Below are 72,089 nucleotides of genomic sequence, written 5' to 3' on the forward strand. Positions count from 1 at the left end.
TTGAAACAAGGGAACATGACCATTGAGGAGTATGAGACTCGTTTTAACGAACTGATATCTTATGTACCTAAGTTGGTGAGATTGGAACAAGACCAGGTAAACTACTTTAAGGAAGAACTTCAGAATGAGATACGAGAGCGTATGATAGTGACTGGCAAGGAGTCGTATAAGGAAGTTGTGCAGATGGCCTTACGGGCTGAGAAGCTCGCCACTGAGAATAGATGGATCCGAGCTGAGTTCGCAAAGAGAAGGAATCCGCCTACGTTTCTGGGTCAATCTTCAAAGAGAGGCAGAGATTCGACATCTGCTGCAAGAAGTACTACCTCAGCGTCTATGGCATCCACTAGACCTCCATCTCAGCAGTCACAGTCGAGATCTTCTAGATTTGATCGACCAGTGATGAGTAATCAGAGGGGGACTTTAGAAGGATTGGACAGATGCCGTAATTATGGAGGATTTCATGTTGGGTCATGTAGAAAGCCTGTAAGATGTTTTCAATGCGACCAACAGGGGCATATCTAGAGAGATTGTCCTTAATTGAGATGAGGTACAGTAGCTACTTCTACTCCTCTGACTCGTCCTAGTATACCACGGAGAGACACTTCGGGATCACAGTCCTGACAAGGCCTAGTGATACGTTCAAGCATGGGGAGGAATACCCTAGAGCAGCCATTTTCCAAACTGCAGCCCCAGATTTCGATCAGGGTTTTTGCAGTGACTGAGGATGAAGCCCGAGTTCGACCTAGCACAGTGACAGGTACTATGATTGTGTTTGATAGAGATGCACATGTTTTGATAGATTCGTGCTTTGATAGATCATACGTGGGCTTATCATTAGAGGAAAAGATTATAGTACATACTCTTCTAGGCAAGCGGTTAGTAAGAAATACATATTATAGAGACTGTGGTATTAAAGTTGGGGAAGAAAAATTTATGGGTGATTTAATCCCTTTGGAGATTCGAGACTTTGATTTGATCTTGGGTATGGATTGGTTGTCCACCCATCGAGCAAAGGTGGATTGGGTTAAGAAAGAAGTGATTCTCTAGAGTTCAGAGGGAGCAGAAATTATATTTATGGGGGAGCGTCGAGTATTACCGTTTTGTGTAATCTCAGCCCTCAAAGCTTTGAAATTGGTGCGAAAGGGATATCCGACATACTTGGCTAACGTGATTGATATATCGAGGGAGGAACCTAAGTTAGAGAATGTCCCCATAGTAAGTGAGTTCCCTAATGAATTACCAGGACTTCCTCCCGATCGTGAGATCAAATTCACCATTGACTTACTTTCGGGTACTACCCCTATCTCTATTTCTCCATAGAGAATGGCTCTGGCAGAGTTGAAGGAGTTGAAAGTACAGTTGCAAGAGTTAGTGGACAAGGGTTTTATATGCCCTAGTACATCTCCGTGGGGAGCACCGGTTTTATTTGTGAAAAAGAAAGACGGTACACTTCGGTTATGTATAGATTACCGACAGCTTAACAGAATGACCATTAAGAACAAGTATCCGTTGCCAAGGATTGATGATCTTTTTGATCAATTACAGGGAGCTACAGTGTTTTCTAAGGTTGATCTGAGGTCTGGGTATCATCAGTTGAGGATTAAAGAATAGGATGTACCCAAGACAGCGTTTAGGACTCGATACAGTCATTATGAGTTCTTGGTCATGCCTTTCGGATTAACTAACGCACCGGTAGCTTTTTTAGATCTCATGAACAGGGTGTTCCACCCTTACTTGGACAAGTTTGTTATTGTGTTCATTGATGACATCTCGGTTTACTCGAGAGATAATGATGAGCATGCTACCCACTTGCATATAGTATTACAGACTTTGCGAGAAAGACAGTTGTATGCAAAGTTTTCGAAGTGTGAGTTTTGGTTACAAGAAGTGGTATTCTTGGGACACATAGTATCGGGAGCTGGAATATATGTGGATCCCAAGAAGATAGAGGCAATTTTACAATAGGAGCAACCTAAGACAGTGATGGAGATTCGTAGTTTTCTCGGATTAGTCGGTTATTATCGGAGGTTTGTTCAGAGGTTTTCCTTAATAGCAGCTCCTTTGACCCGTCTAACTCGTAAGGGAGTCAAGTTTAGGTGGGATGATGTTTGTGAGAATCGATTTCAGGAGCTAAAGAACCGGTTAACCTCCACTCCCGTTTTAACACTTCCTGTTAATGGAAAAGAATTTGTGGTATACAGTGATGCCTCAAAGTTGGGATTAGGGTGTGTGTTGATGCAAGATGAGAAAGTGATAGCTTATGCTTCCCGGCAATTGAAAAAGCATGAGACGAATTACCCTACCCATGATTTAGAGTTAGCAATAGTGGTGTTTGCTTTAAAAATCTGGAGGCATTACTTGTATGGTGAGTATTGTCGGATATTTACGGATCACAAGAGTTTAAAATATTTGCTCACTCAGAAGGAGCTTAATTTGAGGCAAAGGCGATGGTTGGAGTTGATAAAAGATTATGACTTGGTGATAGACTATCATCCGAGAAAGGCAAACGTTGTAGCTGATGCTTTAAGTCGTAAATCTTCATCGTCTTTAGCAACACTTCAGAGTTGTTATTTTCCAGCATTACTAGAGATGCAATCTCTTGGGGTCCAATTGAGAAATGGTGAGGATGGATCCTTATTGACAAGCTTCATTGTGAGACCTTCATTGTTAAATCAGATCAAAGAATTATAGAAATTTGATGATAAGTTGAAACAAGAAGTTCAAAAGCTAGAAGATGGAGAAACTAGTGAGTTTAGACTCAGCGATGATGGTACCTTAATGCTTAGAGACCAAATTTGTGTCCCTAAGGATGATCAGTTGAGACGAGCTATTTTAGAAGAAGCCCATTCATCTGCCTATGCATTACATCCTGGAAGCACCAAGATGTATAGGACTATCAAGGAGAATTGTTGGTGGCTAGGTATGAAGCGAGATGTAGCAGAATTCATAGCAAAGTGTCTCGTATGTCAGCAAGTTAAGGCAGAGCATCAGAAGCCAGCAGGTACACTTAAGTCTTTACCTATTCCCAAGTGGAAATGGGAGCATGTAACTATGGATTTTGTTTTGGGACTACCGCGGACACAAAGAGGAAAGGATGCGATATGGGTGATCATAGATCTGTTGACTAAGTCCGCTCACTTTTTAGTTGTCCATAGTACATACTCTATTGAGAAGCTGGCTCAGCTCTATATAGATGAGATTGTGAGGCTACATGGAGTTCCTATTTCTATAGTGTCAAACCGAGATCCTCGATTCACTTCTTGATTTTGGTCGAAATTTCAAGAAGCTCTCGAAACAAAATTGAAATTTAGCACTGCTTTTCACCCACAAACGGATAGTCAGTTAGAGAAGACTATCCAGACTATGGAGGATATGTTGAGGGCTTGTGTCATGGATTTTCTTAAGAGTTGGGATAGACACTTGCCGTTAGTGGAATTTGCTTACAACAACAGCTTCTAGTGTAGCATTAGTATGGCACTGTACGAAGCTTTATATGGAAGGAAATGTCGTACTCCACTTTGTTGGGATGAAGTGGGTGAAAGAAAGTTAGTGTGGAATTGATTGATCTAACTAATGACAAGTTCAAGGTTATACGAGAGAGGCTAAAGGTAGCCCAGGATAGGTAGAAGAGCTATGCAGATAAACGGAGAAAAGACTTGGAGTTTGAGATCGAGGATAGAGTTTTTCTTAAGGTTTCTCCATGGAATGGTGTGATTCGATTTGTGAAGCGGGGAAAGCTTCACCCGAGGTATATCGAACCATTCCGAATCGTTAAGAGAATTGGACCAGTGGCTTATCGGTTAGAACTACCTCCGGAGTTAGATCGGATCCACAACGTTTTCCATGTCTCCATTCTTAAGAAATATGTACCAGATCCCTCTCACATTCTCGAAGCACTTTCGATCGAGTTGCATGACAATTTGAAGTTCGAGGTGCAACCTGTGAGTATCTTGGATTGAAAGGATCAAGTATTGAGGAACAAGAGTATTTCAATGGTCAAAATGTTGTGGAAAAGTGCTCGAATGGAGGAAATGACATGGGAAATAGAGCATCAGATGAGGAACCAATACCCGCATCTATTTGTCGAATCTGGTAAGTGAAATTTTGGGGTCAAAATTTTATTTTAAGGTGGGTAGAATTGTAAAACCCAACCCTATAAACACATGTCATGACATACATGCATTAAGTAGCATGTTATTACGCTAGGAAAGTCCCTAAGAATAGACGAAACTTGGTATTGTACCTAACAGTACACTTGAGTTGATTTAACCTCGAACTAATTCAAATAGGAATCGTAGGATGAAATTTAATATTTTACAGTTCAGGAATGACTAAAAATGATTGTTCGGAGTTCAATGGTTCATTTGGAGAAAGATTGAAAATTTTGATGTTCAAGGGTAAAATCGTCATTTTGCCACCTAAGATAATAATTTGATCATGGAGTGAAATTTTTGACCAAGATTAACTATTTGGAGTATAATTTAATGATAGGAAGTGAAAATTTTCAATTTCGGCAATTTTTGGAACATAGGGGCAAAACGATAATTTTGTCGTCCCGGGGTAAAAACCATAATTTTCACCACCCAAAACTTGTCAAAATCATAGGATTTATTTATTTTTGGTATGAATAACAATGGTATTTCAAGTGATGAAAAATAGAAGTTTAAAGGATGAAATTTTAAAAACGAGCCAATGAAAAAGTGACACATGGCATTTTTAATTATTTAATATTATTTTAAAGGAAAATCAGCCCATTTAAACCTCACATCAGGTGATGGTCGGATATAAGGAGAAAATAGAAGAGAAAATAGAGAGGAAAGGAAGAAAAGAGAAAAACCAAAGGAAAAGTAGAAAATTCAAAGGGAAATTCGCGTTTTTCGACCGTTTACGCATCTAACGGTAAGATTTTTTGACTTTAGCTTGATTTCTACCTTTCCTATACCTTTGTTTCCATTTGGCATGCTTGAGGAGAGAGATCAAAAAGTGATACCAAGGGCTGGCCGAATTTCAAGGGGGAGGATTTTGAATTTTTTTAGGTTTTGATTCTTAGTTAAATTGGTAGTTTTAGTTAGTTAAATGTGCATGGAAATCAAATTGGGCAAGAAAGCATGAAATTTTCACAATACCCACCCTTGGCTGAATATTCAATGATGTACAATGATGATGAACTGATTTTTATTCTAAAGGAAATGAAGAGAAAATGATGAAAAATTGTTAAATGTGATAGAAACACAAAGTGAAAAATTTACCGAGTTAATGTCCCATTTTTTACCGAATTTTTCAAGGAGGAAAGTGAGCTGATTTTGGTGATTTTATAGGGTTATTGGCTGATATTTAATGGTTAGAAATGTTAGAGAGAAAATGGGACAATTTAGAGCTAAAATGGAGTGCGTTAGCAATTTATCGGGTAAAGTGCTAAAAATAGGTTAATACCGCGTTTAAGCCATTTTAGGCTATTGCATTTCATACCATGCATTAGTATAGGATTTAAGTCAATTATATAGTGATTTAGCATCAATGTGGTGAATTGTGTAATTTGTGCAATGTGTCTAGGAGGAGAGCCTTCTAGTAAAGGCAAGGAAGTGGTACCAGATGAACAGTGATCGGGGCACCTAAAAAGCATTTAATTTGTACAAACGGTGAGTAAACCTGTTATTATTGTAAATTATCTAGAGTTTATTTTTAAATGCTCTTCATGTATTTTATGAAATGAAAATGAGATTAAAATGGGACTTTTAATGTTTTAGAAATAAATGTGACAAATAAATATATTGTGTTGATTATCTGAAATAAGAAACTTTTGATCATGAAATTGAGTAATTGGAGGCTGCCAATTGTTTTGAAAAATATATTTTCCTATGAATGGCTTATGATATATGAGCATATGTGGCTATATTTTATAATTGTGTTGAGAATTTATGTAAGCTGTCTTTTACTATGCAGGCTGGGTACATAAATAAAAGCCACATTATATTGTCGAAATTTTATTAAAATTTGTGGGTTTAGTCACTACAGTGGCGGGTTTCCATGAACTGCCTATAAGAGGGGTACGGTAAACCCGGTTATATAGTTACTCCGGATGTAGAGGCGAGGAGGGTAACTCTCGGGGTAGTGTTAGAGCTCACTTCACGTCGAACCCCCACGTGAATATGTAACTCGGCCAACGCCAAGGAACGGTTTGATTTCAAAACTAACATGTGTTTAACATGTAAATATCTTAACAACCTTGGCGGACTCGATTAGATGCCTCAGCTAAGGTATCCTTGAGGACTAGTTTTTGGCTTGAGCCCTGTTTCTAATAAAAGTCATAAGCCTTAACAACTGTTTTGGTAAATTACAAATATTTTATGGTTTAAGAAATAAATTGAAAACCTTATGAAATGGTTTGTGATTTGTTGTTTAAACTTGCCTCCATTTTACTCGCCTTTAGATATTTATGATAATGTCTGTTTACTCATTGGGATTGCAAAATCTCACCCACCTCCTTTCCAAATATTTTAGGCCTATGGTAGCCTGTTGATACCCCGATTTTATCGAGGATTCCAGTTGACCCCTCTATCTCACAAACAGTAGGTTACTATCACCAACACTTAGTGTATTTACGGGCCACTTGTCATTGTAATTATTATTGTACATTATAACTTTGTAAATTATTGTATGTATGAATTTATTTTACTTTCATGTTACAAAAGATTACTTACACGTGTTTCTATAAATATTGTTTTATATAAAAATGCTATATTTTAATCAATATTTTGAATAGCAATATTTGTCTATAAATCCTTTTAAAAAAAATTTTGTCTTTTGATTGACTTGAGCCGGAAACGACTGGTAATTGTTTAAAACGGAATGTTTAACAACGATTGCTCACATAAAAGGCCAAAAACTAATACGTAAGCCTTGCGGGATTCCAATCGGCATTCCGAGGAATGAGTGTAAATTGGGACGTCGAGGCGGTTGTCATGGGCCCGAGGGAGGTTTCGGGTCGTGACATTTCGATTACAAACTAACGTGCTAATCAGTGTTAACACAATCCAATAAATCCGTCTATATCATTAAGAATCAAATCCAAGTCCATTTACTATGATTTTCTCATTATTGTTCAAGTCGTTTACTAAAGGAACTATACTTTTCGATAGCCGTTTTCGATATCCGATACCATAAATCATCAATTATGAGCTAAATAACATGAAATACAACAAAATCCATCATCAACATGTCATCTATAAAATTTGGCCAAAGAGGGTTGTTGAAGGGCATGTGATTTTCTTGCTTGTTTTTCATGCCAAACATCATCAAACAACTAAAAACACTAAGATATCATGAAATCTAGCAAAATCCACCATCAAAATCTCTCTCCCTATGTTCGGCCAACAAGTATTCCCTCATGAAAACTTGTGTTTCATCCATAGAAAATGAAAAAGAAAGCATGGGAAAGGTAAATCTTAAGCTAAAATTTAAAAATCTTACCTTTGATTACTTTGTTCTTTGAAATTCAACAAATTTCTCTTGAATTTTCCTCTCTAGGGTTTGTTTCTATTCTTTTCTCTTTGTTCTTTGCTTTGGTCGGCCATGAAGAGTGAAATGGGAAAGTTTATAAAGGAAATTATAAAAATATTAAAGCTTGACATGTGTCACCATGTGATTGGTCCATGGTTAAAACTTAACAATTAAGCATTTTCTCACCACCACATGTAATTTCTTAATTATCCAAAGTATAAAATAATAATGGGGGAAATTCATGGGCTTGACAAGTGTTATGGTGGTGTAAAATTCCAAAAATTTCAATTATGTCCTCGTGAACACGTAAATAACTATTTTGCCCTTATGTTCGGAAAAATGTCAAAATTAACATTTTTTATTTCTCAAATTCAAATCATGCTCCAATTAGCCAAACTTGGTCAAAAATTTCGTCCAAAATTCCCATTTTGCCCTAAGGTGGCAAAATGACCATTTTGCCCCTATATTATGAAAATTCCTAATTTGACTCCAAATTAATCCTCGAACTCCGAATCACCATATTAAGACATTCTAAGGTTCAATAACTCTCAAATATATCCTAAAATCTCTATTCAAACTAGTTCGAGGTTTTAATCGACTTAATTGTACCACTAGGTACAATATTGACTTTTAACGATTCTTCGAGGCATCTAAGTATGCAGACATACTATCAAGTACATCAATGACATGGCAAGTATATTATAGAGTTGGGCTTGATAGCACAACCCCCCTTAAAATAAAATTTTACCCTCAAAATTTCACTTACTGGACTCGGAGAAAGGATGCAGGTATTGGTTTCTCATCTAGTGCTCAACTTCCCACATCATCTCCTCCATCCGAGCATTTTTCCACAACACCTTAACGAAAGTTCTTATTCCTCAACACTCGATCATTTCAATCTAAAACACGTACAAGTTGCACCTTGAACTTCAAATCTTCTTGCAACTCAATCGGAGGTGCCTCGAGGATATGGGAGGGATCAGGTACATACTTCTTCAGCATCGAGACGTGGAAGACATTGTGAATCCGATCCAACTCCGAGGGTAATTCTAGTCTATAGGCCACTGGCCTAATCCTTTAAATGACACGAAAGGGTCCAATGTATCTTAGATTGAGCTTTCCCCATTTTACGAACCAGATCACACCTTTCATTATCTAACAAGATACAACAATTTACCAAAATTATATAATCAAATAAGACTTAATACCTCAAAATATTCAAATCATTACCTTTCCAAGGAGAGACCTTAAGAAAAACTCTATCATCAACTTCAAATTCCAAATCTTTTCTCCGTTTATCCGAGTAACTTTTCTGCCTGTCTTGAGCTATCTTTAATTGCTCTCGGATAACCTTGATCTTGTCATTAGTCAGATCAATTAGTTCTACATTAAACAATTTCCTCTCTCCCACTTCATCCCAGCAGAGTGCAGTTCGACACTTTCTCCCATACAGAGCCTCGTATGGTGCCATCCCAATACCAGACTGAAAATTGTTATTATATGGGAACTTCGCTAATGGCAAGTGTCTATCCCAACTCCCCGTAAAGTCAATGACACAAGCCGTAGCATATCCTCCAAAGTCGGAATGGTCTTTTCAGATTGACCATCTATCTGTGGATGAAAGGCAGTGCTAAACCTCAAATTAGTTCTAAGAGCTTCTTGGAATTTCAGCCAAAATCGAGAAGTGAACCGAGGGTCTCGATCTGACACGATAAAAACTGAGACTTCATGTAATCTCACTATCTCATCTATATAAAGCTTAGTTAGCTTCTCAATGGAATATGTGCTATGGATAGCCAAGAAATGGCGGACTTAGTCAATCTATCCACAATCACCCAAATAGCATCTTTCCCCACTCTGCGTCCGCGGTAAACCCAATACAAAGTTCATAGTCACATGCTCCCACTTCCACTCAGGGATCGGTAGAGGCTGAAGAGTACCCGATGGTTTCTGATGTTCCACCTTAATTTGCTGGCATTTGAGACATTTCGCTACAAACTCTACTATGTCTCGTTTCATACCCGGCCACCAGTAACTTTCCATGATAGTCCTGTACATTTTGGTGCTTCCGGGATGTAAAGCATAGGCGAAAGAATGAGCTTCCTCCAAAATAACCCGTCTCAGCTGATCATCTTTAGGGACACAAACCCGGTTCCCAAGCATTAAAATACTGTCATCACCAAGTATGAACTCATTAGTTTCTCCATCTCGCAACTTTTGAACTTCCCGTTTGAACTCATCATCAGACTTTTGCAATTCCTTGATTTAGTTCAACAATGAGGGTCTCACAACAAAGCTAGCAAGTAGGGTTCCATCCTCACCATTACTCAACTAGATCCCTAGAGACTTCATCTCAAGTAGTATCAAAAAATAAAAATTTCGAAGTGATGCTAATAAAAATGAGGATTTACGACTTAATGCATCTGCTACAACATTTGCCTTCCCCGGATCATAATCAATTACAAAATCGTAATCCTTAATCAACTCTAACCATCGTCTCTATCTCAAGTTAAGTTCTTTCTGAGTGAGCAAGTATTTCAAATGTTTGTGGTCAGTAAAAATCCGACAATGCTCACCGTATAAATAATGCCTACAAATTTTCAATGCAAAAATTACTGCTGCCAACTCCAAATCGTGGGTAGGGTCATTTGTCTCACACTTTTTCAGCTGCCGAGAAGCATAAGCTACTACTTTCTCATCTTGCATTAACACACACCCTAATCTTAATTCAAAGGCATCACTGTACACCGTCAATTCTTTTCCACTAACAAGAAGTGTCAAAATGAGAGCGGAGGTCAACCGGTTCTTCAACTCCTGAAATTGACTTTCGCAGACATCATCCCACTCAAATTTGACTCCTTTACGAGTCAAATGAGTTAGAGGAGTAGCTATCAATGAGAACCCTTGAACGAACCTCCTATAGTAACAGGCTAAACCAAGGAAACTTCGAATCTCTGTCACCGTTTTTGGTTGCTCCCACGGTAAGATTGCCTCAATCTTCTTGGGATCGACATAAATTCCAACTCCAGACACAACATGTCCCAAGAAAACCACTTCCTTCAACTAGAACTCACATTTAGAAAAGTTGGCATAAAGTTGTCTCTCGCCCAACGTTTGTAACACAATGCGTAAATGAGTAGCATGTTCATCATCATTCTTCGAATACACCAGAATGTCATCTATGAATACTATCACGAACTTAACCAAGTACGGGTGGAACACCCTATTCATGACGTCCATAAAAGCTGTCGAGGCATTTGTCAGACCAAAAGGCATAACCAGAAACTCATAATGCCCATAACGAGTCCTGAAAGCAGTCTTGGGTACATCCTGCTCCTTGATCTTCAACTGATGATACCCAAACCTCAGATCAATCTTAAAAAACATCATAGCACCCTGTAATTGATCAAAAGATCATCAATTCATGGTAAAGGGTATTTATTTTTGATGGTCACTCGGTTCAGCTGACAGTAGTCGATACACAGCCGAAGAGTGCCATCCTTCTTCTTTACAAACAAGACTGGCACACCCTAGGGAGAAGTACTAGGGCGAATAAAACCCTTGTCTACTAATTCTTGCAGCTGGACTTTCAACTCCTTTAACTCTGCTGAAGCTATTCGATACGGAGGAATGGAAATAGGTGTGGTACCTGAAAATAAATCAATAGTGAACTCAAGTTCTCGATCAGAAGGTAGTCTTAGTAACTCATCCGGAAACACATTAGAGAACTTGTTTACTATTGGGACATCTTCTAACTTAGGTTCCCCCTTTGAGGTATCAATCACATATGCCAAATAAACAGGATACCCTTTTCGCACTAGTTTCAAAGCTTTGATAGATGAGATTACACAAGATGGTAATACTCGACGTTCCCCTACAAATACAACCTCTACTCCCTCAGAATTTTGAAGTACAACTTCCTTCCTGAAACAATCCACTTTTGCCCGATGTGTAGTCAACCAGTCTATACCTAATATCAAATCAAAATCCCAAATCTCTAAAGGAATTAAGTCAGCTTTGAATTCTTCCTCACCAACTCTTATCCCACAATCTCTATAACAAGTGTTTTTAATCAACTATTCTTCTAGAGAGGTATGAAGTACAATTTTCTCCTCTAAAGGTGACAAGTTTCTACTAGAAAATGATGCAAATGTCGTGCTCACATAAGATCTATCCGAACCAGAATCAATTAAGACATAAGCATCTTTGTCAAATACAAACATAGTACTTGTCACTGCACTGGGTCAGACTCGTGCCTCTTTTTTTTTCACAGCAAAAACTCTCATCGGAGTATGAGTCTGTGGTCTAGAGGGTGGACGTGCCAAGGTATTACTCCCCACACCAAACCGCATTGCTTCACCCTATCTTGGCTGTGACCCAAAAAAATCTCTTCTCTAAATATCGGTGTGAACCTAGGGAGATGAAACAGCTACAGTAGCTCATCTTAATTACGAACAAGCAGTCCGCATGTGATCTTACTAACCACACTAAAAACACCGTACGGGCTCCCTACACGACCCGGTATGAAATCTCCCATAATTCCAACATCTGTCAAAACTCCTATAACTTTTCCCAAGAGCACTCGTCGCTGATCTATTGAATCTAGGAGACTTTTGTTGCGACTGTTGAGATGGGGGTCGAGTAGATGCTACTGAAGCAATGGTAGCGATCCCTGAAGTAGATAAATCCTTCCCCTTTTTCGATGGCTGACTCGAAGATATATTCAGATTCTTCCTTTTAGCAAACTTGACCCGAATCCTCCTATTCTCAATCGCAAGCTTCTCAGCCCGTAGAGCCATCTGCACAACCTCTTTATACAACTTCTTACCTATTATTGTCATACGGTCTCTGATTTCATTTCGGAGCTCTTCCTCAAAGTAATTAGCCTGATCCTGCTCAGTCTTCACCAGATCAAGCACATAAGACATTAGCTCGTTAAAACAAGCCTCATACTCCTTTATTGTCAAATTCCCCTGTTTTAGACTCAAGAATTCCCTTTTCTTTTCCTTTTGATGAAAATAAGTATAATACTGGCCGTCGAACTCTTGCAGAAAATTTGACCAGGTCAAAGGAGTAGTAGAACAAGATTTCACTGAGTTCCACCAAATACGGGCCCTCTTCTCAAGTAGTTTAGTGGCCACCATCAATTTCATATCATCTTCTAGTTTCATATCAGTAAGTGTCTCCGATACTTGAATGATCTAGTCCTTAGCTGCTGTTGCGTCCAAATCACCTGTAAAAGAAATGCAATCGAGTTACCTAGCCTCCTTAAGTTTCTTAGAAATGGAGACATCAGGTACCTGTGGTGGAACAAGAGGTGGGGGTGGTGGCACTGGAGGAGTGACTTGAGGAACAGCAAGAGGAGCTTGACCAGCTTAAGCCTGGCCAATAATAGTAGTGAGTAACGCTACCAATGCCTAAACTACCTCAGAAGGCATGGCAAGAATACCAGGAATACCGGTAGGTGGTGGAGGAGATAGAGGATGTGGAGGAGTCTCAGTTTGTTCAACAGCAGGTGCTGCCCGAAAAGTAGACGCAATCGATTCCCCCTCTACAGGATCTGGCTGACGATGTTGAGAACGGCCTCTTCCCCTCCCGACTGATGTAGAGAGAGGTGGGTGTCCACGTCGATGAGGCATAATGATCTATAAGAAGAGACAGAAAGAATTTAGACAACTTTAGGTTCTATATGCAATTGTATGCATTCAACTCAATCTAATATAACTTAGGGCCACATTGACACTGCAGTTTTTAAAATAACTTTAAAATCGAAAGTTTTGATACCAATTGAATTGTCACGACCCGGTACTCCCTTCGAGCCCGTGACAACCTTCTCGATGTCTCAATAGACATTCATTACCCGAAATGTCAATCGAAACCTCACAAGGCTCTTGCATCAATTTTACGTCTCTCTTGTGAGTAACAGTTACTAAATATCATGTTTTAAGGGAATATAAACTATTTTTAAATAAAAAACAAATAAAAAGTAATTTCTGCCACACAAAGGTATTTTGGTCATTTTTTAAAAAAAATTTTGAAACCTGGTGAAAATATAATATACGATCGAAAAATATACATTTCTTATCTAAAAAGAATTTTAGTAATCTAAATCATCAATTTAAAATGAAATTATGGCTAATCAAACTAAATAAAAATATTAAATAAAATATTCTATTTTCTTATAAAACAATATTTATAGAATCCTGCATAAACAATTTTTGTAGTGTAAGAGTAAAATAAATTCATATATATAATAGCACACTAAACCAGGTATTCAAAAATATTCTATAACGACATGTGGGCCCTAATATAACCGAAAATATACAAGATTGTAGACCTTCGATTTCTAAGAATGCAATCCAAAAGTAACCCTCGACAAAATTGACTGTTTACAGACTGTCTTGAGCTTGAAATGGGTCAAAAGAAGGGGTGAGTTTTTATAAACCCAGTGAGTAAGCAAAGTTCATCCACAACATCTAAAGCTGAGTAAATGGAGACAGTTAAATCATCCCATCATAATATGATTCATAACATTTAAAACTCATTTCAATTCATATAAAACAATTACATTTCATCAAAATAATCAACAACGCTTATGATTCTCTTAAAAACTTGGCTTGTGCCAAAACTCATACTCGGGGACACCTTGGCCCGGGCATCCAACCGAGTTCGCCAAGGATGTTCAAACGACATATACCCATAAAACATGTTTTTACTTTTAAAATATAGTCATTCCTTGGCGTTGGCTGAGTTTCATCCTTACGTGGTGGTTCGGCATGAAGTGAACTCTAAACTTACCTTAGGAGATACCCTCCGCGCCTCTCGTACCAAGGTGAAATATAACGGGGTTTACCGTACCCCTCTAATAGGCTAGTCCACGGAAACCCGCTCACTGCAGTAAGCTAATCAAATAACCCACAAAATCAATAAAAATTTCGACAGCATGACATGGCTAATAGAATATTACCCAGCCTGTGAAGGTAAAACAAAATAGTTTATATAATCCACAAACCACAAATCCAGCCATTCATGCCATCACATTGTCATAAGCCATCAATTCAAACCATATATATATAACACAAGTATATAGCCTCCATTTACTTAATTTCCAAAATTATCATTGAATTGCAAAATAATTTATAAATCTCATTCATTTAACCATCACTTAACTTATAAAACATAAAAATCTACGGTTTAAGTTCATTATTCTTTAAAATCATAAAAATGAGTATAAACTACTTTAGATAATTAAGATGAACATTTGATTACTCACAATAATGGGAGTTTGGAGTACTTCTATTCTTGGTCCTCGAGTATAATATCTTTACCCTTATCATAGAACTCACCACCTATATATAATACATGACATGTAATTCAATATATTTGTGCCAAACTGTTATAAAACTATTTCAGGCTCTATATGAATGCATGAAATTAAATGAGAATTGTTCTAATAATCACTTAAAGACGGTGTTCTAAGTGGGTTCAATTATAATCGGACTAAATTTGTATTCAACCTAACTCAAACTATACATTGTTGAATTAACCAAAACATCCGATTCAACTTCAAATATATTCATTTCACTTCCAATATTCCAAATACACCAAAGTACCTCAATGAGCTTGATTGTGACTTAATTCATCATAACCGAAATTCATTTCGATTTCAAACTCTCATGCTAATCAGTGTTAACGCAGTCCAATAAATTTGTCTATATCATTAAGAATCAAATCCAAGTCCATTCACTATGATTTTCTCATTATTGTTCAAGTCGTTTACTAAAGGAACTATACTTTTCGATAGCTGTTTTCGATATCCGATACCATAAATCATCAATTACGAGCTAAATAACATGAAATACAACAAAATCCATCATCAACATGTCATCTATAAAATTTGGCCAAAGAGGGTTGTTGAAGGGCATGTAATTTTGTTGCTTGTTTTTCATGCCAAACATCATCAAACAACTAAAATCACTAAGTTATTATGAAATCTAGCAAAATCCACCATTAAAACCTCTCTCCCTATGTTCAGCCAGTAAGTATTCCCTCATTGAAACTTGTGTTTCATTCATAGAAAATGAAAAAGAAAGCATGGGAAAGGTAGATCTTAAGCTAAAATTGAAAAATCTTACCTTTGATTGCTTTGTTCTTTGAAATTCAACAAATTTCTCTTGAATTTTCCTCTCTAGGGTTTGTTTCTATTCTTTTCTCTTTGTTCTTTGCTTTCGCTGGCCATGAAGAGTGAAATGGGAGAGTTTATAAAGGAAATTATAAAAATATTAAAGCTTGACATGTGTCACCATGTGATTGGTCCATGGTTAAAACTTAACAATTAAGCATTTTCTCACCACCACATGTAATTTCTTAATTATCCAAAGTATAAAATAATAATAGGTGAAATTCATGGGCTTGACAAGTGTTATGGTGGTGTAAAATTTCAAAAATTTCAATTACGTCCTCGTGAACACGTAAATTGACTGTTTTGCCCTTATGTTCGGAAAAATGTCAAAATTAACATTTTTCATTTCTCAAATTCAAATCATGCTCCAATTAGCCAAACTTGGTCAAAAATTTTGTCCAACATTCCCATTTTGCCCTTACGTTATGAAAATTCCTAATTTGACTCCAAATTAATCCTCGAACTCCGAATCACCATATTAAGACATTCTAAGGTTCAATAACTCTCAAATATATCCTAAAATCTCTATTTAAACTAGTTCGAGGTTTTAATCTACTTAATTGTACCACTAGGTACGATACCGACTTTTAACGATTCTCCGAGGCATCCAAGTATGCAGACATACTATCAAGTACATGAATGACATGGTAAGTATATTATAGAGCTAGGCTTGACATTGTTAGTAGCCAGTGTCATAAAGATGTGATTCGTTCCTCTTTTGATAGGTGATCTAGCAATGACTTGCAGCCTAGAGGTTGAGTTATGTTCCTTTGACAAGTCAGTCTTTATTTATGTTTATGTTTATGGATAATGAACACGTTTATGATGATGTAGCCAATATTTGGCATTTTATTTTATTAATGTTATGTATAAATGTGCAAAAGTAGCTTGAGAGTCTACATGGACACCTAAGGGTGTTGATAAATGTGTATATGATAATATTCATGAGATTATGGCACTCTGATGATACATGAGATGATTGCACTTACACTATTTATGTTGAGAAGTTCTACAACTATCTAATGTTGCTATGGTTGCATGCATGTGATTACAATGTATGCATATAGATGATTGAATGTACACTTCCGCACATGATTATTAATGTTTAATGAATGAATAGAATGAGGCTTGCTTAGGCCACATGGGTTATATTGTTCTAGGTCCATGCACCGGTCATATCCCAACACAAAATGCGATGCGATATATGCTATATAATAATATATTGTTATATATAATAGTAAATTGTTATTGACTAGTTAGTGTATTAATAAGTATACAATATAATATATATATATATATATATATATATAAAATATATTGTTATATGTTATGATGTAGTTAACTATTAATATAAGTTATATTACTATAGGATACTAATATTAATATAAGTTACTTTAGTAATATAAGTTATACTATAACAACATTAAAATACAGTACATTAATAAGTTACTATATTAAATTATTAATGTTTGTTATATTACTATAGTACACTAACATTAATAATTTAATATAACTTACTACATTAATATAACTATATAAGGTATACTATGTTACTATAATTTATTAATAATTTATAAAAAAAAGCTATTATAGTATATAGTCTATATAACATAGACTATATATTGTATATTAATAAATATACTATATATAGTATGATATATTAATTACTTAATATAAAAATAATAATAATTTAAGCTTAGGGTATAGTTTTCAATATATTTTGCATTAATTTTACATTAATTTTTTATGGATATATTTACATAAATATTTAATAATATTAATGTCTAAATAAATTGTATTTTAATTTTTTATTTTTTGATGATTAAATCTAAGTCATTTATTCATATATGAGTATAGAAAAAAAATGTATAAGTTAATACATGTAAAAAAATCGCTCTTAATGATTAAACTAACCTTTAATTTATATATATATATATATAGAAAATCATTGTAATTGCATACATGTAATAAAAGCCCTTTAATATACTTATTTTAAAGTCGATTAATTCGGTTAATCAAACCAAACCGATAAAACCAATTTGATTGAATTTTTTAAATGATTTATCCAAATTAACCAAATTAATCAAAATTGAATTAATCGAATTTGTCAATTAATTCAGTTTTGACCAAAATTTGCTCCCCCCTACCCTACAGACCTTTTGATGCTGTTGTTTCTGTCTTTTTTCTTTCTAGTGAAATGGCGTCATTTGATTAGTCTAAGTGCCTCAACCGTTTACTTCTTTCCCCTTTATTTTCTCTTTTTTTCATTATTTACACAGCGTCGTTTCAACCACATTTATAAACCTAATTGTGAAACCCTAACCTTATTTTTCTTTCCCACTCTCTCTCCTACCTACGTCACTACCCCTTCTCTGCCCCCTTCTCTCTCTAAAACTTCATCAGAAAATGATCCTTCTGACCACACTTCATGCCACCATTCACCTAGATTTTTTTCAAATTTTCTCTTCTCTATCACTTTTCTTCCCTTTCATTGATTGTTGATAAATATGAAACATGATAATAAAAAATAAAGGAAAATAAAACTATGTAAAGTAAAGATCAAAAGATTTTTTTTTTAGAATATCACTTTAACAAAAATTATATACATGTGTTGATTTTTTTTATCAACAAATAGAATGTTAGGACAAATTCATTCCTTTATGTGTCTTAATTTAGGTTGTTTTTATGAAATAAGCTAACTTCTTATGGTTTTCTACTTACTAAGTTTGAATTTAACAAGAGGTTAAAGGTTCTCACATTGTCTTTCACTTTGGACTAGTAAGGCACCCCAATCCTCATCTATAATAAGTGATAGACTACCAATGGAAAGGATTCAATCTGAAAGGAAGTATTTCGCATGTCCATGCGAGGTAATCATCTCATGAGAGCAAGGTACTTTATTTCCTCCTAAAAGGATAGAACCTAGGTATAAAGCTCACGTATGAATGTGTTATGTGTGAGAAGGAACACGTAAATCTTTGACCAATCATCTCATAACCTCTATCCAAACCACATTTATTATATAGAATAAGTAAAATAATAAAAGAAATATGCAAATAAAGTAAATAAAAGCAATTTTGTTTTTAAATTAAGGGAATAAAGTTGGATATCGAATTGTAATCAATTAATTGAGGCTCAAGGAAACATAATTAATTATTAGTTTGACTCTGCCAAGCTGTCATAATATGTGAGTTTGTAAACTTAACCGTTTGAGGTAAAAGAGGAGTTGTCATCAATTTCTTTTTGATTAGGTGCAATTGATTGGCCACCTATGTGAATCTATCTTTTTCAATAAGGTCTTAAAGCTAAACTTATGTTCATTAAAAAGGATAGGTTCCGGTTTACAATTTAAGCTAAATTTGAACGTACAGTTACGTATGAGAAAGGTATTAACACCCTTACAATGCTTTCTCAACGTGATACCTAATTAATTATATGTTATTCTTTAAGCCCTAATAAGTAAACTTTTTTTCAATACTCAAGATTACTTCCCTCGATCCTTTATTTCATGTTATTATTTTATTGTTTTCATTAGTTTGCTTTATTTTATTTGTTTTGAAATAAATAAAAACTCTTTAGTATTGAAATATTTTCTAAATACTCTAACAATTATGACAGAATTCAAGAAACATCTCAAACTTAGTAATTTTCAAAAAGTTATCACTTCTAACTTTCTCAAAATTTCATCATTGGAGAATATTTGTCTATTTGTGTTTTTTTGTTAAACTTATTATACAAATATATGAATATTATAATTTTATTCCTAATTTAAAATATTTCCAATGTTTTATTATCATTATTATCACATGTTTGTAATAATTATTCTAAAAATAAATACTTTTTTCTTTGTAAAAACAATTTATGACATTAACCCCAAACTCTTGATAGCAAGGTCCAATAATCAATTTTACTCTATAAAATTTAAGGAAGTACCACTTGTGACCTTCATTAAAAATTTCATTTAAAAAGATTTATCTTCAAACAGTTATGAATTTTTTTTATTAATTAATATTTACTTTTTCTATATTTAAACATGTTTTATTTTGTTTTATTTCTATGATTTATTATTTTTACATTGTTGATAATTATTTAAAATAAGCCTTTTTTTATAAAAGCAATTTATGAGATTACCCCTAACATTAATGGTAAGATCCCATAATAATTTTTATTCTAGAAGATCATTAGTTACACTTTTTAAACCTAATTTTTTTTAATTTTCTAATTAGTTTTTTCCTTAAAAAATTAAAAAAATACAAAAGTTATTTTTTTTATTATTTTTTATTTTTGCTATTAGCAATAAAGCCAAAAATAATAATAGTAAATATCAATTTTACCCATACCTGCTCTACGTACCTTTTGGTGCTGCCGTTTGCCTTTTCCTTTCCAATGCAACGGCGTCGTTTGATAAGCGTAAAATGAGCCGTTTAATCCTACCCCTTTTTTTGGCCTTTTTATACATTATTCACACGGTGTCGTTTCAACCATATGTATAAAACCTAATTGTGAAACCCTAGCCTTATTTTTCTTTCCTACTCTCTCTCCTGCGCCGCTGCCCGTTCTCTGCCACTCTCTGTCCTGCGTCGCTACCCCTACTCTGCCCCTTTCTCTCTGTAAAACCTCACCGGAAAACGATCCTTCTGCCACCATTCGCCTGGATTCTTTTCAAATTTTCTCTTCTCTGTCACTCGTCATCCCTCTTATCGATTAAAACTTTCAATCTCTAAAATCAATTCCGGGCCGGACCCTCTCTCGAAAGAAAGAATACCTTTTATTTTTCTGAGTTTTCTCGGTAATATTGGTTGCTGTTTGTTTGTGTTTGTCTTCTCTCTTTAATAAAAAGAAATCAAGCCCGGACAGAGTGAGTCTTCAAATCTTTCGGTAACTTTTGCAACATCAACGTTTTAGATCATTCGTTAATTGTCTCCCCAGGAGCATCGTCTATCATCTTAAGTGTTTTTTTTTTCTTTTAAAATAGTTTGAAATTGGGGTTTAACTGAAATTGATTTGAAGTTAATTCTTTAATTACATTTTCAGGTCATATTAATATCTGTGAAGTTTTTCTGAGCTTGGACAATGGAGGTTAGTTGATTATCTGATCGAGTTTTTTTTTTTAATATGAAGTTTATATTTTGGATTTTGATATATGTGTATTATGATTACAAACAGTCATTTGATGTGAATAAGACAATGGAAACATTGGAGCCTGAGGTGAGCAATGGCCGTGGTGGATTGTTTGTCCCAAAGGATAGACCGAAGTATGTAGCTCCTATTGGCAAGAAGTCTGTTTTAGGTATGTTTTGCGTAAACATGGCACTATTATTCTCTGTTCTAAAATATAATGTTAAGCATGTCCTCGAATAAAGTATATATGATAACTATTTGTATGTCTTCTAATAGTCTTATTTGAGAATAAATTTAGAGAACTAACAGTCTTGCCAATGCAAAATTTGTTACATCTTAAAATATCATGTTTATGGCTTGGTGATGAAATTTAGATGACCTGAATATTTTGATTTGCTCTTACTTATTAATGTTGTTTTCTGCTGCTTTAGATAGCGGTTTGTCATATCTGCTGCTGTAGATAGCGGTTTGTTTGTAGCCGTTGCCGGTAGCTTTGTTCTTGAGAGTACTTTGATCTCTTTGATGTTGTCATGATTCTAGTAAATTCTCTCTTTGGCCGAGTAAAAATAATTGGATGTTTTCTTTATTACCTTAATGCATTTGTTACTTTCACATTTGTTGTTAACTATACTATGTACCTAGTTCATTTCTTCTTCCTTGTTAAAGTTACGGGTACAATTACAACTAACAATGCAGTGCCTCTTCTAGATATTTGCACACCCCTCCCCCCAAAAAAAAGCCTAGTCTTTTTATTTTGTTATTAATATTTTTTTAATTTGGTAGGTTTGGATGTTCGTGCTAACGAAAAGCGAGGAGATTCTAAAGTTGATGGTGGATTCAAGGTCCCAAGGGAAAACATTGCCTCCATTGCAGCATCTATTGATGAAGATGAGAGAGCTGAATCTTTTGGAGTTGAAGAAACTAAAAGTACTGTTACAAATGGTACCCGCAGCCATACTAGCAGACGCTATCGTGATAAGGCAGCTAGTGCAACAACTAATGCTGGTATTCATTTATCTTACTTTGTATGAAACAAGCTAAGCAAGGTTTTAAGGTTATGGTAGTTTTTTTATGTAAGGAATAAGCTTGTATTTTCTTTTCCAACTTCCAATTAAAACTCTTACAGAAAATAATGACATAATTAAATGATTACATGCTGATTATTAGAATATTTTCTTGTTCCTGTACCCCTTTCTACCATTTTTTTTTTAAAAGCTTGCATATTTAAGTGTGTGATTGAGTTTTTGAAATTGACCCAGTAGAAGAGTTTCTAGGTAAGGTGGCACAAACATAAAATTTTATGGTGTATAGGCCAAGCTTTATCTGTGCTTATGATCTCTCATTGTTTCCCTGTATCTTTATTTTCTTGAAACTGGCCATTGTGTTTGCAGAAATATAATTGTGTATGTGTGCATTTTTGCCTGTGGAATGGGTAACTATCTCTTTGTAACATAGCAAGATGTCAGCCTAGCTTTTAGAGGAAGTGACACAACTGAGTTGTTTGCATGCAGATCACCAGCATTTACCTTTGATATAGTGCTATTGAGATGGATTTGCAATTCATGCTTTCTTAACCTTGTGGTTTACACTAGAGAGTTAAAGAACACTGTTTATATCATATCCCTTTTGTCATTTTGATTAAAAGGTTGGGGTGGGGCAGGTGTGGTGATTCTGATGATGTACACATCTTCTGCTAGTAATTTTTTTGACAAGCTTTGAGCTTTTCTTCTCTGTGAATGGACATATGTTCCTTTCTTTGTGTTTCTTATAGTGTTGGTGTATTCTTTTGTTTCCCTTCTTGAAGCTATGGGTCTCATTATACAATTATATTTTGTTGTTCCTATATTGTAGAAAGTACAGTTACTGTAGAAAGACGAGGCAGCGATGACGTGTTTGGGACTCCTCGCTCAAGTGAACATAGGAGTTCAGATGTAAGTGAAAAATTTGTTGTCATTATTATTATGTATTGTTCTTTTTGTTTACTTTTTCATTTTTCAAACATATGTGCCCAATTTTACTTTCAATTGAAGGTTCCAACTTCATCTAGTCGGAGTTCTCGTAGTGTCTCTTCTAATAGGCTAAGACATGAGAGAGATGAACGTGATAGAGAGAGAAGAGATTTCAGTGATGATTCTAGAAGTGATAGCAGGAATGCAAGAAAAAGACACTACTATGAGGATAGAAGAGACACTCATGGTGGATATGAAGAATATTATGGAAGAAGCGGAAGTAGATATGAAAGTAGAAAGAGGACGCCTGGTATGTGATAACTGCTTATTGAACTTGTGCACGTTAGGGTTCTGTATCTTTGAACTAATATCGTTTGCATTTGGATTTTCATGCAAAAACTTTTATCATGTGCATGTTTTTGAGGCTGGATGGAATGGGGAAAATGGAGTAATGTATCCAAACTTGATTTATTGGTACTAAGACATAGTAGAGTTTGAATAAGTTCTTGATAACATATACATTCATTCATGCTGTAGAATTTGTACTATGTTAGATTTATGATTTGTTATTTTTTCGCATCTTTGCTGAAGTGCAGTAAAGGTAGTTGGCATTGTGTTATTCACATCTTAATCTTTTGTAGGCAGATCTGATTGGGATGATGGGAAATGGGAATGGGAAGATACTCCTCACCGGGATAATTACTCTGGTAGTAACAGGCGCCATCAACCTTCTCCATCTCCAATGTTTGTTGGGGCTTCACCTGATGCTAGATTAGTTTCTCCATGGATGGGAGATCGTACTCCTCGTTCAGCTGGTATGTTATTCAGTATGTAAAGCCATTCTATTCCTTGATGGTATTGACTGTTTTTGCCTTCTTTTGCTATTGACTGTTTTTGCCTTATTTTATTACTTTATTTTTGAATGAAGAGAGCGAACAATTTTTTTAACATCATGCTGAAATTAGGTACATCAAGTGGTGCTTCTCCTTGGGACTATGCATCTCCTTCTCCAGTTCCAATACGAGCCTCTGGAGCATCAATAAAATCTTCAAGTTCTAGATATGGTCGGACATCTCATCAAGTTAGCTTTTCAAGGGAAAGTTCACAATCATTTGAGGTAGCATATGGCATTGTCCTATTTTCTTTTCTTTTCTTTTCCTCTCCATTTTCCCCTCTTAAGTACTTTTCTTTGGAGTTGGAGTGAAGGAGTGATGCATTCTAAGTTATATTTCTAGAAAACTAATGAACTATTAATTGATAGTGGGTAATGGCAGTGATCTTTGGTTACTTGAATAGATTGCTTCGTGTTTTTCTATACGTTTTACTCTTTCTAGAAACCTTTTTACTTCTGTCAATGTTTTTGGGTCTTTATTTGTTATGTTTACTGTTTAGGATGAAGGAGATAAGACAGGTCCAGCAGAAGAACAAAATTACGAGATTACAGAAAGTATGCGCTTGGAGATGGAGTATAATTCAGACCGTGCATGGTAAATTATGAATTCAATTTGTCCTAGGATTTCTTTCTTCATATGGCCTTAAAATTTATGGTACTTATATGATGAAAATGGAAATATTACTGAAGTTAGTAGCTTAGGAAAAATATTTCAGACAACATGAACTCTATTTGTGATTTTCCTTTCTGTAAAAATTGTTGGAATTGTTTTCCAAGCATGAAGGGATGTCATTTTGGTTTTTACTTATCAAATCGTAATAAGGCCCTATTTTTTGGCCTCAATTTGGTGGTTTTTGACCCTTCATTTGATTAGTGATTCTGCCATTCATTTGTGGTCTTTATCCATGCTGTATCAAAGTTGGCTTAACTTTCCTTGTTGGAATATCCTTGTGTAGGTATGATAGAGAAGAAGGAAACACCATGTTCGATGCTGATAGTTCATCATTTTTCCTTGGGGATGAAGCTTCATTCCAAAAGAAAGAAGCAGAGTTGGCCAAAAGACTGGTATCATTTTAGTGCCTTTTTATTCTATAATTTGATGTTAAATGTATGCATCATGTTTCATGGCTATGTACTATATATTAAACGTGGTGGATGCATCATCTTATGGCAGTTGTTCATTGAACTATCTTTTGTGCATGGGCAAATTCGGATATGAATTTGGTTTAGCTTCTACATTGAACTAAATAAAGACATCAGAGACATTTATTCTAAGATAATGATAAAATAAATTGTCATGGTCTTTCTTCTTTATCTCTTCTTTTTCTCCCTTTGTTTATTCTTTTTCTGGCCGATGTGTTTAGGGTCAAATGTTTTGCAGAAAATGGAGCAGCTTTTCTCATGTCATTTTATTTTCCTCGTAATTTTGATATTGAAATAAGTGGAGTGATTGACTTTTATCTAATTTTCTTGGCTTCAGTTGTCTTAGTTTGAATTTGCTGATTTTCTTAATATTCTCACAAGTTATTGCTGCTGAGATAAGTGGATAAACTTTTATCTAATTTTCTTTTATTTTCTTGGCTTCAGTTGTCTTAGTTTGAATTTGCTGATTTTCTCAATATTCTCACAAGTTATTGCTGCTTTCTCTGTTTTACTTTGAGTCTGAAACTATAGTATACTGTTTCAAATTGACTAACTGACCACCAGCTAGTACTACTATTGGGTAACTGTTGTCTCTTGAGAACAAAGGTGAAGTTGGTTTTAATTCAGAGGCCTGTAGGTGCAATGGACCGGCGTTAGATGAAATCAATCAAAGATGTGTTCCTTGGATGCAGGCATATTTTTCTATTTGCATGCTTCTTAGTGTTAAATTGAAGCGCCTTGTCCTTGGTGATGATGGATGATAATAACTTGTTCGTTTTCTCAAGTTACATTCAGTTGGTGTAGTTTAGAGGTAGAGAGTGACTAATAGCCAGTTATTCATCTAAATTTGGTTTATTTGTGAATGGGCTGAGTGCTCACATAAACTGTGTGAGGTGTGCTTGTGTTTGTTTGTTATGTGTCCATGCATGATTGCCTTTTGGTGAAAGTAGTTTCCCCCTTACCGCTTTTTTAGTCATTGAGATGAACTGATTATTGTTGGCTCCTTTTAAATCTATTAGTTGTCCTTTGCAGAACATAATGGTTTCTAAACACCTGTGCCATCTCCTAAACAGGTTCGAAGAGATGGGACTAGGATGTCTCTTGCTCAGAGCAAAAAGTTGTCTCAGCTTACCGCTGATAATGCTCAGTGGGAAGACCGGCAGCTTTTGAGATCTGGAGCTGTTAGAGGTACTGAGGTGCAAACTGAGTTTGATGATGAGGATGAACGCAAGGTGATTCTTCTTGTACATGGTAAGTGAATATCATAATCTTTCTATTAATTTATGAAACTACTTTTTATCTGATGTGAGTCCAGGATGTCTGCTTTGTACTTTTAACTAAAAGTTGTCTATATCTTTTGTTGTCATAGATACAAAACCTCCATTCTTGGATGGCAGAATTGTTTTCACCAAACAAGCAGAGCCAATCATGCCCATAAAAGATCCTACATCAGACATGGCTATAATTTCACGCAAAGGATCTTCTCTGGTTAGGGAAATTCACGAGAAGCAAAGCATGAATAAGTCACGCCAACGATTTTGGGAGCTTGCAGGCTCTAAGCTTGGTGATATCCTTGGAGTTGAGAAAACAGCAGAACAGGTATGGTTCATAAATGTATTTTTTTTACCTTCTCTTTTTCTAAAAAAATGACAACATAGTTGATTTACTAATTCATCTCTACATTGGTTGCTAGATTGATGCTGACACTGCCGAAGTAGGCGAACATGGTGAAATTGATTTTAAGGAAGATGCCAAATTTGCACAGCATATGAAGAAGGGGGAGGCTGTAAGTGAATTTGCGAAGTCCAAAAGCATAGCAGAGCAGCGACAATACTTACCCATCTATTCAGTGCGAGATGAGTTACTGCAGGTTTGACATTTTTTCTGTTAGTGTATGTTAGTCTAGTTTTGAAATAGATAACAACTCTAGCATGCCACTTACTCTTGGAGGAATGGGGTATTAACCACCTTGCACATGCAAGGATAACCTGCAGCTTTCGAAAAGTAATATGAAGGTTCCCCTTACAATTTTTCGATGTTTTCCTTTTTGACTTTCAAAGATAAATTCTATCCTATGACTATGCTTTTAAAATATCAAGTGTTTATTGACCATCTCTTTATTCTGTTTTTAATTATATGTTTGACAGGTGATTCGAGAAAATCAGGTAGTTGTTGTTGTGGGTGAAACTGGCTCTGGAAAAACAACTCAACTTACACAGTATCTTCATGAAGATGGGTACACCATAAATGGTGTAGTTGGTTGTACCCAACCTAGGCGTGTGGCTGCCATGAGTGTTGCAAAAAGAGTTAGTGAAGAGATGGAGACGGAGTTGGGTGATAAAGTTGGCTATGCCATACGTTTTGAAGATGTGACTGGGCCAAGCACCATAATTAAGGTGAGTGGCTCCATTTACATTAGAAAACAAATTTTAAAATCTTTATACATGTAAACATAATCTTGATTGCTTGAATTGTTATCTTTTGGGATGGAGGAGGGCACTAAGTTGTGTTTAATATTCATGCAGTTTGGCCATCTTTCTATTATCTTCATCTAAAAGTGATTAGTTTCCCCAATTTATTGTAGGGAGCAATGCCCCATTTTTCTGTGTCCTTGCCGTGCTTTAGTTCTGATATGATATGCTAAACTTTTTTATTTCTTTGACTTTACAGTATATGACTGATGGGGTTCTCCTTCGTGAAACATTGAAGGATGCTGATCTTGACAAGTATCGGTAAGGAGAAACTAAATCTTAAATTTTCTAGTCTATTCCAATTGCAACTACGGCATTAGTGATAAGAGCTATGTTATTTACTTTATTATTGCAGCGTTATTGTAATGGATGAGGCACATGAGAGATCACTAAGCACAGATGTGCTTTTTGGAATACTGAAAAAGGTGGTTGCCCAGCGCCGTGATTTCAAGCTTATTGTGACGTCTGCAACTCTAAATGCGCAGAAGTTTTCAAATTTCTTTGGAAGGTAAGTCTCATATTTTTATATCAGCTTGTGCTGGCATTTTCTGCATCTAATCAATCCAATAGAAATAATTATCTTTTCATATTTTGTAGTGTACCGATTTTCCAGATCCCTGGTAGAACATTTCCTGTCAATATTTTGTACAGTAAGACTCCTTGTGAGGATTATGTTGAAGCTGCAGTGAAGCAGGCCATGACTATTCACATCACCAGCCCTCCAGGTGACATCCTCATCTTTATGACTGGCCAAGATGAGATTGAGGCAGCTTGTTATGCCCTTGCAGAACGAATAGAACAGCTTATTTCCTCGACTAGGAAAGGGGTGCCTAAACTTCTGATACTCCCAATATACTCCCAGTTACCTGCTGATTTGCAAGCAAAGATATTCCAGAAGGCTGAAGATGGAGCTCGCAAATGCATTGTTGCCACCAATATTGCTGAGACATCCTTGACCGTAGATGGAATTTTTTATGTTATTGATACTGGTTATGGTAAAATGAAAGTCTATAACCCTAAGATGGGTATGGATGCTCTTCAAGTTTTCCCTGTTAGTCGTGCTGCTGCTGACCAGCGTGCGGGACGTGCTGGTAGAACTGGGCCAGGTACATGTTATAGGTTGTATACAGAGAGTGCTTACTTGAATGAGATGCTGCCTGCTCCTGTACCTGAGATACAGAGGACCAACCTTGGCAATGTGGTGTTGCTGCTCAAGTCTCTTAAAATTGAGAACTTGCTAGATTTTGATTTCATGGATCCACCACCGCAGGAAAATATCCTTAATTCTATGTACCAGTTATGGGTCCTGGGTGCACTTAACAATGTTGGGGGCTTGACTGACATTGGATGGAAAATGGTGGAGTTCCCATTGGATCCCCCACTTGCGAAGATGCTGTTGATGGGTGAACAGCTACAATGCATAGATGAGGTTTTGACCATTGTTTCAATGCTTTCGGTCCCATCAGTGTTTTTCCGACCTAAGGATAGAGCGGAAGAGAGTGATGCAGCAAGGGAAAAATTTTTTGTACCAGAATCTGATCACTTAACATTGCTTAATGTTTACCAGCAGTGGAAAGCTAATCAGTATCGAGGAGACTGGTGTAATGACCATTTTCTGCATGTTAAAGGGTTGAGGAAAGCCAGAGAGGTGAGGTCTCAGCTATTAGATATTCTCAGGACACTGAAAATCCCACTAACATCCTGTGGATATGATTGGGATGTTGTAAGGAAAGCTATCTGTTCTGCATACTTTCACAATGCTGCAAGATTAAAGGGTGTTGGGGAGTATGTTAATTGCAGGAATGGAATGCCGTGCCATTTGCACCCGAGCAGTGCTCTTTATGGTTTGGGTTATACTCCAGAGTATGTTGTTTATCATGAATTGATTTTGACAACAAAGGAGTACATGCAGTGCGTTACAGCAGTGGAGCCACAGTGGCTGGCTGAACTAGGTCCCATGTTCTTTTCTGTGAAGGAGTCAGATACAACATTGTTAGAGCATAAGAAAAGACAGAAGGAGGAGAAAACTGCTATGGAGGAGGAAATGGAAAATTTGAGGAAGGCGCAAGCCGAGGCAGAGAGAGAAAGCAAGGAGAAGGAGAGGCAGAAGAGAGCAAAGCAGCAGCAACAAGTTTCAATGCCTGGGTTGCGACAGGGCTCTTCTACTTATCTAAGACCGAAGAAGTTCGGTTTGTAAATGCAAATCACATCATATTCAATAGTTGGAAATTAACAAAATTGTCCTCAGTTATTTGTTGTTACCCCTTGTAAACTTTTATTTTCATATATATGATAGAAAGTTTATTAACTTCTATTTTCATATATATGATACAAGTTTATTTCTATAATGTGGTTAATTGTATTTATAATAGAGTAGAGAATATGAAAAAGACAGTCTCAAACTTACAAAAATCGCCCTCAATATACTTCAAAAGTATATTTTGATCCTTTTTGTCTCAAATTGCATGGTTAGGTCTCTTGATTTTTTGTTACCCTTTATTTACAAATATGAAAGTCATAATTATCTTTAAATAATTGAAAAATAAAAAAAATTATCTTCAAATAATTGAAAAATAAAAAATATAAAAAAAATTGTAATCTAAAAAAATTTAAGTAATGATATTCTAATTAAATTAGTTATAATTTTTTTTGTATTTAGGGAGGTTTTTGTATTTTTTTAACCAAGTTCTTAGGAGATCAATTTTAAATTTAACCAACCCAACTCTTGTGAATTTATTAAAATATTGTAAATTTATTAAATTTTTGAAGTTGTTGAAAAATTCACTATATGGTGTTGGTGTCTTGATGATAATGTTTTTGGTTGTAGTCACGGTAGCGTGTGGCCATCCAAAGAGAGAAAAACAAAGGAGAAGAAAAAGAAGGAACTATTATATTTTTCGATATCAGCAAGAAGAAAACGAGAAGGGCAAGAAGAGAAAACAGAAAAAAAAAATAATTAAAAAAATTATATCTAGTTTAATTAAAATATTATTATTTAATTTTTTTAGACGGTTTTCACTTCAAAATTATGAGTTTTTTGAATTGTTAATAAAATAATCATGAATAATTTCTTTCTTTCTTTTAATTTTTTTTGCCTTTTTCATCATTATATGTTTTTTTTTTATTTTTTAAGTTGATAAAAGTTTGATAAAAAATATTTTCATTATTATTTAATTAAATTAGATTATATGATATTTTTTATTTTTTATTTCTCAATTATTTGAGGTTAATTATGACTTTTTATATTTATTAATAATGTTGACTAATGGTAATAAAAAGTCAAGGAGCCTAACTTTTCAAAAATAAAAAGGTCTATAGGCCTAATAATGTATTTTGAAATAAGAGGAGCCAAGTGTACTATAGAAATATATTATGGGGGTTTTCTTATGTTGCCTGTCGTTAATGCTCCACTTGATAGAAGCATAGATATTGATCATGCGTGTTTGTTACAAATATAATCAATGCTGAGCTGAGAAAGCTTTTTAGTAAACAATTTTGCTAACTGCTCTCCTATGCTGACATAGGAAGTAGAAATCAATTTTTGTTGAATCTTCTCTCATACAAAATAACAATCAACCTCAATATATATTCTTTCTTTTCATGAAACATCGAATTAGGAGAAATATGTATAGTTATCTGATTATCACACCACAATCTCGTAAGACATGAATTTGCAAAACCAATGTCTTCCAAAAAATGACAAATCTACATAATCTCACAAGTAATTTGTGCCATAGCTCGATATTCAAACTCTACACTAGACCTTGCTGCCATATTTTTAGAAATGTCAATGGGTACCTTGTTACAAGGTACCCACGAGTACCCAACTTGATTATATAGAGTTTGGGTATTTTATAATTGGGTTTAAGACGGGCTCAGGTAGTAATTTTACTACCAAGTATCGAGTTCGGGTAGAGTTCAGGTATCACCCTTTGGGTACTTGCTAGTCGAACCCAATTATATCAATATCCAAGTTTAAGCAAGTACCTGCCTCAACCTCGAACCTTAAATCTATTTATATAATATTTTATTAATATTTATATAATATATAATTGATAACTAAATTAAATATGTAAAATTTTATTGGTGTTTGGATTTTAACTTGTGTAAGGATGAGAAATACTTCACATTTTTACCAATTTATGAATAGTTCATTTTGATAGAAATCGATAGATATATTAATGATATATGATTGTTAGTCAAATTATTAATGTGATGTTATTAATATATTTAAATTAAAAAACTATTAGATTATTAGTTATGTTTAAACAAAGGATGACTTATTTTAGCTTTCAAAGATAACATGCTTTCGAAAATAGCTTTCTTATAATTTTAACTGTTTATAATTAAGAGAAAAATTTTTTGGACAAAATTGTCATTAATGAAATCTCTTCATATTCAAAGTGTCGTACTTTCTATTTTTAGCTTCTTTCTTGTTATTAAAGTTAAATGCCATTTTTTTTATAATTATAGGAAATGTAACAAATAAAATAACTTAAAAGTTAATTATCCGAATTAGAGGATTTTGGATAATATCTTTTTGTCCAAATCCATTTTATCCCAGTTTGACGTTGAATAATTTTTCAGGATAATATCTTTTTGTTCAAATCCATTTTATCTCAATTTGATGTTAAATAATTTTTCAATGTATCTTCCTTTTCATTTCCAATTCTTTTTTTGATTTTAAACTTTATCTCTATTATGAAGGTGTTTAACTCTAAAAATTTTATATTTTAGTGAAATATAAAGATAGAGAACAAGTTACACGTTATATTTAAAAAATGTTATTATTTCATGCCATGTTCAAAAAAATATTGTTACACTTAAAAAAAAAGTTGTTACACGTTTTAACTACAAGAGTTTATGTTATAGTAAAATACAAAAGACCAAGTTACATGTCATATATTAATAAATGTTGTTGTTGCACATCGTGTTCAAAAAAATGTTACACACTTCAGTAAAAGATGTTACACACTAAAACTTCAGCAGCAGATTTTACATGCAAAGGTTATAGTTTCAACACCAAATGTTACACACTATGACCAAAGGTTCAACCACCAAATGTTACATACTAAGGCCAAAGCTTCAACACCAAACGTTATCACGAGATATTACATGTTAAACCTTCCTTTTCCTACTGATGTTACATGCTAAGACATGAATAATTTTGTTACACACCAAGGCATGTTATACCATACTTGAATAATTGAAAAGCTCAACATCAATAAACCGAAAAAGCTATTATTACTCACCATGCCATACTTTTGTATTTGTAGATCGATGATAAGATGGTGAGAGATAGACAGAGAGAGATTTTTGTAAATGTAAATCAATAAACCAAGAATATGTTATTATGTTCCATATTATGCTCTTGAATTTGTAGATAAATGGCAATATAGTAAGATGACGAGATATAGAAAAAGATAGTGTGGTGGTAAAATTAAAAGGAGCTAGATAGCAAAAGAGAAAAATTGGGAGCATAGCAGCATGGCAGATGAATGACGGGATAAAAAAATTGAGAGCATTTAATTTATTTGAGATGTTTTTAAGGGTATTTGTGTAATTTCATGGTTATAGTTGGGTAAAAACAGCTTTTATATTGATAGTTATTTCTAAAAACAGCATATGAGGAGGGTTATTTCTTATAATTTTCTCTTTAAATAATATAAATATATTATCATATTCCAAGAAATATAATTACTATTATATATACATACTTTTAATATAACTATATTTACTTTCTATTTTGTATTTTATAAAAATTATAACTTATAAAATTATTAGTTATAATATATGTAACTTTGTTTCCAAAAACTTATAATAATATATATATTTAAAAAGAGACTATGAGTTTAAAATAGTTTTGTAACTTATTTTTTTTAATGTCATGTAATTAAAGAGAAACCTATAGAGTTAATTAAATTAATTTATGAAAATATGATTATTGATCAACTTGTAATACCTTTTAATATATATATATATATATATATATATATATACGTTATATATTGTGTTAATTTATAAAGAATATAATTACTATGACATATTTACTTTTAATATAAGCATATTTACTTTCTATTTTGTGTTAACGTTACAAAAATTATAACTTATAAATTATTAATTATAAATATATATACCTTTATTTATATAAACTTATAATATATATATATATATATATATATATATATACCTAAAGAGAAGTTGTGAGATTAGAATATAATTATTGTTTGTTTGCTTTTATAAATTTGAATTAAACAATGATTGCTCTAAACTTGTAATTTTATTGTTTATTTGTTTTTATAAATTAAATTATTAGTGAATGGTATAGAATATAGATGTGAATTGTAAATATAGTTTAATTGTATATTGATATGGGTTTGGATTTGGATTTGGGTAATTAGGTACCCATGAAGAGTTAAATAAAATTTTTTAATATAATCGGATTATTAAATGGATTCGGATAATTATCATATAATGAGTATGTATTAGTGTTCAGGTTAAGACAGTAAATTTAAACAATATCTAAGTAATTATCGAGTTCGAGTACTCGACAACTTAATTGAGTGCAAGTACCCTACCTATCGACATCCCTATACATTTTGCTTCTTACTCTTCTATGATACCAAATTTCCTATCGAAAACACACAATATCTTTTTGTAGATTTCCTATCATCTAGTGACCCAACCCAATCAGCATCAATAAGTTGTCAAGTATGTCCATGATCTCCATATACAACGCCTCTGCCAGATGCCCTTTTTAAATATTTTAAAATACGAATCAAAGCATCCCAATGAATAGTAGTAGGCATTGACATGAATTGACTTACTACACTCACTAAAAAAGAAATATCAAGACGAGTCAATGTCAAATAATTCAATTTACCAACTAACTATTTTTATTTCTCAAGATTTGGAAATGCCTTCCCTCGTCCTACTATAAGCTTCACCAATAAGTCCATAGGGGAGTCTCACAAGGTTGTGTATAGAACCCCTAATTTTTATCATATGGGTAGAAAAGTAATTTTGATGAGTGAACTTCTAGCAATTACTTTTAGTTTCTAATTTTTGAAAGTTTTTATTTGGAAAACCACATTTTAATAAATTATTAAGCCCAATTTGAAAGAAAAAAAAATATGAACATTTTACAAAAAGGGTAAAATCGTAAATTTATTTCTCTTTGATTTTGTTAACTAATTTGAGGTTTTTTTTTTATAATTGAGAAAAAGTGGATTCAAACCTTACTCTTTAAATAAGGAATTATACACTAATTAATAAATCAAATGCTCAGGTACTAATCTGAAGTTCCTTAAGAAGCTTTTATTTTCCCTGCTCTCCATGTAACCAAGCTTCGAAGGCAACTCTCAAGTTGTATTCTTGATAAGAACACACACACACACACTCGGAATGCAGCTTGGCCCATTATCTTGTGAAACTTTGAAGCTGGTGGTCTATTTGATATATGATATTTAATTTTTGCATTTTTTATCTCAACTGGTCTTCTTCCATTTATTCAATGTCATTTAAGTTCAATATTTAAAGCCAATGTAATTGGAACAAATTCTATGCTTGAATTAGTGGATGTGAAAGTTACTTTATTGCTAGATTTAGTACTGTTGTCGATGAGCTTCTTCAAAGGTAAGGCACTTTTATTTATTTATTTATTTATTATTATTATTTTTTTTTTTTTTTGCTTTGCAGATACTGAAAAAGTCTGTTCAGTTGCATAAAATGGCTCGTTATCTGGTTGAGCAGTGCAGTCTGTTTTCATGGTTGTCATGTATTCTCAACCTATAGCAGGGAGCTGCTTGGAGATGAAAAGAGAATTTTCTTAACTGGGCTGGCTGTGGTTATAGAGGTAATTACCTTCTTCCACTTGATTCTACAAAATGACCTTCGTACTATGATTTTTGGCATCATGTGTTGGAACCTTCTTATACCTTACAGTTTCTAAGACACTGGCCCTTTTCCTTCGAAATTTTTAAGGATCTTATTTCCTTAACATTCTAATAAAAGTTTTATTTTCTCCTCAATTCGTGGCATCCCGACTCTGCTCTCTCTTTGTTGTCATCACGGGCCTCATGCGTTTAGCTTGATTCTGAGGCTGTCACTACTTTTAATGACCACAAAATATAACTCAATCCGCCTACTCTATTATGAATAACTAGATCTTCTTTCTTGCTGTAAACGAGGTTATCATTAAGGCACAGCTTCTTTTAAGTTTTTCTTGATGATTTGTCTGTGAAAATTCTGCAATGATCCATAGCAAATTCCTTTCTCCAATTTGACATCCCTTGTTTGTCATTTCTTGCTCATGCTAAGCATGTCTGTAAAGTATAAATAGTTCCTCTTTCAGGTTTTGCTCAAATGGTTTAATCCAATAGTTTGCAAAGGCCTGTTGCCACTTTTGCCGGAGGTGGCAATTGGGGGCAGGTGGGTCAGTTTAAGTTTGGGTTGAGTTGTTTTGGGTTTGGGACTTTGGGTCACTATGGGTTGTGACTTTTGTATTATGTGTTTATATGTGTTAATATGACAATAAAAATTGGAATTGTCAAAATTCTTGGAATTTGGATAAGGGATTTTGAAGGCCCAAATTTCTCATTTCAAATGACACCATTTGTGAATGCCTTGATTTCCTTTAGTAAGACATAAACTTTTGTTCTCTTTCCTCTTAGATGTAACTTTTATTTTCTTTCATTCTAACTACAATAACTCATTTTTAAATACGTTTCTAGATCTTTTCATTTTTACATATGTTTCTTGACCTTTTCAATATTATTACTAACATCTATACTTATTTACAAATCTAATGACACCCATATAACATGTTTTCTCCATCTTTTTCTTTTTCTATCTCTAACATCATTGTTCTTTTTTTTTTTTTTTAATTCCTCATCCAAACACACCCTTGGGGTCAGGTTTGGATTGTTGGCTTTTGAAGTCAGCTCAGATTAGGTCATGTTGGGTTTTGGCCTTTGGGCAGGTTTTTCAGGGTTGGGTCAATTGTTCCCCCATTTAACTTGTACGAGTTTTAGATTACAGTTTATCATGTGGCTTATGTACCAATTCAAAATAATTTAACAAAAAGGAAATTATCTAATTGAAGTGCTAGAGTGAAGATGAAATTTACTCTCTGACTCCATTCTCTTAAAAAGTTTTTTCCGTGATTTACTGAGGTCAATATTAGATAACTTACTTAATACACAATTTATATTTTCTTGAAGGTGATTGGTGTCATTTTACCCCTCTCCACTATGTGGCTACACCCTTGGACAGAGTAGGTCACCATTTACCTACCTAATTGCCATCCCTAGTGAGTGATACATAATTCAGATATAGAAGCTGTATCCCTGTTGATAATTTAAGTAGACTAGAAAGGTTGGGTAGTATTGGTTTTAGGTGCAGTTTCTTCAACCCACCTAAATGGGACCATGCATTTCTAAAGACTTACAATTAGCCATGCAATGTTTTGAGTGCAAACTTTGGAATGGTATCCAAATAAATGAATTAGTGTGTGATTTATGTATTGTGAGGTGGATGTAATTTCTCTATTTCATGATTTATGTGAAACCGATTTCTGATTTAGCAAAATTTCAAGTTTGTCTTTCTAATTTAAACTGAGTTAGTGTTTTCATCTTTGTTGTCATTGCTATGAACTATCAGAATTGCTCTATGATGAAAATAATTCTTAATCAAACACTATGGTAGGACAAATGGTATGGGTGCTGCTTGGATTTCATTATCTTAATATAACTTAAGATAGTCTTTATTTTTTTATTTTTTTGGATAAGCAACTTATTTAAGATAGTTCCAATACTTAAATGCTAATTCATAGTTATATGAACCTTTAATGCCCGATGTGCTCTATGGATATGTTAAATGTTAACTTTAATGCTTTATTTGCTAATGTTTCTGTTTTTTAATTCAGGTTGTCACCGAGGTTATTTCATCAAAAGCTATCACTGAATGGTTGCAAAGCTACGCCCTTGAACAGCTGATGGAACTTGCATCTCGTCTATATAAACTTCTAGTTGGTGGCATGAAGTTGATAAATGAACATGCTGCTTTTGTCAATCCAACTTCACAGATTATCAAATCAACACTAAAAATATCCCGGGAAAGGCAAATGAACCAGCCTCATTTCACCCTATCACTTCATGGTTTATTTCAATTCTATCAAGCTGTTATGAGCATGACTTGGAAGATCTAGTGGAAATGCAGAGTGTGGGCTTAAAGCTATACTTATGAGCACACCTCCTGTTGACATGTTTTGCATGGTTCCTCTCTCTCTCTCTCTATCGCTTTTTTTGATGAGTATAAATAGTTATGTCTCTACATGTATATAATGTACCCTGACAGAACTTTATGACTGGTGTTTTATAATGTCAAATAGTTTTGTACAATCATCATTTTTGCTGATTAAGGTCCCTTAATATCTCTTTTTCTTTCAAATGGAGGACAGGAAAAACATTTTGCCTCATAAGTTTTGTTGAAAAACTCCCAAGCAGCTCCAAGCATAAAAGAGAAGTGGGATTCATTGTTACCTAACATTGATGCTTATCTATTTGTACCTCGTGCATCTTAGTAGGTTCATATGTGTCAGATAAATATATAGCACTCTGTTTAATGCTTTGACATTATTGGGTTAGATTAATGTGGTTTTTTAGTTGTTTAAATCAATACCTTGCTCTGAAGAAGGAAAGTAAGCAAGAAGATGAGAAAGGAGTTCTTTCAATCCATATTTTCTTATGTTACTTCTTCTGTTCTATATCCACTATTGTGCTCCCTTGTTCCCTTCACTAAACAATAGATTCCCTTTGGATGTATTTTGCAGGATCGAGAGAAGCTCTCAAGTTTTCTTATTTGGGCTACTTCTACTGCCTTAAAGTCCAAGTCTAGAAAAATGTTTCAGTGCAAAGAATCTGGTCTCTATCTCCCAGTGATCTTAAAGGAGGCATCACATGAGGAGTCCTTGACATTGAAACTATTACTCTTGCTTACTGCTTCTATAATTCAGGGGAAGCTTTCTTGGAAATTAATGATTGGATTACCAAGTTTTCAGACAGATCAAACACAAAAACTCTTCAGTCTTTGTTGGAATGTGTCCCAAAGGGAGATAAAGAAGGCAACAAAAGTAGCTTTCACTGCAAGGAGATGTTAGCAGCCCAATCTTTTATCTCCAGCAGTCTCTTGGCATAAATTGCAGTGCTCTTCCGTCAGTTGTCTCTGCGCTTTGTCTCCCCCTTTGTGATGATTCCAAAGTAGCAGGTACTAAAATTTTGATTAATGTCTTGTCTATATGGCATCATGGATTGAGGGTGGGAATAGGGATCCAATTAGATTTGAATTTGGATTATGAAAAGAATCAATTGACATGTTTGTTGCCAACCAATCAGGTTAAGTACTCTTCTAATTTATGCTAGATATTGTGAACTTTGTGATGGGTGGTGGGATGTTAAACAATTACCTGGACTCATTTTGGCATTTTATGATGGTTGAAGCTGTTAACAGAACACAAGATCCAGGTGTTCTATGAGCAATGGTGGATGTGTGACTGGACTGGGAACTTATAGGCCTAAAGATGAATATGATATAATTTATGGACAAGTGGATCGAGACTGACTACAATTATGTGTTCTTTTTTTTTTTTTTTTTTTGTTGAACCCAATACTTAATGAATGATATCCGTTGAGAAAAATCATGCTCTTACAATTTGAGAATCCATGTTACTAGTCATTCCCTGTTGCCAGTTTGGCTTCTGAATTAGTTTAAGGGTACTCTTGTTTATTTAGAAACATACGTTTTACCCGATGATGCCATTGCCAATTATTTTGGCTTAAGGTATAGACTCTCTGTGCAGGTGTTTGACTCGTATATGCTTGTAATGTTGAACCTCACTGAGCGACTATAGTGTTTCCTGATTGCTATTTTCTTTCCCTGGGATAAAAATAGTATTTGTACCGATAACTTTATTAAACATTTCTCGGGAGAGTTTGTCAATTGCCAAAGTAGTTCTTCTGTTTGCAAAAGTGTTTTTATTGAATTCTTTTTTGATTGATTTCTAACGTTTTGTGATTTCTGCTGAATCAGGATTGGACTTCATGCTTGACTTTAGGACTTCAATGATTTGTTGCCCTCCTGAATCAAATCCTGCTTGGAGATGGTAAATATAGCCCCCATCCCCCATTTTCGGTTTTAGATAATTTTATCGCTGTTTTGTTAAGATGTGATGGTACATTTTGTAGCTGCAGTTGAGCTGAGCTGAGTTGATTAATTTTTGTAGCTGCAGTTGAGCTGAGCTGAGTTGATTAATTGGGTTTAGCTTCAGCATATTTGGAGCACCTTCAGACTCTAGCTTTTGCTCAAGCTTAAGCTTCATTAATATTCTTTGTATTTGGCTTGTCAGGGATTATCAAGCTTGAGCTTGGGTCAAGGTGTCATTTCAGCAATCTTTTTTCTCTTTTTTTTTTTTCCCTGAAATACAATGGATAATCCCACTCTTTGACTTCCAAATCGAAGAGAAAATAAATTAGCACAAAAAATCTTAACCACACAGTATCTTATGCCAAAGCTAATTCAAGAAGAATGACAATAAATATGGAGAAATCAGTTAATAAAATGATTCCCACAAACATCATATTTAAGCAGAGAGGAGAACCATAGTTTGTTTAATATGAAAATGAAACAAACTTCAGGTTGCTTGGGCTTGTTTCCTTGGAGAAGCATATCTTTTATTTTTGCCTAGATTTGGTTAATGTTATTTAGGAAGAGAAAACTCAGCATTTTTTATTGATAATACATCATCTATATATATAGCCTAAACATATCTAAAATAGAAAAAAAATACAAAAAATAAAGAAAATAAAATTCTTATAATTATGATGATTCCCAATCCCAATAATTATGGTGATTTTTAATTCTTATAAATACATTAATTAATAAAAGAATATTTATACATTTCCTATTTTATAACACTCCGTTCAAGTTGGAGCATAGATGTTAATCATGCCCAGCATGCTACGAATATAATCAACTCGAGGTCCATTTAACATTTTTGTGAAGATATCTCTTAGTTGGTTTTCAATTTTTACATATCTTGTAGAGATGAACTTCTGCTAAATCTTTTCACGAACAAAATGACAATCAATTTCAATATGCTTAGTTCGTTCATGAAACACGGGATTGGAGGCAATATGGAGAGCAGCTTGATTATCACACAACAGCTTTGCTGACAAAGAAGACTTAAGACCAACTTCACTTTAGCTTATACATCCATACTACCTCACACACAGTTTACGCCATAGCTTTGCATTCTAATTCTGCACTAGACCGAGATACTACATTCTGCTTCTTACTTTTCCATGAGACCAGATTCCTTCCAATAAAAACACAATATCCCGTAGTGGATCTCCTATCACTCTTGGAACCTACCTAATCTGCATCTGAAAAACATTCAATATTAATATGTCTATGATTTTCATAAAATAGACTACATCCTGGAACCCCTTTCAAATAACATAAGATTTGTTCCAAAGCTGCTCAATGGATAATTGTTGGAGTAGACACAAACTGACTTACAACACTAATAGAATATGCAATATCAAGACACCCAAGAAATACTTCAACAATCCCAAATCTTTTTTCTGAAACTAGGTATGAAGAAAGGATTTGAAAGATGAAATACCTGTAATGTCACTCCTGGTAATGACAATATCATCAACATATACTACTAGCAAAATTATCCCAGCCTCAGACTATTTATAAAACACTGAGTGATCATGCTAGGAACGACACGATTAGAGCATCAACGCAGCGGAATAAAAAAAGGTTGAAATAAAAATAAAACCATGCCTCCTACCTTTGGATCACCTTGGTTGTTTTATGCAACGTTATGTACCACATAAAATCAAAAAAAGAATATACCTTTCCAAGTGATATCATAATTAAATAGATTCCTTTTGGTGACAAAACACAAACACCTTTTGTGTGAAAGAATCCCAGCCACTCAATTGCTTGGCCTCTAATGATGCACACACGATTGCAACGGATCCTACTCAATGAGAAAGCTTTATGCCACGGGCTTGTGCTAGCAAATGGACAATGATTTGTCCTTTTTTCTTCTTTGATTTCCAGCAAAGAATCAAAGGAGAAGTTTTCAAAAGAAAATAAACGTCTTAAGAGTGGCACCACTCAAGAGAAAAATCTTCTCCAAAAAAAAAAGAGTGGCTATAATGTGATATTTATATCTAGGTTTAACTTATTAAAATTTGCAAAATAAGTCCTTAATATTATAACAATTATAATATTTAACCAATACCTAATTAAACTTTTTTAATTAGGTCCTTAATAGTTAAAACCTAGAATTTGATTTAGGTCTAACTTAAATCATCACACTTTCAATTTAATCCAAATTACAACCTTTGTGTGTGACCCATTAGGTTCCTAACATGTTGGCAATGGAATTGAATTATAATATTATTAATTAATTAATTTAAATGAATCATATTCAATTTTAAATTAACTAATTCAATTCCATAGACCATGATTGGCATCTAGCAATGTATCATGGCCACCCAATTGTTAGGAGAGTCAAAGGATTCTTTGACAACCTTTCAGTGTATAGTTTTTCAGTGTAATTCATTCCCTCATCATATATCTCGAAGATGATAAGAGCTTGGTGCAGTACCTACTCTTATTAATCTCCATATTTGTTCTTGCAGTTAAATCATTAGCTTTATGGAGACTTATGAAGCTCATTTCATAATCTCCTAATCACATTGGCCAAGGATTTGATTAAGTTAATATCAACCAAGAACTAATGAGATATTCTCCCTTGAATCACTTAGGGTGATGATTCCGATCTTGACCACTCATCTGCCTTCACATGCTTCATGCTATACCCAAAAACATCCTGTTTTGGCATCCTTGGTTAGGCACCCATAGGGATGAAATCAAAGCATAGCACTCCACACATAAGACAACCTGGTGTCTCAAGTCTAGGGAGTATTTACACAACTGACATATGAGAAGTATTGCATAAACACTTGAGTGAAATACCAAATGCACTTCTTATGGCGGATCATGTTCAGTGAACTCGCTCTCACATGGCAAGGCACCCATATTCTAGTTCCAAGTATCTTTATACTTCAACCTATGAGAATGATTGCTTACTTCACAAGTAAAGAACATAACATGTGCCAATCTTTGAGCATTATTGATGCTTTGTCTCAATAATACAATGATCAGGAACTTTTAGGAACAATGCTTTAATGGATAAGGATCTCATAATTGTATCCCAATACAATTCCTTTACAAGGTATATATAGTTCCATGGGCTTTATCTACATAAGTACAAAAAAGTAATTAAATTACAAACTTATGGACAAAGAACTACCTCACTGTTATTATGAATAACAAATTGTCATACATAAATATCTCAAAATCGTAATTCCCATACAACCACGATTGGCTTGTAGGGCTTATACCAACAGATCACACTTACTCTTCTTCATCCTAAACTTCTGAACTGCCTCACTGAATTTGCCAAACCAAGCATGAGGGCTTTGTTTCAGGCCGTACAAGGACTTTCGAAGATGACAGATTTTCCCATACTCTCCTTAAGCAACAAACCAAGTGGTTGCTCCATATACACTTCTTCCTGGAGGTCACCATGTAGAAAAGCATTCTTCATATCTAATTGATGTAAAGGCCAATCATAGGTAGCCACCATAAAGATGAATAAATGAATAGAGGTAAGTTTAGCCACTGGAGAGAAAGTATTGGAATAATCAACACCATAAGTCTAGGCATACCCTTTAGCAACAAGACGAGCTTTAAGGTGAGCCACTGATCCATCAGGATTTACTTTTACAGCAAACACCATTTGCACCCAATAGCTTTCTTCCCAGCAGGCAAATCTACCTAATCCTAAGTACCATTACCATTTAAAGCCACCATTTCCTCTACCATAGTAGCATGCTAACCAAGATGAGATAAAGCTTCATGAATAGTTTTAATAATTGAAACAGAATCCAAGGATGCAATAAATGAACTAGAAGAAGAAGACAAGTTATCATAAGAAACAAAGGATGAAATTGAATAAGTACACTAATGTTTACCTTTCCGAAGAGCAATAGGGAGATGAAGACTAGGATCATGATCACTGGAGATTGGATTCAATGGCGAAGAGACTGGTAAAAGGCATGTAGTCAGAGTCTCTGGTTGTTTGGAATAGACATAGACAATAGGTGGCCGAGCAAGTGCAGGATCAGGTGCAAGAATATTTGTGGTACTGACAGAATGGGTAACATTATAAACTAGAAGATCATCTTCCTTCCCCCTGACTATCATAACTAGAAGATAAGGAAAAAAAGGGAGTATTTTCAAGGAAAGTGACATCTGTAGAGACAAGATATCGGTTAAGAGTAGGAGAATAACATCTGTAGCCTTTCTGAAGATGAGAATACCTAAGGAATACACACTTGAGAGATTTTGGATCTGATTAGTTGACCTGGGGACGAACATCACGAACAAAACACCTAGTACCAAATATCCTAGGTTCAATAGGAAACAAAGACTTAGAAGAAAAAAAGACAATATAGGGAATATTGCCATGAAGGATAGAGGAGGGCATCCGATTAATCAAAAAACAAGCTGTGGAGACAGCAATAGCTCAAAACTGTTTAGGAATTTTCATCTGAAAAAGTGCTTAGGGTACCTCAAAGAGATGTCTATTTTTTATCTCGGCAACTCCATTTTGAGAGGGTGTATCAATACAAGAAGATTGATGGAGAATGCCATTCTAAGTCATATAGGATTGAAATTTATCAAAAAAATATTCTTTGGTATTATCACTTCGCAACGTGCACATATAAACATTAAATTATGTTTTTATTTCAGCACAAAAGGCACAAAAAATAGAGAATAACTCAAAACGATTTTTCATTAAGTATAGCCAAGTGACACGAGAATAGTCATCAACAAAAGTAATAAAGTATTTAAAATCAGACTTAGACACAATAGGATAAGGACCCTAAACATCAGAATGGACTAACTCAAAAGTGGACACAGCCCGTTATTGACTTTAGACACTGAAAGGAGACGATGATGTTTGGTAAACTGACATGACTCACAATCCAACAAAGATACATTTTGAAATTGAGGACATAATCTTTTTTAAGGAAGACGAAGAAGGATGTCCTAACCAACAATGCACTTTACAAGCTATCAATACACTTGAACAAGTAATGGATCTTGGCACTTGTGTGTCAAGGTAGTAGAGACCTTCAGACTCACAACCTCTACCAATAATCCGTTTTGTAGTAAGATCCTGAAATAGACAAAGATCGGGAAAGAATGAGATACAACAATTCAAGGCACGAGTGAGTTTATTAACTGAGATTAAATTAAAAGAAAACCTAGGTAGATTTAAGACATTGGACAACGAAATTGATGGAGTTAGAATAGTTTCTGAACCAAGAACACAAGAGGTTGATCCATCTGCTAAAGAAATATTAGAAGAGGTTGTATGTGATTGGAAAGTGGAAAATATATTGAATTACCTGTCATGTGATCTGAGGCACTAAAATCAATGACCTATTTGGATGATGAGGAAATAAGACATGTGCGATAGCGGTGATAGGAGAAGTAGTGGATTTTAATGATTCCTGGTACTAAGAGAATTGGGCAAACTCATATGCAGAAACTAGAATAGTCTTATCAGAATATGAAGCATTAGAATCTGCAACATTTGTTGATTGACCTCGCTGAGACTTATTTTGGAGTTTCCTACAAAAATGTTTTGCATGGCCCGGCTCATGACAATAATAGCACATAATTCCTATTGACTCTTAACTACGATTATCAACATCTTGGTTATGATTGCTTGTTCCCCTTCCTCTATTACCACTTCTATTATTCTGATGACTTACAAAAGCACTGTTATTAGTTTGAGCCAATGTGAAGCTAGGGCTTTCTATGCGAAGTACTCTCGTAAAGGTGTCATACAGAGAGGAGATCTCCAAACCAAAAGGAATCTAAGATTTGACAATCTCAAGCTTTGGAGTGAGACTTGCAAGAAAACTCATAACCATCATTTGCTCCCCGTTAAGCCTGCTGAACCTTCACATCAGGATTAAAAGGCAACAGAACATTAAGCTCCTCACAAATTCTTTTAAAATCCATAAAATAGGTTGTGAGAGACCTATCTTGTTTCTCTACGCTATAAAATGGTTTACATACCTTATAAATACGAGAGGTATTTCCTTTATCATAATATAAAAAATATAAATAATCCATCAACTATTCAAAAAACTCACAATGATTGATCAAGCTAATAATCTCACTGTTAATGGAATTTCGAATTTTTAGGAATAGCCGTGCATCTTCCTTCATCCAAGTTTGCCTTGTATTATCAGTAGGAAGATCATTAGTTATATGATCATCCTTATCAATGCTTCTTAAATAGACTCAAACTGTTTTGCTTCAATCCAAATAATTGGAACCAGTAAGCTTATGCTCTGTGACCTTTGTCATCATAGGAATCACATCAGCCACTACCATTGATTTTTTCTCTAGCACAAACTCTACCATCTTGAAAACCCGGTAACAAAACCCAACAAGAATACCAAACTATTTTGTTGAAACTTTCCAGTGTGAAGACCAAAAGAGAAGACTGGAGTGAATCTCTAACAGATGGAACAAAACTAGAAACTAAAAGCGGCGTATGACAGCCACTCGTGGGGACTTCAATGGCAGGATTCTAGGAAGAAGTTGATCAGTAGGTGAGTCTCATCCTAGTATTGACTGTGAGATCAAATTGTCACCCTATATGGGTGACCTAGGTTTGGTTGCAAAAGAGAAACTAAGAACTCTATTTCAAAGGAAACAAATCTGCCAAAACAGCTCCGATACCATGTTATTTAGGAAGAGAGAACTCAGCATTTTTCATTCATAATATATCATCTATATATACAGCCTAAACATCTCTAAAATAGAAAAAAAATAAAGAAAATAAAGAAAATAAAATCCTTATAATTATGATTATTCCCAATCCCTATAATTATGGTGATTTTTAATTCCTATAATTACATTAATTAATAAAAGAAAATTTACACATTTCCTATTCTATAACAGTTAAAGCCGGTGATAAATAAAGCTGGAAAGCCTATTATAAAGACCTAGCTTCATTTGTAGCCTCAGAAAAATACTCTGACTTACTCATTCCCCCATGTCAGTTTTAATTGGTGACATATAAGTGGTCATCACAGTTGGCTTGGTATTGAGTGGTGGAAATTAATTAGAAATATAGGATAGAACCTAAGAATTTCAATTACCTTAGCAGTTTAACTTTTTTTTAATGTTAATTTGTGAGTGTTTTTTATTAATCAAATTTTCAGCACATGTGAATTTTAATGTTTGCTACTAGGTTATTTCCCATGAAAAATACTTGAAAAGGTCTAAATGTATGGTTGTTCATTCAAAGTAGTAAATTGCTAGACACAAGCATATAACATATGTATGTATGTATGTATGTATTGGAGATAAAATAAGCACAAAAATAAAGTTACTGTATGAAGCAACTGTTAACAAACCAGATAAGGAATTTATAGAAGAACAAAAATTGCTTTGATGAAAGGCACGCTTTATTCATATAAGACACCCCTATTTATACACAAAAAAGATAGTTACATGCATAACACTTGTCAAGACATGGATTCAAGTGTTAAGGCATGGATTACAAGTGTTAAAGGAAGTTTAAAAACAACTTTACATGAAATAACTACAAGTAACTGCATGTCTTAATTCAAATAATCTGCTAAGTACACATCCACAGACACTAGGCCATGCAAGCATTATTTTCAACACCCCTCCTTAATGCTTGCATTCTTCACCATAAGCATTTCTTGATTATGTTCAAACTTAGCCTTGGAGATAGGCTTAGTCATAATGTAGGTAGCTTGATCATCAGATGAGCAATACTGTACAAGAATTTCACCTTTTTTTTAAGCATCCCCTTAAAGCATGATATTTTACATCAATGTGTTTAGTTCTCTTATGGAAAAATGGATTTTGAGATATTGATATGGCAGATTTGTTGTCAACAAACACCTTGGTAGGATTCATCAATGGCATTCCAAGATCAAGTAGAATTTTTCTCAACCATATCCCTTGGTTTGCAGCTGTAGCAGCTGCTATGTACTCTACTTTTGCTGAGGATTGTGCCACTGATTCTTGCTTATGTGAATTCCATGAAACCACTCAATTCCAAAAGTAAATACATATCTAGAGGTACTTTTGGCATCATTAATGCTACCTCCCTAATCACTATAAGAAAATCCTACAAGTTCAAGTGTTTCAGCTTGTATAAATGTGACACCATAGCTTGCCGTACCTTTTAGATATCTCAAAATCTTTTTGGCTACTGTAAGATGTGATTGACATGGTTGTTGTATGAATCGTGACAAGTAACTGACAGCAAACATAAGTTCTGGTCGAGTTGAACATATATTGAGAAGGCAACCTATTAGACTTTTATATTCACTGGGATTGTAAAGCTTGTTACTTGAGTCAACTGACAGTTTCTCATTTGCATTCAAAGGAGTTTCAGTTGTCTTGGAATTGCTTATGTTGAACCATTTCAACACTTCTGTTAGGTAGTTCTTTTGAGTTAAGTGAATACCACTCCTTGTTTGTGACACTTCAAGGCCCAAAAAGTAAGTCATCAAACCCAAATCTGACATGTTGAATTCTTTCTCCATTGATGCTTTAAGTATAACAATACTATTTATGTTTGCACCTGTTATCAAAAGATCATCAACATATAATGATACAATTAAAGAGTTGGCAGCACCTCCTTTCATCACATATAATGTGGCCTCATTCAAGCTTTTGTGGAACCCCTTATTTTATAAGTAGGAGTCAACCCTACTATACCATGCACGTGGTGCTTGCTTTAGCTATACACTTTGTTTTTATCAACTTCTACTTCAAATCCCATGGGTTGTTCCACATATATTTCTTCATTTAGTCTGCCATTTAAAAATACAGACTTGACATCCAGTTGAAAGACTTTCCAACCATGAGCTGCTGACAATGCCAAAAGAAGCTTGATAGTATCCAACCTTGCTATAAGAGCAAAAGTATCAAAATAATCTACTATTTGAGAAAAACCCTTTGCAACAAGCCTCGCTTTGCAGTTATTAAGAGAACCATCTGCATTCATCTTTTTCTTAAAAATCCATTTCACATCCATCACTTGTTTATGCTTTGGTCGATCAACAAGAGTCCAAGTCTTGTTTTTCTCAATCATTGTAATTTCTTCTCTCATAGCTGATCCTTATTCTTTGTGAAGTGCAGCTTCATCAAATGAGATAGGTTCTAATATTGCAACTTGACATTTGTCGTATATGTCTTGAATAAAGCGAGAACCTCATATAGAAGTTTCATCAGTAACTTCATCAAGATCAAGTTCACCACTATCATCATTCTAACTTTGAACATCATCATTTGATTCTTTGATTTGCTTCTCATTCCAATCCTAGCTAAGTTTTTCATCGAACATGACATCTCTACTAATGGAAATCTTACCAGAGTCAATATGATATATGTTGTAGGCTTTTGATTGTAGATTGTACCCTACAAATATTCCTTTCACTACTTTCGACTATAATTTATCTCTTAGCACATTAGGGATATGCTGATAACAAATGCAGCCAAAACACATAGCTGACTTACAGATGGCTTTCTTTCGAACCAAGCTTCATATGGAGTCACAATTCTTAAAGATCTTATGGGGAGAATGTTCAGCAAATATACAGTTGCATTGGCTGCTTCCGCCCAAAAACTCTTTGGTAGCTCATTTTCAAATAAAGACACCTAGTCATTTCGATTATAGTTCTATTTTTTTCTTTCACTAACTTCGTTCTGTTGAGGAATGTAAGGAGTTGTGAGTTGATGTTGAATCCCTTCCTTCTCAAGATATTGAGAAAACTCTAAAGACTTGTATTCTCCACCATTGTCAGATCTAAGAATTTTAATTTTTCTCCCAAATTCTTATTCAACTCTAGCCTTGAACTTTAAAAAGAGATTAAACACTTCAAATTTATGTTTCATTAAATAAATCCAACACATTCTAGAAGAATCATCAATGAAGATTAGTGTCACGACCCAGTACTCCCTTCGAGCTCGTGACAACCGCCGCGGTGTCCCGATCTTCACTCATTACCCGAAATGTCAATCAGAACCCCGCAAGGCTTTAATATCAATTTCTCATTTTTCCTGTGAGTAACCGTTGCCAAATTTCATGTTCTAAAAGATTTTAAGCTATTTCCAACTTAAATCAATAAAAAAATGATTTCTGTCTCATAGAGGCATTTTGGTCATTTTTTCCTCGAAAATTTTGAAACCAGCTAAAAATGTAGTATGCAAGTATAAAACACATAATTCATAATCAAAAATAAGTTTAAACGTCTAAAACCTTCATTTAAAATGAAATTATGACTATTTGAATATAATAAAAATATTCTATTTTCTTATAAAACAATATTTATAGAGTTACCGGTAAATAATTTTTGTAGCGTAAAAGTTAAATAAATTCATACATACTGTAATACAGATAACCAAAGCATAAGATTTAATTTACAATGACACGTGGGCCCACGAACGACCAAAAGTATCAAAAGCGGTAAACTTACAGTTTTTGAGGATGCAAGTCCAACTGTAGCCCTCAACGAAATGAGCTATTTACCGACTATCTTGAGCCTGAAATGAGTGAAAATGAGGGTGGTGAGATTATATAATCTCAGTGAGTAAACAAATACCATCTAAAATATCTAAAGCTGAGAAAATGGAGACAGATAAAATATATTAGCATAAAAATGATTCTCAGCATTTCGAACTCATTTTAATAAGATAAAATAGATTCATTTCACCAAAATAAACAACGAGACTTATGATTTCCTGAAAAGTTTGGCTTGTGCCAAAATCATTCTCATACTCAGTTATCAGGGATACCTTGGCCGAGGCCTATCCCAACCGAGTCTGCCAAGGCTGTTAAAAAGTCATGTACACATAAATCATGTTTTTATTTTGAAAACATAGTCGTTCCTTGGCATTGGCTGAGTTCACCCTCACGTGGTGGTTTGGCGTAAAGTGAACTCTAAAGTTTTAACCTCAGGAGTTATCCAACTGCGCCTCTCATACTGAGATATGAATATAATAGGGTTACTGTGCCCCTCTAATAGGCTGGTCCACGGAACCTGTCCACTGTAGCGATTAATTTATAACCCACCAATTCAATAAAATTCAACAGCATGACATGACAATTATTTTATTTTATAGCCTCTCAAGGCAAATCAACAGTTCATACATTTTCAGCACATTTATCAATTCAACCATTCATGCCAATATTATCATAAGCCATTCAATTCAAACCATGATTTATAACACAACAATTAGTCCCCAATTACTCCATTTTCAAAACCATCTTTCAATTTCAATACAATTTTATAAAATCATTTCATTTAATCACATTTGCTTATTAAACATAAAGATTTACCATTTATCTCATTTTCTATAAAATCACAAAATCAGATAAAAACCACTTTAGATAATTAAGATGATAGTAAGGTTACTCATTATTTCAGGAGTCGAATTTCGAGTGCTCCGATTCTTGATCCTCGGATACTATCCTTTACTTTTGCCAAAAAGCTCATCACCTAAACATAATGCACAATAAGCCATCTACTGCATTTGTGCTAAATTGTTATAAAACCAATTCAGGCTTTATACTAATGCATGAAATGGGATGTAAATTGTTCAGATTATCCTCTAAACAAGGTGTTCTACACAAATTCAATTGTGTACCTAAATAAAACGGTATTAGCCTAATTCGTACTATCACTCGATTAATTGGCCAATATGTCCAATTCAACTCCAATGAACTCCATTTTTCTTCTAATTCTCCAAACCATCAAACACAAGTTAAATAACTTGAAATATGGCAAAATCATCCTCACATTTTCTCTTGGAAAATTTGGCCATGGTGGGTGCATCAACACTATGATTTTTTCTACTTGATTTTCTCACCATAATTCACCATTTCCTAACCAAATCACTTGAAATAAAATCAAAATCATCATCAATATTCTACATGGAGAATTCGGCCAATGATGGGTGACGGAAGGAAGTGAATTTTTCTTGTTGGCTTTTCATGCTACACATCACTAACTAACTAAAAACACTAAAATACATTGAAATCTAACCAAATCAAGCATCAAAACCTCCCTCTAAGTGTTTGGCCAGCAAGGGATTCATCATGATTTCATGTGATTCAACCATGGAAAATAAGAAAAAATGCTTAAGAAAGAGAGATTTCAAGCTTAATTGAAAAAATCTTACCTTTTTTCGCTTGTTTCTTTGAATTTTCACACTTTTCCCTTGAATTTTTTTCACCTAGGGTTTTATTCTTCCTTTTCTTCCTTTGTTCTTGCTTTGGTCGGCCATAAGAATGAGAAATGGGCTGGTTTTGTGCTAATTTATAAGGAAAATAATAAAGAAATAAAAGCTTGACACTTGTCACCTTACCATTGGTCCATTTTTAAATTCTTAACTATTAAGCTTTGTTTCTCCACCACATAAAATCCTTCAATTATCCATAATAATATTGGGTAAAATTCATGTGCTGGACAAGTGTTGGGTGATGTAAAATTACAATTTTACCCCTAAGGTGGTAAAATGACTATTTTGCCTTTATGCTCGAAAAAATGTAGGAATTAAACTTTTTCACTTCTCAAACTCAAATTATACTCCAAATGATCAATCTTAGTAAAAAATTGCATCCAACACTCACATCTTAACCTCGGGTAGCAAAATGACCATTTTGCCCCTATTCATGAAAATTCTAATTTGACTCTAAATCGGTCTTTGAACTCCGAATCACCATTTTAAGTCATTATGGGGTTCTAAAATTCTCAATTTCATCTTAAAATCTCTATTTGGACTAGTTCGAGGTTTAATTCAACTTAATTGTACCAGTTGGTACATTGTCATCCTTTAACGATTTTTTAGGTACCCAAGTAAGCAAACATGCATTCTTATGTAAGAATGGCATAATAAACATATTGTAGAGCTAGGCTTGACAATTAGGAAGAACTTGCTTCCATTTAAAGATTCTTCACTCATAGGACCTCTAATGTCAATGTGAACTAGTTCAAGCTTCTTGGTTGCTTTACTTGATTGAGCAAATGGAAATGGCTTCCTAGTAGATTTCCCAAACTGACATGTACTAAAAACTTGATTTGATTCAGTTAAGGTAAATTCTCCATCAAGACTGACCTGCTAGCTTGTACCAAGGAACCAAGATTACAATGCCCAAACCGTTTATGCCAAAGTGTTGTCATATTTGATTTTACCTCAAAAGCTGGATAACAAACATCTTCCAAATTTACAGGAAATCATTTTTTTTTCATGGGAACATTCATAACAAACTCACTTGATGGATCATACACAGTACATGATTTATCATTAAAAAGTAAGACATAACCATCATTTAACATTTAGCCTACATTTAGCATATTTTGAGCAATATTAAGAACAAACAACACTTCTCTGACATACCTGATTCCCAGGGAAGTTTGAATGTTGATTGTACCTTTCCCTACTGCATATAGATACTTGCCATCGCTTACGTCAACACTAGATCGATGTAGAGTATTAAGTTCAGCAAAGAATTCTTTGTTGGGGGTCATGTGATTTGAACAACCACTATTCAACAACCATTGATTTAAGTCAACTACCTTGGGTCGTGTCAAGGTCATAAACCACTACTCTTCGGCAATATCAGCCTTTTCATCTACTTGTGATGCCTTATCATGCTTCTCTAGTTTATTTTTACATACTTTCTTAATGTGATCTAATTGATTACATGCACGACACTTGACACTCGGTCTGAACCAACAGTAGGCCTCTAAATAATTCCTTTTTTTACAATGAGAGCACATTTGAAACTTGCTCTTTTTCTCATGAGTTTTGTTATATTGAACCTTTCCTTTTTCTTTTCCTTTTGATCACTTGAGCATTTTTTTATTCTTGACTTACCTCTTGCTTTTCCTTTCATCTTTGCAAATAAAGTGTTTTCAGTTGTATTATTACTTCGCATTGCTTTCCTTTGCTCTACAACTTGGAGTGCATTCACTACATTAGTAAGAGTCAAGGTTAAGAGGTCTTTTGACCTTTCTAATGATGTAATGGTAGATTCAAATCTTTCTGGTAAAGACACAAGAACCTTTTAGACTACACGACTTTCAGAATGATTCTCTCCTAATAGCCACACCTGGTTCACCACTCGCATGATTTTGTTAATGTAGTCTTCAACATTTTCAGTATCCTTCATTCTCAAAGTCTCAAACTCCCTCAATAAATTCATCACCTGCATCTGCTTTGTTCTCTCTGAGCCTTGGAATTCCTCCTTAAGATTGTCCCATGCCTCTTTTGCTGATTTGGATCCCATTATTCTTGTAAATATAGCATCCGAAACAGCCCCATGGATACATGCTAGTGTTTTGTAGCGCTTAGCAACTTCCTCGTTATGTTGTTTAATTTGTGCGAGGGTTGTAGTCTCTCTCAAGACAGGTACTTCACCTCTAGATTCTATGACATCCCAAAGATCGTAACCGCAAAGATAGGCTTCCATCTTAACTGACCAAATTGCACAATTCTCTCCATTGAAATTTGGTGGAGATTGATGACTAAGAATATTGTTGGAGGCCATTTTGCATGAAGATGGTTTTTTTTTTTAGATTTTGGGAAAAGGCTTTATTTTTTATTATCTTACAAACACAGTCCCTTAAGATCAAAATAGGCTCGATACCATGAAGATAAAATAAGGACAGAAATAAAGTTGTTGTATGAAGCAATTGTTAACAAATCAGACAAGGAATTTATAGAAGAACAGAAATTGTTATGATGAAAGGCATGCTTTATTCATATGAGACACCCCTATATATACACAAAAAAGGTAGTTACATACATAACACTTGCCAAGACATGGATTCAAATGTTAAGGCATAGATTACAAGTGTTAAAGGAAGTTTAAAAGCAGTTTTACATGTAATAACTACAAGTAACTGCATGTCTTAATTCAAATAATCAACAAGGTACAAGTACACAGACACCAAGCCATGCAAGCATTATTCTCAACATGTACATATCCTGAAATTTCTTAAGTGTCCCCTCCCCTTATCCACCCTCTCCAAAACAAAATAAAACAAGGGGTGGGATTGGGATTGATTGAAGTCTTGAATGATTTTATTATTTATGCTACCTATTCCTTGTTTGGTCTAATGAAGTTTATTTGAAATGTGTGCTATTGTGCCCCTGTACTCTTTATACAGGTTATTTGACCAGCCGTGGAAGGATCATTCATCTGAATTGACTAATTTGGAGAGGATTGATGAGCTTCATGCCTGCCAAAAATTATTGGTGATGATCTTAAATGTGCTTTGGAGGAAGTCTTCAGATTTTCAGGCTTTATAGCTTCAAGCGGTGGAGAATTCTGGTCTATTTAAATGGGAAAGAAGTATTATAGAGACTGAATGATATCTCGGACTTACTCAATTCCTCTTTGCATTCTATGTTTTTATATGATGCAGCTATGGTGGGAAACCATTAGACCACTGCTCCAACTAAAGTAAAGATAGAAACAACCACCTCAAGTCTAGTAAAGTTGAATGCTATGGACCCATGAACTGTCTGAGAAGACTAATAGTGTTAGAAGCAAAGCTAGGAACAGCTACAAGGAAATACAGACAGAGTCAGTCATGGCCATAAGAGTACATATGGTTGAACCAAGTGGCAGCATGGAAACTGTGGCTATCTTTTATGGAAGGTTGTGGAGTCATGGAGATTATGGTGAAGAGTGATGCAGAGCGGGTGACATGAGAACTGACCCGTGGAACCTTTGGACTTTGGTTATTTCTATTTGCTTTGGGTCCCTTCAGTAGTCTCTCCATTGCTTTTGGAAAGGCATTCTGCAGCAGGCCAATTAGCGAAACATAGCACGGCTAGTGAGGTTTGTGATGAAGCCAGGTGCCATCATTCTTTATAAAGGTATTAGGCAAGGATCCTCTCGGCTTAAATTTGAATTGCTGCAATAATGTTGCTTGAAGTGAATAAACTAGCATGAAGATGTCATGTATAATCAAATATCCGATTAGGATCCAAAATTTTGGAAAAAATATGAGTCTCAGTGGATTCCTTTTACATTTTATATTTTATATAAAATATATTTTGAATAATATATTTTTTAATAGGTCAATTATTCAGCCGATTCGATTAATATTTTTGAATGTCGATAGTCAATTGATTAAATTGATCTAACTGAATTTTTTAATTAAAAATAAATTGATCAAATAGATTGAATTGAATTGTTTAACTGAAATTAATTGATTGAACTAACTTGATCGAATTCGGTTGGTTAAGTCAATTTATTAAGTTTTGATGTACTAATACTTTCTTCTATACTAAACTCAAATTTAGGGTTTTAAACACCCCTAAGAGAAGTTTGGATAGAAATACGGGGTATTCGTAATTGATGTTATTGAGTTATTTTGAAATCAAAATAGAACAATATAATTTTGTAAAATTCGATATGAAACATTTTAGGATGATTTAATTTGCAATTTCAATTCTTTCAAAACTTTTTCAAATAAATTATCAAAATTTAATATTATACAACTTTAATAGTTATAAAATAACTTAAATATTTCAAATGAGAAAATTATTTAGTTAAATACATAGAAAATTAATACATTTATATATTATACTAGAGTTTATATTTTCAATTTATTCAAAAAAATATAAATGACTATTTTAGAGTATTTTCTTAACTCCTTAGTTTATTAGTACCTAATTTTTATCAAACACTTATTAGTCCACTTGTTATGCACACTTGTTATTAATCACAAAAACACCTAAAAAGTTAATCACAAAACACCACACTTGTTATTAAACACAAAACACCTAAAAAGTATAAAAGGTTTTTCCACTAAATAAATAACCTTTTAAGTTCCAATTTCTTCTTCACACAATTACTGTACTTTCACAATTGAGTTTCCATCATTACAATTAGTTTTTTTTTTAAATCTTAACTTGAATAAATATGATTTTTAAGACCCAAAATCAACTAACAAATCCTCTTTAAGCTCATAGCTAAGCTTTGAATTATCAAACCTGCACCAAATTATTATAAAGTCTTATCCTCCTCATGCGATTTAGAAAAAAATATTTTAACTTAAAAAATTATTCGAAAACTATTTTAACCAAATAATTTACCTCTTAAATAAATATAATTTGAAAAAGCCTATTTTAATAAAATAATAACAAACTAATTTATTAAAATAAATATAATTATTTTAACCAAATCCTTCATGCTGCTTAAACCAAAAATAATTAGATTTATTTTAAATTAAAAATAAATATTATAAACTATTTTAATAAATATGATTTTAAGCCAATTACATGTAGCCGTATTTCCTTTAATCTTGATTATCTATCCATAGCCAAAGTTGTATAATGTAAAAATTTCCAAGCCAAGGACTTCCATTTTGCACCCATTTCGCGCTTCTTCTCCTCTTCTTTTTCAGTGTTTTTTTTTTTTCTTTGCTTTTGTGTGGAATGGATTCAACGGAAAGAGGAATTCTTAGAATCACCGGCGGGTCTACCGAAGCCCAACGAGAAGAAGAAGAAGAAATAAGCAAGTTATTTTTACAGCTAAAACCCTGCTGTTTAGAGCTTCTAGAACTTTCTCAAAACCCTAAAAATCAGTCCTCCGCCATTCCTGCATTGCTCCACTTGCTTCGCTCTTCTCCGCCCAGTTCTCTCCAGCCCTTCTTCGAGTAATAAATTCCCCATTTTTGTCCCTTTACGTTTTATCAATTTCTATTTTTTTTTCTAATTTTTAGACTTTGTTTGATTTTTATTTTTACTACTTATACTTTTTTTTTCCGATTCTGGAATTAAAGACATGAAAGCAATTACTGTAGTGTAGTTGAATTTGATTTTGTATTGTTAATTTTTTTTTTTTGTAGCTATACTTTGTTTCCGTTGCTGCTTTTGCTGGATGCAGCAGTTAATTGCAGAAGCTCATCGAAGAAAATTGAAAGTAATAATACTTATATAAGAGTGAGTGATAAAGTAGCAGAAGGAGTGGTGGAATGTTTGGAAGAGCTCTGTAAGAAATGCCATTTGGGTTCTGTTGATCAGGTCCATTTCCCTTTTCAATTCTCATTAAACCTTCTCTCACTTATGTTATTTTACTTTTCTAATTTTAACTAACATAGCTCAACTTGATTGTTGCTTCTGTATTTATTTTGTTCTTTTGCTTTTTGTTTCGAAAGGAAGAAATAAGCTTATGTCTTTGAACTTGTAGTCACCGGATAATAGTAGCAACTAAACCATGAGTTAAGAAAAAGTTATCCATTTATCAAAGAAAACATCTTAAATATATCCATGTAATCACTTAAAAGAATCTTAAAGTGAGAAGCAAAATGAGTGGGAAAACAAAAATGAGAAAAACCCTGTAAGGGAAGGTTCTCAATGGTGGAAAAAATGGGCTAAAGAAGTTTGATAGGGTACTTTGCCAATTCATCAAACACCTTGAATGGTAAAGAAATAAGGAAAAATAATGCAAGTGTCACATAAATTCAAACAGATTTTTCCATATAAAAGTAAAATCATGCATTTTGTTGTCCATAAAAAGATATATGTTTTTTAAGCCATTTGCAAAAACCATGTAGCAAAATAACAATCAAACAGATGTTTAGTAATATAATGTGGTATGAGATCTTTCAAAACAAAAAAAATTAATGTGGTATGAGATTTATTCTTAAGAATGATATAAAAAAAAGATTAGCAGCACTTCTGCCTCGCCAGCTCGGAAATTTATTTGTCTATTATTTTTGTTTAGTTTTAACTCTTTAAGTGCTTAGTGAAAGCCCTAAATGTCTGGCGTGAATGTGGTCTCCTATGGTGAGGTCTATTTTAAAATTCAGTTTTTTCTAATTTCCATGAGAAAATTGATGCTAGCCTTTTGTTTTATGGTTTTATTCTATTTTAGTATTTCCTATTAGCATATATATTAGACTGGTCATGTTACTATTACCTGAACATTCTTTTAAGCTGAATGAAGTGTGTTGCTGTGTTGTCACAGATGGTCGTGATTCTGAAAAAATTGACTTATGCTGCTTTGCTTTCTCCATCTGAGGCTTCAGAAGAGTTCCGTGAAGGAGTGATCAAGTGTTTCAGAGCTCTGCTTCTGAGTTTACATCCCTGTTCTAGTCAGTCCTGCTTGTGCAAACAAAGTCTTGATTTACCCATGCTCTTAGAAACTAGAGACATGCAGACTCCAACTGGAACTTTGAAGCATGGCTTGGAACAAGGAGAATGCTTACTTGCATTTTTGCAGTCAGAAGCAGCTTCGCCTGCTGTAGGACACTGGCTATCGCTTCTGCTCAAAGTATGTCGATTCTCTTTTATTTATACTTATCCTGGAGTAAATTTAACTTTTATGTTTGGGCTAACCCATTTTGTTTAATTGTTTCTATGAAATTGATGATTGGTCTTGTGCTAAGGCTGCAGACACTGAGGCTACACGAGGACATCGGGGCAGTGCAAATCTGCGAATTGAAGCTTTTTTGACCCTACGTGTTCTTGTTGCTAAGGTAATTGCAACATTCATTAGACCCTGAACAAGGGGCTTCTAAATAATTAATTATTTGTTTCCTTTTTCCTTTTATGTAAGTACTCAATTGTGCCTTTCATTTGACCTAAGTGCCTACCATCAACAGCCCTAGATATGTTTCAGTTAAACTTTTATATGAAAGGAATTGCATCTTGCTATTTCTTGTGATTTGAGTTTTTTTTTTTTTTTTGTTGCTTTAGCTATGTAAATTCCATTATCTTTGAGAAACACTCTTTGCATTTACATGAATACAGTATGCTTACTAACATATATTCTTAATGATTCCATTTGAGAGAGGATTTTAATTCTTAGTAGAATTTACTGGTTTGATAATGAAATTTGATTGTGGCCTGACTTTCTACTCATGAAATACAAACAAATTAACCTTCATATGAACTGAATAATGTCTTTCCATGACATTTTATGCTGTTTGCTTCTGTCATTTTTGCAGTGTAAATTCCATAATCTTTTAGGAATACTCTTTCTCTATGCATATGCAATGTTCATATGTATCCGAGTATGCATACCACCATATATTCCTTATGTTTCTAATGGTGAGAGGATTTTAGTTCTTTGTAGAAATTATTAGGTTGGAAAATGAATATTGAGGTTTGCACCATTTATCACTTGAGAAATGAGAATCAGGGCTGTTCTAGTGGGAAAAAAATATGGCATTGCAAATGTGTAAGCTCATCTATTTAAGTAGAGAAGTTCCTTCTTGCTTTTTATTGCAATAGTGCTTCATCACACATGAAAAATTGGATTAATTCTGTTGGCATTTCGTTTTTTTCAGGTTGGTACTGCTGATGCATTGGCTTTCTTCTTACCTGGTGTCATTAGCCAGTTTTCCAAAGTATTACACATCTCAAAAACAATAATAAGTGGGGCTGCTGGAAGTGTAGAAGCTATTGACCAAGCAATTAGGGGCTTGGCTGAGTACCTTATGATAGTCCTCCAAGATGATGCCAATTTATCTGGCCTTGATATGTACATAGATACTTCTGTTGGCCATAACTCAAGGAACTGCAAATCTACAACTTCATTCTTGGAGGAGCTCCGTCAATTGCCATTGAAAGCGCAGAGCAAAACTTTGGTGGAAAATATAAATGGCGAAGCAGTCAATATTGTTAGTCTGAAGACTGAATCTGGAGAAAAAGGTAGCCCTGATCTTGGCAAGGGAATGGGATCTTTGCATGTGGATCGTACAAAAGAGTGGATTGAGAAAACATCTGAGCATGTGAACAAACTATTATGTGCAATATTTCCCTATGTATGGATCTACATTTGATTCATTGTTTGTATAAAGAATTTTATGTTCAAGATTTTGTTCTCCACCTTTGTTTTGATGTACTGTTTTTACATGTACCAGATATGTGTACATCAAGCAAAAAAGGTGAGACACGGGCTTCTTGCTTCCATTCAAGGGCTGCTATTGAAGTGCAATTTCACGCTAGAAAAGAGCAAAGTGATGTTTTTGGTAGGTTGAATTCTATGAATTTCATTCATCTGGGCTGTGAAGACTCAGCTTTGTTTAGTTAATTGGTATGTGATGCCTTGGTGTGCACAAGATATGGACTTTTTGGGTTGCAATTCATAGAGTTTGAGATTTATTGTGTTTCTTTTGTTTGTTGGAATTTTGGAAAAATGCAAAAGCAATTTCCTATGTAAAGTGAAAAAAGGGGAGAAATTGACATGTCGAAATATTGCCGCAAACTTTGTTTGCAAATAACTCTTGCCTATTTGTGACTTCTACTTCAATAGTTTTAAATTGTATTTTTAGTAATCTTATATACCCTTTGATATGAACCAAATGCTTAGTTGTTAAATGTAAAAATCCTTTGCCTTGCTCTGTAAGTTACCTGATCTGCAGGATTTTTTTTTTATGTTAATAACTCAATGTCTATTATGCATATGTTTTCTAGTATATGGTGAAGCTACTCTCATCATATGGGGGAAAACATTTTTTAAGAGGTTTAACTAAATAAGGAGGGAAAGAAGGAGAACATAGAGAAATAAAAAATTAGAGGAAAGGGAGAGAGAAACTAGCAAGAAATAGAGGAAATAAAGGGAAGAGATAGAAGAACTAAGAGTAAGAAATTCGATTGCACAATGCCAAATATAACTCTAATGTCCCAATACTTGGAAGATTAGGGAAACAATAAACTGTAATAGTTTTTGTGGCATTCATGGTATGGGTGGATGGCCAAAAGTAGGAAGTAACTGTTCTTTGAGTACACAGAAGCAAGTAAAGCCAAAAAAAAAAGAGAGTAGTATTAAGAAATTCGATTGCACAATGCCAAATATAACTCTAATGTCCCAGTACTTGGAAGATTAGCAAAACAATAAACAGTACTAGGTTTTGTGGCATTCAGAATATGGGTGGATGACCAAATGTGGGAAGTAACAGTTTTCTGTGTACATAGAAGCAAGTAAAGCCAAAAAAAAAAAAAAAATAGAGTAGTATTTAAAAGTTTGACCCAAATCCTAAGTTATTGGAAAAATAAATGATTTATCTACCCTTATTTTTGTGTGCGTCTGTATTTACATTTATCATTTTATTTGGTTTTCATGTAATTTTATCGAGTGAGGTGGTGTCTTTCGACTCCTGATACCAACTCAATATTGGTATTATATATTTGTACAGATAAAAGAACCTAAACAAAATTAAGTACATCTATTTTGGTTTAAAATAGCTTTTATAAGTGATAATAAATTACATTGTAAGACAGAAGAGCGGGTAATTGGCAATGTGATTTAGCTCACGGTTGTGACTGTACTTGTTGGGTGGTATATCACATGATCAATGAGAAAAGTTCCCCCCTCCCCCCCCCCCCAAAAAAAAAAAAAAATATTAAAAAGAAGAAAGGATTTGTAACCACAGTGGGTGGACATTTTTATGATGGTAGGTGATAATTATTTTCGTGGAAGAATGAGGTAGTACCCTCTTTAGTTTGTCATGCATGGCATTTCTTCTGAGATATTTAACCTCAGTGGGAGGAGATTTACATGATTGTGAAGTTGATATTTCACTTGGACTTTCATGAATGTTTTATCCAAAAGATGCACTCATTGATTTGAAATGGTTTAAAGTCATCTTCCAAGTTCTTGGTTATAATTTGAGTCTGATCATGTGTTGTTCTTTTCCAAAATTTTAAGGATTGCTTTAATCACCCCATGTTAATGCTTTTGATGGTGTGGATTTGCCAAGTTGTTCTTCTTTCTCATGTAATTGATTCGATTGATGTGAAATTTTGTCTGAATGGTAGCGTTTTAGCTACTTTTTTTTTAATATATTTTCTATCTGATACTCATGCAGGAGTGCTTATTTGTTTTGGTTGTTGATGAGTCTGAAGAGTTTTCAGCTGCTGCCCAGGAGTTTATGGAATATTTGTTCTCAGCCTCTGGGAAACATCGCATAGAACATGATGTTGCTGTGATTTTTAGCAGGTTTGTTACTTGTGACATAACATTGAGCAGTAAGCGGCAAGGTGCATTTCTCCTTTTAGAATGAATTTTCTTCTAAGTTCCTTTCTAAAACAGGCTTATTGAAAAACTACCAACGATGGTGCTTGGGAGTGATGAGTTACTTGCGGTTTCACACGCTCAGCAATTGCTTACAGTGATATATTATTCTGGTCCTCAGTTTCTGTTGGATCACCTGCAATCTCCTGTATGTATTTTTTCCATCATTATTTTGTACATATATGGTGGTCTGTGTGTTATTTGTAGCCAGTGATTTATCAAATAGAGATCCCAAGATGTACTATTTTAATTGAATATCTGGTTGTTTGGGGTAATGGTGTATAACACCTAAACTTCTGTATCTCCTAATGTGAACTTGAATAAATATCCAGTGCATTTGTAAAATGCCAAAAAGGTTACAGTTCAAAGACATGTTTATATCACACAAACATATTTCCTTGCAAAGACAAACTTCAAAATCTCATGGTTATTTGACCCATCTTTCTAAAGTATAGTTAATTATTCCTTAAGCACTTTCTAATCATTAATTACTGTTTGAAGAGCTATCTAATATTTTCATTTCCTAATTCACACTTTACTCTTAAAGCCATGATTGTTAAAGCTGGATGGAAGTGTCTAATACCTAACAGCTTAGACGATAGGTTTCAGCTGAACTAATCTTATACATCCCAATGATCCCCCTAGTTACAAGCCTGTTTAGGCTCGATAAGTGGTCAAAGCATGGATCCTCCACTTACTGTGTGCTAATATTAGTTTTACGTTTTAACATAAGAAGAGGTGGTAGGATTCAATAGTTGGACATGAAGGAGATTGAATGCTAAATTGTTTAGTTCTCAATCATAAATGATATCTTGGTGGTAGCTGACTGCAGTACATGATTAATGGCAAAAATTTGTCTCCACATATGCTTAGCGTCCTTCAGGAGTTTTTGTTACTAGTAGATGAAAGGTCTGAAGGTGTAATGATATAATTGAATAGCTGTCAATTGGGAGGTTAAAGAGTGGAATTATGATTACCTTGCCACTTTTATGGTCGCAGCCATCTTTAAAGAGCTCATTATCATTTAATACCATTTGTCCACTTCAAGCCTTCAGCTATCATACCCTTTGTGGAAGTGGCCCTAAAGTATACGTAGACAAATTTTCTGGTAAATTGAAGGAATGTTGTTCATTATACATCCATTATTTCAGCAAAATAATATGATTGTGATAACCATCTGCTATATATTGGGAAGTGAACTGTTTCTTTCAGTTTTCTTGTTATTAATAGTACTACTCTCAGTTGAAGTTGCTTGGCATATTTTATTGCTGACTGTCAAAATGTTAATAATAATCTTCTGTATTGATAGGTTACAGCTGCCAGATTCTTGGATGTTTTTGCCCTCTGTTTGAGTCAGAATTCAGCTTTTACTGGTTCTCTGAACAAGCTTGTTTCAACAAGGCCGTCTTCAATAGGATACCTTCCCTCTGTTGCTGAGTTGAGAGGCTTGCATGTTGTGGGTGATTGTCAGGTCTTGCACAATGCTGCTTCATCTAATAGTTCAAAGCTAATGGATATTCATGAAATTGGAAAACAACACACAGCAGAAGACAAATATTTTGAGCTTCCACGCATGCCCCCTTGGTTTGTTTATGTTGGTGGTCAGAAGCTATACCAGGCTCTTGCTGGGATTCTTAGACTTGTAGGTTTATCGTTAATGGCAGGTCATTTCAAATCTTGGAATTCCTACTCTTTTATCAAACTTATGCTGTATATGCTTTTTACTTAGCATCTTTTGATTGTTTGTTGCTAGACTACAAAAATGAAGGTCATTTATCGGTTATTGCTGATATTCCCCTGGGCTACTTGCGTAAATTGGTTTCGGAAGTTCGAAGGAAGGAATACAATAAAGAAAGCTGGCAGTCTTGGTACGATCGAACTGGTTCAGGGCAGTTACTGCGCCAGGCCAGTACTGCTGTATGTATTCTGAATGAGATGATATTTGGTCTATCGGATCAGGCACTTGATGTTTTTAGAAGAATATTTCAGAAATCGAGGATAAAAAGGGTAGAATCTGATGAAGCATCTGCTGGTGGTCAGACTCACAAACTTAAAGCCACTTTGTTTGATGAATCTGTTTGGGAAATTGCACCACAAAAGGGAGCTAGGACTCACTTCATTGATTGTATTGGGAAAATCTTACATGAATATCTGTGTTCTGAAGTTTGGGATCTTCCAGTAGATCATCAAACTTCACTAATGCAGTCTGATGCTGAAGTTAAAGATATTACCTTGTATTTCTTCCGTGACATTGCTATGTTGCACCAGGAAATTACATAACATTATCCTTTTAAGTCACTTATGTAAGGTTTGAGATCTCATTATTTTTCACTGTGTATTTTATTGATCTTATTTCATTTTTTTAAACAGGTTATTATTGATGGAATAGGCATCTTTGCGTTGTCCCTTGGAAGTGATTTTGCTTCCAGTGGATTCCTTCATTCATCCCTCTATCTCTTGCTCGAGAATCTTATATGTTCAAACTTTGAAGTTAGAACTGGTTCTGATGCTGTTTTACATCTTCTTTCCACTACGTCTGGCCATGCAACGGTATGCTTGTACAGCATATTATTGTCTATAATTATCTGTAGATTATGTAATTGATTCAATAGTACATGACTAAGATTTTTGTAGGTTGCGCAATTGGTTTTGGCAAATGCAGATTATATAGTCGACTCTATATGCCGCCAATTACGGCATTTGGATCTGAACCCTCATGTGCCAAATGTGCTTGCTGCTATGCTTTCCTACATTGGAGTGGGTTATAAAATTTTGCCTCTGTTGGAGGAACCGGTACAACTGACTGCATTAGCTGCTATTCATTGTGTTTAACATGATAAACTGTCTAATATTTGAAGATTGTCTGTTGGTTTACCATCTGCAAAAGGTGCAAAAGTTTAATCTGTTCTACAATGAGATCTCTTGTTGGTTATGGGCCCTTTAACCCCCTCAATAATTTGAACTATTTTCACTTTATAAGAGTGAGATGTGGTGATGTTTTCCTCACTTGTGGTTTATGGAAAATGTCAGACATTATGCACCAGAAAAATGACAATGTGAGACATCAAAAAGTAGTATTTTTCCAAAAGAGATGTTCAAGTGAGGAAGAATACGTATTTGAATGAGTAACATGTCAAAATGCAAAGATGCAGCAGAATGACCATATCCTTTCTGTTTTGAGTCTCTCGAGATAAGGAGGTGAAAAACTGTATTTAAACGGGGTTATAAAATGAATCCTGTATGTGATATTCTGTTTCCTACAATTTATTTCTAGAAATATCGAAGGTGCGTTTTTCATTAAATTATTTGCATGAAGTAGGTTTTTCTGCTACTTATAGAAATACTGGTTTAATGTTGATTATTATGTGTATTCTTAGGCCTTGTTAAATTTTATGACTATATTTTCTTTCAGATCTTTTTAAATTATTTAACCAGGGATGTGGTTAAGTCCTTTCTGTTTTGGATCTCACTAGAATAATGGGGGAGGGCGGGGTGTTCAAAAACTGTACCGGGGCCTGAAAAAGAATCCTGTATCTAATATTTTATTTCCTGCATTTTATTTCAATAAATTTTCAATGTGCACTTTTTGTTAAATTGTTTACATTATAGCAGGTATCCCTGCTTTACTGAAACACCGGTTTAATGTTGATTATATGCAGGATATTCATTTGATTCATTTTGCATACTGTATTTGCCTTCAGATCTTTGAACTTATTGCCTTGTAACTGGTCTGCTTGTGTACATTTGTACAGATGCGGTCTGTTTCGCAGGAACTTGAAATTCTTGGCAGGCATAAACACCCAGATTTAACTGTTCCCTTTTTAAAGGTCATAAATTTTATCTTTGCTGAGTCAGTAATTCCTCAATTCTTTTGTCAGTTCGTTTATGGTTCCTATTCTTTTCCATTTTGTTTCTTTGATGAACTGTGCTATATTTTCAACAATTACCAATAATGAGTAATGAATACTTAGTTTTCTTTATTTCCTATGGATTTCAATTATGATCATCACATAAATTTGCTCTCGGCTGGACCAAAGGGCATCTTCAAAGTTAGATGGTAGGAGCAGCAATCATATTTCGGTATTTTTGTTTGATGAGAAAATGAAGGAGAAGAAAAGGACATAGATGCTTAGGAAGAAAACTACAAAATAATATAAGTTATGATCAAACATTAAGGAGCATGATTGCTAATTTTATTTACCTACTGGAGAATAGTTCTCTCTTTCTTTCTCGCACGAGAATGCATGTACACTCACTCACCTAGTGCATTATAAGGAGCCAGAATATTCAGGCTTGCTAAAATGGCAATTCAAGAATCAAATAATGATGATTTTGAAGTTAAGAGGGGGATAAAAGTGATCCAGGCTTTGACTTGTGGACTGAGTTTTGCTTCACAACATTGATGCTTGTTGTTGAGCCTGTTAACTTCTAGATAACCAAAAGCAAGATGGCTGAGCTTTATAGCAAATTTTGTGGTCAAAATAGGTTAATATGGTGAATAGTACAACTGAACTGTGGTTGGTGTTGGAATAAACTTACTGATAAACTCAACTCAGCTAATCCTTGATCCCATATTATTTATCCAATTTCTACATTCTGCTTGATTAAGGGTTATATCATTTTAATGTTTTAGCTAACCAAATCCTTTTTAATGGATTCACTCCAGTTAATTTTTGGTTTACCTCTAGCTCTTCTTTTTCCTATTTGGATCAAGTCAATCTTATGTTTGGTGAGTATCTAGGTCTGTGTTGCATGGTATTGAACCTTCTAAGTTGTCCTTAATCTTTGTCCTCAATTAGTACCATCTCTATCATTTTATGGATATCTTCTTTTTATAGCCTATCTTTTCTTATATGGCCCATTTGAATATCCTTATCTCAGGGATACTTGATTTTATGGAAGTGATATCTTTTAGACACCCAAAATACAAGATCATAATATCTGGTTTTATGGCCTATGGCTATTTTATAGCAATTTGCCTTCAACATTGCTTCTTATGGTCACAAAATTTTGCCGTAGTACTTCTCCACTTCATCTAACCTTCTCTAATTTTATGGCTAACATCCTTTTAAAACTACTGTTTTGAATCATTGAACCTAGATAGCAAAATTAATTCACTCCTAGGAACTTCCAGTTTACCATTTTAATTCTATCATCCTCTCTAATTCTACATTTAAAACTGGCATTCAGTGTGTCCAGTTTTGTTTCTATTTAATCTCAAACCTTTGAAATATAGAATTTTTTTTAATATCTTTCACCTAAGATTTGATGTTGATGATTCTACTCTGCATATTTGAGATGTGGCTCTGAATTTTCTATTTGCTATTTTTATACAATTTGAATTAAGTAAAAGGAAAAATGTGCCTTTTTTTAGTAATTTATTTTTCTCTTCATAATGTGGTTACATAAGTCATAGGAGGTAAACAAAAGGAATCAAGATTTGAATCTAAAGGAGATTTTCTTTAAACAACAAAACAGATGCATCTTTTTCTTGGCCTGGTTTAAGCATTCTGCTTAGTTAAGCTGACTTTTCTTACTCAGTATAGCTTAAACTGCCTTTGTTCTTGATGCTGTATTCATCTTCTTTTAGTTCTTTTGCTTTTTTAATGGTTTGTTATTTTTAATTTTATTTTATGGAGATTTTTAGGTATTGGAGAAGAAAGTTCAAATTTAGATGCGACTTTCAGTGTTAATTATTGTATGTGACCTGTCAGTTAATATTTGATTCTTTGAGCTAAACCTTATGTCATGAGTAGGCTTGCTCAGTTTGAACTTTTAGGCAGTTGTAATGTCTAACCTAGTTCCTATTGTTGTCTTGAACATCATGCTTGCTACTCTCTCTTTTCTTCTCAAATGCACATCTGGGGTGTATTTTACCCTTTCCATGTTTGCCATTGTAGCTATCATCAAGTTGACTTTGTTGATGATTCTGCTTTCTTTAGGCTGTATCTGAAATTGTGAAGGCATCTAAGCGTGAGGCTTTTCCCCTACCCTCTCAAGCATACCGTGATCTGATGCATGTCAAGTCCAAAATATCGGAGAGGGAAAAGAAAGTTCGACCAGAATTCAGACAAGGTTCAATGTCTGGTTTCACTGATGAGATTGATGGGTCTCTATTGGAATCAGGTGATTGCTTTCTTTTTTTTGTTTTTTAATTAAACTGATCTGAAATGTTATAATCTTTGAAGAGAGGTATCTGCTTTTTTTAGATGTTCACTATTGATCATCTTCTCGTTAGTCCAACTAGCCCATGCCCACTCATCTCTCTATCTCTCTCTCTCTCGCTGGGACTTCTCCCCTTACATGAGTCATGTATCAGCAATTTGCTCACTTTAATTAAATATGGATGTTCTCTTGACTGATTACTTCCACATTTTAGCTATTTTTTAGGAAGCAAAAAATATGTACAAAAAAGAGACAATCAAATGGAGCTAAAATAGCATAAAGATATCAGTTGTCAATTAGGGCTCATGGTAAGCAGGTTTGATTAAATTTGCCAATTGGCTTGCTTCAACTATGATTAGGATTTGGTAAAATTATGGTTAAAAGTACAAGATTTATACAGATCAAATACTCAATTTTAATTATCAGAAGCTTATCCAGACATATATGTGAGTACATCTAGGAAGGACTAGGGCCCTAAATGGAGAACTACCTGACACATAAGGGAAACAAGAAACATTGATCCTGTTGTTTGCATTAGGGCTCAATTGGGTTAATGATAGCAAGGCTTCTTAGGATTGGTACTCTCCTGACCCTGCATTACATGTCAAAAACTGGTTGCCCTGATTCAGCCAGTGTTTTCGCCGTTCGCTCCTATGTGGTCCTAGGCATTATGCCCTTTCACTGTTTATCTAATTTTCTTTTCTCCTGTACCAAGTGTATGTAATTGTTGTGGAAAACCAATTTCTTTGCAACATCAATCATCCTCCTTTGTCCTTTTTTTTTTCATTATATTTTTAATATTTAGTTGAAGTTTTAATAGCTTGAATCTATCTTAATATTTGGATGGAGAGCAGAAACATTTGGTGCTAATTTAAATGATTGTATCATGATTGTAGAGCAACGGGAGAATATTTTGTTCAAGTTGAATGACTCCAAAAGATATAGACAAACTGTTGGATCTATTGCTGGTTCGTGTTTAACAGCTGCAGCTCCCCTGCTGGCTTCTATGAGTCAAGCAGTGTGCTTGGTGGCGCTGGACATAGTTGAGGTATTTTATTGTACAACTTGTTATTTTACGTAGGGCAATTGACTTAGATTTAAACTGTCAAAGGACTGATAGTTGAACCTTGAAAAATTTTATGCATGTCAGGTGCTACATGTCACCTTTGAAAGTTCATTTAACTGTTGTTAATAATAGTATGTGATATGAAAAATGCCTTTTCATTCCTATCCTTACAGTTCAATTCCTTTTTTGGTGAAAAAGAGAGAAAAAAAGAAAGGGGAGGGGGGGGGGGGGGGGGGGGGGGTTGAGAGTGGTTGAATAGTTAGAAATTCATGAATAACCTAATTATGAATAACGAGAAATTATGGGCCTCAGAGAATTGCTGTTGGCCATAGAATATTGGTGAAAAATATTAGCATAATCTAAACTCCTAAAATTTATAGGAAGCAGATTATCATTGGAACAGAGTGATCCCTCACAGTCCATATCACTAAATGCTTGACAGAATTTAACAATTAACCATTATTTCTATGAAAAGGAGAAGACACCAAGTTGTGGATACATCAAAATCTTTACTCTGTATTTTAATAAACTTCTTATATGTAGGATGGTGTAACAACATTAGCGAAAGTGGAAGAAGCCTACAGGCATGAGAAAGAGACTAAAGAGGCAATCGAAGAACTGCTTGAGTCATGTTCATTGTATCAGCTGAAAGATACTATGAGTGCTGCTGATGACAGTACTGTTGAGAACAGGTTGCTTCCGGCAATGAATAAAATATGGCCTCTCCTGGTTGTTTGTGTTCAACAAAGAAACACGGTGGTGAGTATTAATTCTTTATACCCTGCCAAGTCACCTCAAAGTAGCATGGTTATTAGTTTAGGTTCATCTTCCTGTTTGGTTTTATCTGCTTATTGTATTGTGAGTACCATCCAACACCTATGAGGATGACTATGTGCTCATATACGGCTTGAATTTAAGTGGAATAAAATTTCCATATACGGGCCATCACTAATGACAATGAGTTCAAACTCTTCTTGTAGTAGCAATTCCGTACTAGTTATGTGTACTTAGTAGGTTCTTGTAACATGACTCATTGAGATTTTGTTTGCATCATATTAAATTATGACTTTGGTTCCTTCCACAGGTTGTCAGGAGATGTTTAAGTGCTGTAAGCACTGTCGTGCAAATTTGTGGAGGAGATTTCTTTTCTCGTCGCTTCCACACTGATGGGGCCCACTTCTGGAAACTTTTAAGCACATCCCCTTTCCAAAAGAAGCCAAATTTGAAAGAACGAACCCCATTACGACTCCCTTACAGGAGTGGAAGCGTTTCTTCAGAGGACTCCGTAGCAGAAACTTCAAACTTAAAAGTACAGGTCGCACTGCTAAATATGATTGCTGATTTGTCCCAAAACAAAGCAAGTGCTTCAGCATTGGAAGTTGTTATGAAGAAGGTCAGTGGTCTTGTTGTGGGCATAGCTTGCAGCGGAGTAATCAGGCTTCATGATGCATCAGTGAATGCAATCAAGGGACTTGCATCTATTGACCCTGATCTGATATGGCTTCTTTTAGCTGATGTTTACTATTCTTTGAAGAAGAAAGACTTGCCTTCACCACCAACCTCAGACTTCCCCGGGATCTCTCTAACTCTGCCACCACCTTCATCTTATAAAGAGTTCCTTTACGTGCAGTATGGAGGCCGGAGTTATGGTTTTGATTTAGATTTTTCCTCTGTGGAAACTGTATTTAAAAAATTGCAAACTCTGGTGTTTTCTGACCAAATTTACAGTTAAAATTTTTGTAAATGTACAGCTCTTGTATCTTGTGATTCTTCCTTCTTCCTCCTGGGAGTTAGGTCATGCTGCTCCTCAAGCATTTAAAGTTGACTTTTATCTTTTCTATATATATATATATATACACCAGTTTTGTTGGGAACAGCCTATGCTGCAACCAGTATTCCAATTCACTGGAATTGATTCGTCTGTGAAAATTTGTACATCACCGTTAGAAATGAAGATTGGCTAGGTTGGGTCTAGTCATATGTTATTTGGGTACCGCAGAGGTGGCACCAGGTTGAGTTTTTTTTTTTTTTTAATTAAAGAATTTATTTATTTATTTATTTTAAAAATATATATTTATTATTGAAATAAGCATTCAGATGTATTATACATTAATTAAATATTCGGAGATAACAATGTTCGCATGTTAACATTAAATGGAGCTTCTAAAATGGTTCAACTTCATGCTTACCTAATTATGAGCAATTCAATTTCCCATTCCCTCAAAATTCTTTTGATCTTTTTACTTAAGTTGATTGCATGCGAGTTCATCCATATTTGTATATCACAATGTTTTTCTAGTAATTGTTGTAAGTTTTTATTATTCTCCCAAAATATATGTATTT

At 34.3% G+C, this 72,089-nt stretch overlaps 3 protein-coding genes and 1 pseudogene across 7 annotated transcripts; 3 read left to right on the forward strand and 1 right to left on the reverse strand.

Annotated features, from left to right (window-relative positions):
* Positions 1–20,196: 20,196 nt before the first annotated feature.
* Positions 20,197–29,566, forward strand: LOC18594749 (pre-mRNA-splicing factor ATP-dependent RNA helicase DEAH7). 3 transcript variants are annotated; one of them, XM_007022379.3, is made up of 17 exons: positions 20,197–20,560; positions 20,717–20,761; positions 20,849–20,972; positions 21,587–21,808; positions 22,655–22,734; positions 22,834–23,062; positions 23,394–23,567; positions 23,718–23,869; positions 24,145–24,239; positions 24,601–24,709; positions 25,861–26,038; positions 26,157–26,386; positions 26,481–26,657; positions 26,935–27,183; positions 27,458–27,519; positions 27,614–27,766; positions 27,856–29,566. In XM_007022379.3, exons 2-17 carry the CDS (start codon positions 20,756–20,758, stop codon positions 29,453–29,455), a joined length of 3,840 nt encoding a protein of 1,279 aa, XP_007022441.3. In that variant the 5' UTR covers positions 20,197–20,560; positions 20,717–20,755; the 3' UTR covers positions 29,456–29,566. The 3 variants fall into 3 exon arrangements, with proteins under 3 accessions (XP_007022441.3, XP_007022442.3, XP_088664457.1); XM_007022380.3 differs by having other exon boundaries at positions 20,197–20,540; XM_088808331.1 differs by lacking the exons at positions 20,197–20,560; positions 20,717–20,761; positions 20,849–20,972; positions 21,587–21,808; positions 22,655–22,734 and having other exon boundaries at positions 22,924–23,062; positions 23,398–23,567.
* A 5,096-nt stretch (positions 29,567–34,662) lies between these two features.
* Positions 34,663–39,677, forward strand: LOC148761731 (uncharacterized; annotated as a pseudogene).
* Positions 39,678–53,542: 13,865 nt separating this feature from the next.
* On the reverse strand, positions 53,543–54,025 carry LOC148761732 (uncharacterized). The gene has a single exon (XM_088808699.1). It carries the CDS (start codon positions 54,023–54,025, stop codon positions 53,543–53,545), a length of 483 nt encoding a protein of 160 aa, XP_088664825.1.
* Positions 54,026–56,818: 2,793 nt separating this feature from the next.
* Positions 56,819–71,613, forward strand: LOC18594747 (ARM repeat superfamily protein). 3 transcript variants are annotated; one of them, XM_088808266.1, is made up of 17 exons: positions 56,819–57,149; positions 57,342–57,516; positions 58,463–58,768; positions 58,884–58,973; positions 59,787–60,263; positions 60,363–60,470; positions 62,310–62,440; positions 62,534–62,663; positions 63,825–64,179; positions 64,269–64,780; positions 64,883–65,065; positions 65,150–65,308; positions 66,268–66,342; positions 68,458–68,641; positions 69,577–69,728; positions 70,290–70,505; positions 70,831–71,613. In XM_088808266.1, exons 1-17 carry the CDS (start codon positions 56,929–56,931, stop codon positions 71,476–71,478), a joined length of 4,122 nt encoding a protein of 1,373 aa, XP_088664392.1. In that variant the 5' UTR covers positions 56,819–56,928; the 3' UTR covers positions 71,479–71,613. The 3 variants fall into 3 exon arrangements, with proteins under 3 accessions (XP_088664392.1, XP_088664393.1, XP_088664395.1); XM_088808267.1 differs by lacking the exon at positions 64,269–64,780 and having other exon boundaries at positions 56,820–57,149; positions 63,825–64,157; positions 64,886–65,065; XM_088808269.1 differs by lacking the exons at positions 56,819–57,149; positions 57,342–57,516 and having other exon boundaries at positions 58,557–58,768; positions 58,891–58,973.
* The last annotated feature ends 476 nt before the right edge of the window (positions 71,614–72,089 follow it).

Source organism: Theobroma cacao, chromosome 7 (genome assembly GCF_053813885.1).
Source record: "Theobroma cacao isolate CCN51 chromosome 7, ASM5381388v1, whole genome shotgun sequence".
Lineage (NCBI taxonomy): Eukaryota > Viridiplantae > Streptophyta > Magnoliopsida > Malvales > Malvaceae > Theobroma > Theobroma cacao.

Coding starts and splice junctions, on each gene's coding strand:
- LOC148761732 (XM_088808699.1), bottom strand. CDS start 54,025: ATGGCCTCCAACAATATTCTTAGTCATCAATCTCCACCAAATTTCAAT.
- LOC18594749 (XM_007022379.3), top strand. Junction 22,735..22,833: donor GTGAACATAGGAGTTCAGAT/GTAAGTGAAAAA, acceptor TTTCAATTGAAG/GTTCCAACTTCATCTAGTCG. Junction 23,568..23,717: donor TCGTACTCCTCGTTCAGCTG/GTATGTTATTCA, acceptor TGCTGAAATTAG/GTACATCAAGTGGTGCTTCT.
- LOC18594747 (XM_088808266.1), top strand. CDS start 56,929: ATGGATTCAACGGAAAGAGGAATTCTTAGAATCACCGGCGGGTCTACC. Junction 57,517..58,462: donor ATTTGGGTTCTGTTGATCAG/GTCCATTTCCCT, acceptor GTGTTGTCACAG/ATGGTCGTGATTCTGAAAAA. Junction 62,664..63,824: donor TGGATCACCTGCAATCTCCT/GTATGTATTTTT, acceptor CTGTATTGATAG/GTTACAGCTGCCAGATTCTT.